The sequence below is a fragment of the Lontra canadensis genome, unplaced genomic scaffold (assembly GCF_010015895.1).
Source record: "Lontra canadensis isolate GAN:19392208 unplaced genomic scaffold, GSC_riverotter_1.0 scaffold72, whole genome shotgun sequence".
NCBI classification, from domain to species: Eukaryota; Metazoa; Chordata; class Mammalia; order Carnivora; family Mustelidae; genus Lontra; species Lontra canadensis.
This window is the reverse complement of record NW_022631066.1, coordinates 7,072,128-7,144,216: the sequence shown is the minus strand read 5'-3', so window position 1 is coordinate 7,144,216 and position 72,089 is coordinate 7,072,128. Positions and strand designations below refer to the sequence as shown.

Here is a 72,089-nt window from a genome sequence, read left to right as displayed (position 1 = left end):
CAGTATATAGTCCTCCTCCTGCTGCTGCTGCTGCTACTGCTGATGTCACTATATACCAGAATGCAGGAACTAATATGTCCCAGGTGCCAAACTATAATTTAACATCATCAACACTGCCTCAGCCAGGAGGCAGTCAACAGCCACCTCAGCCACAGCAACCATATTCTCAGAAGGCTCTGCTATAGGACTTGGAATTCCTCTTTGTGGCAAATATCTGCTAAATGCCGCTGACAATGTTGTGAGAGTCTTTAATATCATAAGGTTTGTTTATCCTCAGCTTCTAGGAATCTATCTTGGTCTACAGGTTCAAATACTCAAGAAGGTAGAACTCTCTTCAATTTGCACTGACTTTTTAGAGGTTCTCCTTTCCCCCCTCCCCTAGAGGAATGAAACTACTTACAACATTTAATTCCTTTCATAATATGAAAGAATTGATACAAGATAATTTGTCTCATGAAATTGCCTGGTCTGCAAAAAGTCAAACTTACAAAAACTGTTGTGGCAAATGTTATGTACATATATTGCTGTGTAACTTCATTAGTGGCCATTTTGAATCACAGTGGTGATCATGTGAATATATTTAACACTGTTAAATTAATTTACATTGCTATTTTATTTTAATCATGAACAACTACCATGTTTCATAATGTTTTGTGTAAATTTAAGATAATTACACTATCCCTTTAAACTGCAAGAGAACAAAGCTGTAGCATATTTACATGAAGGCATTATGTTGTCCATGTTTCAGTTTCACATTAAACTGAACCTTCCTTTGACTAATTGTGAGCTAAACATACGTATTTTATGTCTTTTTGTAGCCTCTGCATACTACTAGCTGTCATCACACCAGCGTACAGTAGCTAAATTTTTGGTTCAATTATAGCAAATGATGATGTTCCCTTTCAAATTTTTACATTTGGCATGATATTTCAGAATAGTGTGGGACCATGAGACAAAATTAAGTAGGATCACATTCTTTATATCTTATTTTTAAAGGAATAATGTTGGTTTTCTTTTTCCTAGTTGAAGATAGTTAATTAGATTTCTAAGCTGTATACTTGTGTTTATTGGTGGCAGTGACACCAAAGATAGAGGCAATGGATAGAAATTTTTAAACTGGAAAGAAAACATGAATTACACTACACTTTCAAAGTCTCTTGTAATTATTTAGGATATAAACAAAATTTGATTCATCTGTCTTTTCCCACTATTAGTCTTTTAAATATGTCTTTAACACATTGTATCCTTTAATTGTTCATTAAAATGGATATAAGTAGATGTTTCAAAATATTCTATATTCCTGGTTTTGCTTCATAGTTTGTATATTTATTCTTATCTTTCAAACTGGACTTTTGGGGCTCCTCTCTTAAAGTTCTAATGGAATTATTTTGGCCCTATTCAGAAGTATTTTTGAATGAAGGCTTTCCCTTTGATCTACATGAAATATGTTTTCCACTGGAATTTAAACTTCTTAAATATTTATCATTTCCCTAGTTGTGCTATAATTTAATACTATTTAAACAACTGAAAAATTGAGTTCAGCATTATATTAAATGAATTGACAACATGTTTCACACCATAAATGAAAATTTAATTTGCATTTTCGAAGACTGCTGTAATTAGGTAGATTATTCCTTTCCTTTTTGACAAATGATTCCTTCTGTGCAAGTAATTTTAATGGTGACTCATAGTATAGGTTCAAATTTACAGCATTGTCTTCAACTTCAGTATGTCACCCTAGTGTTGTGCTAACCTGAGCTTAGAATATGTTGCCCTCAAACAGTAACTTTAGAAACTGAATTCACACTTTATACTAAAAAATTTTTAGTATATTGTTTCTTGATAAATATTGTCAAACAGATTATAATCTTTTTCACTCCAATTTGAATATTCTAGTTTAACTGGTAGACTTTTTCCCAGGTCATAATGTATTTTTCTCTTTGTCTTTTGATAAATTTTTGTTTACCAGTGGTGAATGTATCATTTTCCCAGTTTAACTTGATATCCTTCGTGCTGTAACATCAGTTATACAGTCTCTAGTATGCTTTTTGACCTATCAAAGTCAGTGAATGGTGAGAGGAAAAACTACCCTTATTACAATACATATACATTTTTCTTACCTATTACCAGCCTTATAAAGGTTTAAATGGTGAGCACTTAAAATTGATAACTGTATTAGTTTGTGCTTTACATTTATTTCATATAAAAATACCGGACAGAAAAATACCAATGCAGAGGAACCTGGATTTTCCATCATTCAGATGACATGGCAAGGATAGAAATAGGAAAGGATCAGTTAGGAGCACAAATCATTTTGTTCCAAAACTGGTCTATGTATCGTACTCTCAAGTCTTTTTAAAATATAGCTGCCCCTTCCCTTTTTTAAGGAGTAGAATTATGTATCAAATGAATTAACTATAATGTAGATTTCTGTGAAGCAAATTTTACTTCTCTGTTTATTTCCTTTATAGAATTTGAGTGTGTATACATAAACACGAATTTTTCCATAAGTACATACACTCATGGAAAAATTCAGCCAGTTACTGTCTAGCGTAAGTAACTGGCAAACCCATGGCCAGTTGGATGTGATAATCTTATCATTGCCAAACACCTGCTAGGACTAGTGTGTTTGTGTACTTACTGGATTTTACAGTCTTTCCAACTCTAGGGTCATCCTTGTCTGTACCTCTCTCTCCTACTCAGTGAGGGACCATTTTAGGGGCCTGGAGATTCCCGTCTTTATGTTACAAGCTTCTGGAATTTTGTTTCTATATTTTTGTATTTAAAATGCTTAATAGACCATTAATATTTTTTTGGCACAATTTTCATGTACATATGACATGTGTAATTCAGCTCGGAAATATCTTTAGTCCAAAGCTTTGAGTTTAGGTAAGACATAGTAGTGTCCTATATGATAAACTATGCAGCTATAAAACAATGATCATTTTCTAGAATGAGGTCCATTGGTATTATTGATCAAATGCTCATCTGTTTAATACTTTAAACCAGTTTTCTTTTTCTCATCTGTTTCCTTGGTTTATTATTTTATTAGCAATTGTACTAATAATTATAGCTGTTATATCACTTTTAAATTATTTAATTACAAAATTATAGTTTTAAGTTTTCATTCTTACATCATTTTCATTTTTTTTAAAATCAGCTAACTTCCTGCCCCCTTCAAAATAAAATACATGGAAGAAAGTTAGCTAAATATTTTCCGAAGGCCTTATGTTCAGTTACCTTTTATTTTATAATCATGGTTTGACTATTCTTGTCAAGTCAATAGATTATTTTCTATACTATTTATGATGATATGCTCCCCCCAGTTTTTAATCAAAGCTTAGTTTTATGTGTTCTTTTTTAGTATGATCTTTCTTTAAAATTCTAAAACTTAAGTCATTTTTTCTGAAGTTTTCTTAAATTCAGCAACATTTTTTTCTTTATGTTTTAGAGCATTTTAAATCTTAGTATTTAAAATCATAGATTTCCTTGCTGAACAGAATTTATCATTTTATTCGTGATAACCTCTGGTCATTCTGTAGTTTGCTGATTTTCTGACTCTTTAGCTGTGTTAATATCTCCCACTACCACTGTTGTCTGTCTGTTGCTTCTTATAGTTTCTTAGAATTTCAGATAAGGATTACATATTAAATTATTGAGTCAGCATTCCCTCAGATAAAAGCAAAAAGGACCAGTTTTAATGATCTTCTGGTTTTAGTTTAATCAGTTTTAATGATCTTAAATCAGTTTAATGATCTTAAAAATAGGTATGTCTATACTGAAGAATTATTATATCCCAATTTTTTTTAACAGATATCCTCATCAGTAACAAATATTTTTAAGTGTACAGCTTCAAAATATGTATGTATATGTATTTACAAATTATACAGGTTCTACTCTGGCAATTTATTTTGTGCATTATGCAACACTCTGAAAAACAGACATCTTAGGAGGGTCAGAGAAAAAGAATATTAATAGAAATTCTAGTATTTTCCTTCTGTATCTCTGGTTCATTTTGTCTGTGTCCTAGGGTGTGTCTGTTCGATTTTGAGACCGTTACTTTAGACATTAAGATTAGAGAGGGAATGGGAGATCATTACTAAATTGGCCTGTTGAGGTAAGTATAAGTATCTGATATTATAAATGGCGTTTTTTCCAGCAACTTTTTATGTTGAGAATTTTCAGACCTACAAAAAGATTGAAAGAATAATAATATATTGAATACCCAAATACTCTGTCTAGATTGACTATCAATAACATTTTGTCACACTTGCTTTATTTCTTCATGTATGTTTATATACGTGTGTATATATATGTGTGTGTCTGTGTGTGTACACACATACTGTCTTGTGTGAATAGAGAAGTTACAAATATTGTGAACCATACTCCTAAGTATTTTATCATGTATCTTGTAAGGATAAGTACATCCTTTTACACAACCTAAATCTTTATCATGTCTAAGATAATTAACCATAATTCTGTGATATTATTGTTATCAAATGTCCCCAAGCTGTTATTTATAGATAAATTTTTTAAAAATCCAGGAGCATGCACCGCATTTCTCGTGTTCCTTTATCCTTTATTAATCTGGATTAATCTTCCTGCCTTTTTTCCTCCCTGCTACTGAGTTTTTAAAGATCTATACTAGAGGCATCTGGGGGGCTCGGTCATTAGGCACCTACCTGCCTTTGGCTCAGGTCATGATCCTGGGTCCTGGGATGGAGTCCTGCATTGGGCTCCATGCTCAGCGGGGAGCCTGCTTCTCCCATTCCCCTGGCTTATGTTCCCTCTCTCACTTTGTCTTTCTCTGTCAAATAAATAAATAAAATCTTTTAAAAAAAATAATGAAGACCTACATTAGTTGTCACATAGAACTCCATATTCTGGATTTATCGCTTTCTTTATGGTGTTAGACTTAATGCTCCATTTTCACTATAGTACTTTATTACTTAATCCTAAAGGAATCACAGTTAGAACCATATGATTTATGGTCAAAAATTATTAATATTTTTGGGTTCATATCAGAAAACCATACATAGAAGTGAACATTATTAACCTTAAAATGAATAACCTTAAAGTATATAACAGACTGCATGCTCAGGTCATTGATGCAACCATAGCTCAGTACAGTTTTGTGTCTTTTTTTTTTTTAATCTTATTATTCATTTGAGAGAGAAAGCATGAGCAGGATGGAGGGGCAGAGGGAGAAGGATAAGCAGATGACTCCCTGCTGAGCAGGGAACCCCCGTGCAGGGCTTGATCCCAGGATCCTGGAATCATGACCTGAGCTGAAGGAAGACACTTAACCGACTGAGCCACCCAGGTGCCCTTGTGTTCTTCATTTCGAATTGCATTTAGAATCTGAAGGAAATTTATGCCTTTAAAAAAAAAAAAAACTTCCTTTTCCCCCATTCACACCAAAATTAGCTTTTCTCAAGTTCATGTACCTGATTCACTCTGATGGCTTTTTAAGTAGATTTTAGAAATGTAATCAGCATTGATCGAACTTCGTGTTGTTTGTTTTGTTTTGTTTTTAAGTAGGCTTCATGCCAGCATGGAGCCCAATGCAAGGGTTGAATTCAAGACCCTGAGATGCAGACCTGAGCTGAAATGAAGGGTTGGACGTTAACCAAGTGAGCCACCCAAGTGTCCCAGGACTTTGTTTTTTGTATGCATGCATTTTGGCATGTTTATTTTAAAAGACTTCTCATTACCTTATAGTTCTATCTTCTATTATGATACTGAAATCAGTGAAGAGGGAGGAAAATCCTTCTTAAAAGTTTTCTTTGATACTTCTTTTCCTCAGGTTGGTTACCAAATTTGAATCAGACCAAGTAAAATTTATAACCACAGTCAAGTTAGAAACAAGGGCAAGTTACAGTAATGTACACTATCAGGTTATTAAATAGCTGGCATTTGGACCTTAGATTATTCTGGTTAGTTAATTTTAAAAAATCAAATATTTGTTTGTAATCCATTGTTTCTGTGGCAGGATATAGGAAGTTTGTTTTGTTTTGTTTTTAGAAACTTTTTAAGTTCAGGATCATCTTGTTACTTTAAAAATGAGATATGGTGTTTAAACAGTTGAGAATGTTTCCACTTAATTGTGTGTTATATAATATGTTAGCCAGTTTAGATACCAGATATTATGAAACAACCATGTGATACGGTGCTTTTCCTCAGAACCAAAAACAAACACAAGAATACCCCTATACTACTTTGGAATTTGCACCTCCTCTCTCAGAGAAAGGAAGGTTTCAGTGTAAGTGTTCTCGATGTTCTGTAATTTAAAAAATATAATGATAAACTCTAAATGAGTTGCATAAATGACTGAAATAGTTGTAATCAAGGATACAGGTAAATTCACGTTTAATATTTTCCAAAGGAGCAGGCAGCCTTGGTGGTGCAGCTGGTTAGCATCTGTTTTTTGGTTTCTGCTCAGGCCCTGAGCTCCGGGTTGTGAGATCGAGCCTCATGTCAGGCTCTGTGCTCATCATAGAGGCGCAGAGTCTGCTTAGGACTCTTCTCTCGCTCACTCCCACCCCCAGCGCAAGTCCATTTCTATAAATGGTGAATGGCACATGATAAAACAGTTTCATTAATTTGCATTGTAAAATCTATCAGTTTGTGGCCACTTGGGTTTCTTCTAAAGAAAGTGGTGGTATGGGGCACCTGGGTGGCTCAGTGGGTTAAAGCCTCTGCCTTCAGCTCAGGTCATGATCCCAGGGTCCTGGGATCGAGCCCCGCATCAGGCTCTCTGCTAGGCAGGGAGCCTGCTTCCCTTCCTCTCTCTGCCTCTCTCTGCCTACTTGTGATCTCTCTCTCTCTTTGTCAAATAAATAAATAAAATCTTAAATTTAAAAAAAAAAAAGAAAGTGGTGGTACTTGGTTGAGGATAAGAGTAAGAATAAGAGCTAATTTGATTGTTTACTCCAGTTCTGTCTGCCGTGAAGTGGAAATTTCAGTTCATTGCCGGAAGGAAATCAGAGGATTGGATTTTAACACATATATATCTTTTGTCAAAAGAGTATCTTGCTAGATAGTTAGCTTAAGTGTTAGTATAACTAACTAGTTAGCTAGTATACTACTAGTTAGTATACTAATATTACTAGTTAGTATAACTACTAATAAGTAGTGTTAGTATAACTACAGAATTCTTTGAGGTTTGCAGAGCGTCTGCCTTAGATCCTCTACCTCTGTCCACCTTAAATATCCCTGACATTGAGCAGCTGACATTGAGCAGCTACCCTCTCGCAGCTTAGAGGAGGAGCATGGGACGGGGTGGAGTACTGCGGTACTGAGACTTCGGGATGTGATTTCTGCCATTCGTAATATGCTTTCGGAAAATAATTGGGATGTTTTATTTTTATTAGCAAATGCTTGAGCCTTTTGTTCATGTTTGAGTGATCTTATCAGAGACATCTACATTCCAGTTAGGAGTGCTTTCATTTAGTCGTACTTTCATTTTCACTGGTGCTAATTTGGGGTGGTGTGGGGGTAATTATTAATTACAGCTCTGAAGCATATACTGTGGTTTTTTTTTAAGATTTTATTTATTTTATATATATATATGTATGTGTGTATATATATATATAGAGAGAGAGAGAGAGAGAAAGAGAGAGAATGAGCAGGGTTAGGGGCAGAGGGAGAGGGAGACGCAGGCTCCCCACAGAGCAGGGAGCCTGATGCGGGACTCAGTCCCAGGAGCAGAGATCATGACTTGAGCCAAAGGCAGATGCTTAACTCACAGAGCCACCCAGGCACCCTGCATATACTGTTTTTGTATATTGCTTCAAACTAAAGGAGATAGATAACATCAGACTGTGTAAAATGTTACTGTTCTTGATATTCTCATATACAAACTAGGTGATGTTGGAGGCCCTGTGCTACTCTGGCCTTCCTTCAGCTGTTTTGTTTACTTAGGAAGCAGATTGCTTAAGACATTAACATGCTGGCTGGGAGAGTATTTCTAACATTCCAAATAAGAGGTAAAATCAGCAGTTGCATTTTTTTACATTACAAGTATTTGGCCTGGAATAATGCCATTATAAATTGTTTAGTTTCAAGTTATTACTGAAAACAAACATTAGCTAATTGTTAAAGTTTTTTTTTCCTAATCAACCTTTTTCTTAGGTGTCAGTCAGTTACATGGATCCTTTATTATATATATAGTTATATAAAACAATTCTAAGAATAAAATATATTTTAGTTTTCTTGTGCTTTAGAAGATACCTTGCTAGCATTAAAAAAGTTTCTTTACTAAATTTAGGTTATTAAAGGAATCTGGTAAAGAAGACTTATTGCAAATATTCAATAAAGTAGAAAAGAAGTAGATAAGCTTTTTATAGCTTTTTTTTTTTTTGTAGAGGGGGGAATACAAACTGCCTTCCATTTTATCACTGCTTGTGTCAAAGGGAATAGTCACTGCCTTATTTATAGCGTCTTTGCTGCCTCATGCATGTTTTTTTCAAACAATGTCCCAGAAATGAATACTTTTTGGATTTGACCAGAAAAAGTTCTTTATCTGACATCATAGTAAAAATTAATTTTAATTTTGTCTTTGTACAGTTAATATATTTTTCTTCTTTTTAAAAGATTGCTTAGATTTTGATTGGTCTTAGTGAAATGTTTTAATTTTCAAGTATCAGGATAATTTCATTTTATTCATGTGGTTGCAAAATATTAATTTACATGGGAGGGCAGGTAGGCCAATGGATTTTCTTTAGGTGAAATTAAATGTGGATTTGAAATAGGAAGACTTCTAATAGGCGGAGTGGAATCACATGAGGCTACAAGTTCAGTTACTGTGCTTTTGCTTATTTCATTAAACTTTCTGACCTGCATGCCTTTCGTGTATTTGAAAGATGATAATTTCCCTAAAGGTTTTAGCATGATAAGACAAAATTCTGTTTTTATTTTAACTTTCATCCAGCATTTATATGTATTTAACTCTTCTGACTGGTATGTTTGAAATGCAGAAAATACCCCCAAATTTTTATTTGCTGAAGAAAACTTACTTTAACACGGTCCTGTTGACACTTTCATTAGGGACAGGTTAAAATTGAGTAAGTGTCCAGTTTATACTCGTTTGTTTTTATAATAATTCAAAATGGCCAGGAAAATTGTTTTCAAAAATGAAGCTAAAGCATATGGCTAAAGGAGCTGAGTTAGGTAATATGTTTTAACAGTTTTGTCAAAAGTATACATTTTGAGATGAAAACCTTTGAAGTGCTATTTTCCATGTTTGACCAAGAGGTGTGCATCACTAAATTAAAATTGAGTAGCACGATCTAAATACTTGGTTTAATATCTTTTGAAAGTGGTATTTCTAAGTATTCTTTTTCTCTATTAATTCATGGCTAATTAATCAAATGCTGTTTATAACTCATTGTTTTCTAGATACTTACTCCAGGAGCTGTCGTTTGAGAAATATAAATTCTCTACGGAATGCTTAAAATCACCTTAAGAGATACCTGAACATGGGTAGTTGTTTCCAGCAGTTGACTCTTATATATTGGACTTGTTATAATTCATTTGAATTGGAGTTCATAATAGTATACACTGGGTTCTGCTGTAATACAAACATGTGTTCTGAAAATCAGGTTATGAATTGAAAAAGCCTTACTAAGGGCTTATGGGGGAAAACAGGGTTAGAGGCACAACACCAAAATTTCAGCAATGCCAGCACTTAAGAATAAAGATAGGAATCTAAGAAAAACAGCACAGTTTTATACCTATCAAATGGTTAATAAATATATAAATATTACCATAAACATGGCACTTCACTTTGAAAAAGACCTCAAGTGTGCCTGTGGAAGCTAGTGTCAGAAGGGTTGTAGCTCGTGGGTTTGGGGAAGGCGGGAGGTGGGGCTGCTGGAATCTGAGGGCAAGTTGTGACCCAGGCGTGAGGGGAGCGTGACAGCCCCGCGGTGAGCGGAGGTTTCTGCTGCTGGTTGGGGGCGGGGAGTGTGTGGATTTGGGGTATTCCTGCGTCGCTCAGGTCAGCCAGGCGCAGTTTTCTCTGTTTCACCTCAGGTTTCTCCTGGACAGAAGCCTGTACAAGCTAACTGAAATTTACATTTTGCTCTTGTTGTTTCTTAGTGTATCGGTCTCCTGCAATAAATACATGGTTTCTAAATAATCATCAGATCAAAACTGACCCTGAAAGTGATTTAGAGAATGAGTGGCTAGCCACTATTTATTTCTAAATTTAGAAAAATTCCTTGTAAACTTTCAGGTGATAAGAATTATGGACATGGAGGACAGAATGCTTTCTTCCTCTTTCGATCAGAAGCTATCCCAGTTAAACCAATGAACACATTTAGATTCAAAGAATTATATATTATGCTTAAATACAGTCTTGAGAAATTGTATGCCCTACAGTTACCCTCGGGGCACCCAGATGGTTAAGTGTCTGCCTTCAGCTTGGGTCATGATCTTGGTGTCCTGGGATCGAGCTCAGCATCGGGCTCCCTGCTCAGCGGAAGTCTGCCGTCCCCCTAACTCATACTTTCTCTCTCTCAAATAAATAAGTAAAATCTCAAAAAAAAAAACAAAAAACAAAAGACCTGTCCTCTTCCCACCTCAAAAAAAGGGAAGGAAAAGAAAATGAAGGCTCACCATTATTTTCTGACTTAAGTGAGCTTAGCCATTATGTCATTATTTTCATTGAGTTTTGTTTATTAACTATTGATTTCATTTCATTGACTTGAATGTATACCAGGTGTTCAAGGTTCACTAACTGCTTTCTAAAATTTTACATGTTAGCATTGAATATGATAGGTATTTAAACATTCACCTTAAATATTGAAATGTTTAAATGAATACCCAAACATTTACCTTAATATTTTACCTTAAAACTTTACCTTGAATATTTAAATAATACCTTTACAAATCTGAAAATACGGATGCGTTTTCTTTACAAATTCATTTTCATATCAGTAGATAAACTTTAGAAATGAACAATAGAGAAGTGTACTAGTGGTTTCACTCTGTTTTCAAAATTTAATCATCATATAGTATGTTATGACGTCTTTTGTTCATATCATCCATTTGTTCCCCAAAAGCTTGTTTGTAATTTGGTTCTGGGACACATTTGAGGAACAGTGTTGAACCTGGTGATTAGGATGCCAGGCTAGTATCTAAACCCTGTTAAAGCTGTGACGTAACCAAAGTGTGACATTATGTTAATGGTGTGTTGAAGTTAAATACCATAGAGGTTCGATAGGAAGATCCACTCAGAGAATCCAAACTTGGATTCCCAGAAGTGTATCTCCTACCTCTGACTGGTGCGTTCAGCCTCTTACATGTGCCCCTAAACAGTGACACTTACTCATTTCAACCCTCAGAGTACCCAGTCTAGGCCAGTTTGTTCTCCTCTCCTTTTTGAGATCCAGGGATAAATCTGCTTGTCTTCACCATTTTCACAGCTTGCCGCTTCGGATCACATTTTCACTCTACCCAGTCCATTGGAGGACTAAAGACAGTCTCACCGTTCCTTTGTTCCCCAGAGTGACTTTTTGTGTTTTTCTAACTGCAGTTGCAAGCACTAGGTTGGAGGCCCCAGACAGGCTAATTTGCTTTATCTTCCATATGATAATCTCTAAATTTGTTTACCTTTATTTCACAGAAAGGCTACAACTTGTATACTCACCTAGGGAATCCAAAGCCCTGCATCTGTCCTTAGAACGGTTTAGCTTCTATTGTTGGCACCTTGGCCCCCGGAGGAGGGGAGGGGAAAGGGAGGTGGTCTTTCTCCTCACCCCCCAAGCACCAAACAGTCTTCCCCTGTAATACCCTCCCTGTGAGCTTCAAAGTAAATAGAATATTTTCATTTCCTTGAAGATTCCAATAATTTGAGGGCATGTTATATCTTAATTCAGCTGTAGGAAGCACCAAGGTAAACTAGTTCCCATTTTGCCCTTTTTTGCTTTTTCATTCATAACCTGGGGAAAATGGCAAATGTACCAAAGAATGAAGTAAAATTAATCAGAAAAGCATACCCCCTTTGTTTCTTGACATTTAAGAGTTGCCAGAAGAGAGTAAAGAAAAAGGCAATCTTCCCTGCTTCCTTCTCAAACTGTTCTTGAGTGAGACGAAAGGTAGGCATGGGGTAGGGTTGCAAAGGAAAGGCTAGGAGGAGAGATTCTTAGAGCCCAGGAGAAGACTTTTTTCCCTGGATGTGATTAATTCTTAGGTACTATAGTGATGTAGCTCCCCAAAACTTTGGAAGTAAAGGAAATTAAGATTACCACTTGGGATTCGAACAAAAATTAATACAGAATGAACCACAGTAGGATAGGCACCTTAAAGCAGAGGTTAAAAACTAGTGGCTCACGCAAGTCCAGCTATTATGTTTTATTTGGCCTGCATAGAGAAAGAGTTTTTTGGAAATGTTATATTGAGACTTGATTTCCCATGGAAAATAAGGATTTCTTGCTCCTTGAAAAAAAAATCACAATAACAAACACGAGGCCTATATTCTTTCCACAGCTGGCTGTTCCATCTCTGGCTTGCCACTGAGCCCTCCATTTATTAAAACTTCACCCTTCTAATTGTCAGGGAGAACTAGAGCCAGATCCTAGTTAAGATGGTAACAGAGTTTTAATCAGAAGTTTGCAGTAGAGGAAATGACAGTATAAAACTGGACTCAATCCAGAATAAAATAACTAGGGATTTATAGCCAAGAAGCAGAGTAGAAGGGGTGTGGGAGATCCATAAACAGAAAATTTCTAAGAAGAGCCATCAAGGATACAAGGATAGGAGGGATCCTTGCTGAGGGCAGGCAATGTAATCATCTCAAGGAGCGAGAGGTGGATTCTCTCTAAACTGACTTAGCAGACTATTTGCTAAAATGGGGCTATTTAGGCCTGGTAAGGACAGGGATCATGCCAAAGCCTAGTTGAGGGGAGGGCTTAGAGGAGCCTGATTAAAGTTTGGTCAAAGAACATCTTGTTACCACTTCATTTCTTTTTTGCCAGACCCCTAGAGATACTTGAGGCTTTGAGTCCTACTTTAATGCTGCACTGTCCGATTGGACTTTTGAGGGCTTGCTAGTGCAGCTGAGGAGCTAAATTTTAAATCTTTTTTTTTTTTTTAAAGATTTTATTTATTAGAGAGCATGAGCCGGGGGAGGGAGAGGGATAAGCAGACTCCGCAGCTGAGCAGGGAGCCCAACACAGCGCTTGATCCCAGGACCCTGGGATCATGATCTGTGCTGAAGGCAGACACTTAACTGCCTGAGCCAACCAGGTACCCCACTAAATTCTAAATCTTAATTTTAATTAAATTGAGAACCTGAAGCAACGTAAAAGTATTTTCCCCATTAACCATAACCTTATCATTTCAGCAGGACTATATTTCACTGTAGCAATTGGGTCACATAATGGTATTATAGTGTTTGTGTACTTTAAACTTATTTAATGTAGCTACTAGGAAGCTTAACATTAAATATGTGTCTCAAGTGTCCAAGAATATGTCTGATGTGATGAGGCAAATAGATTTTGGAGTGGATTCCCCCATGATCCCTTCCTCATGATTATGCCTGTGTTTAATCCCTTTAAGCATGGGAAGGACCTGTATCTTTCTAATAACCAAGCAGACTATGGAAAGGTGAGGGGATGTTGCTCCTGTGATTATGTTACGTTATATGAGACTCATCTTGCTAGCAGACTGAGCTTGGAAGCAGAGCCTTCCTGTCAAGTCTCCAGATGAGAACCCACCTCTGGCCAACATCTTCTGTGCAGCCTTGATGAGGACTCAGATAAGCCATGTCCAGGATCCTGACCTGCAGAACCTGTGAGATAATAAATGTATATTGTCTTAAGCCACTAACTGTAGTAATTTGTTGTTCAGTAACACAACACATAGCCTGGGTAAGGGGGGAGCGGTGGGAGGGCAGTGTAGAACCATGGAAGTCTAGCAGAAAGGGGATCTACTGGGGAGAGTGAATCTTAGCCAGTGTACTTTGAGCATCCTAGCCCTTTAAATAAGCTGTTGTCCAGTTGGTAATGCATAAAGCTTTAGTTCAGGAGAGCTTAACATCGCTTGTTTTGATTTTATGGTCACAGAAAAACATGTCAATTGTTAACACGCTCCCTGCGTAGGTCCACTTCAGGGAGAGGAAGTCCAGGTCCATCTGATTTGCCAAGGTGAATTCTGATGGTTTGTGGGATTTAATTGGCTGGGTGCCGGCCACTGCGGCATGGATGAAACTGACCTCATGCCTCTGCTTGGAGTCCTGTTGGCTGTAGTTGTAGTTGAATGCTCTGTGATTAAACAGTTGATTAAACAGTTGATCCCAGACTCCGTCTGATTACTAGTGATCAATGGAATGGTGCATGAATTTCATGAAATTCATGAAAATTTCCCCAAGAGTCAGATGGTGTAGAAACAAAGGGTAGAAATTGTTGAGAGATGCTTTTTTCCATAGTTCTTTTGTGTTTCTGCACATCTTGCAAACAGGCAGTGACTGCTTTTTTTAGACTATCTTCTTAAAGAGGTTTTTATAGTGAACAGCCTTGCTAAAGATAGACATGACGTCTCTCTTTGGAGCAGAGAGCAGGGTTGCCTAAGCCTTGGAAGACAGACATAGTGTCTCCCTTTGGAACAAAAATGCTGATATTCTGCCTACTGCTAGTGCTGTGAATGATACAGTCCTTTTGTCTTAGACCCACGGGTCTTGGGTCTTCATTTTTCAGCACTCATGGAATGGTGCAGACTATTTAGCTTGCAAGTAAGGTTTTTACCTAAATCAGAGCCTTTAGAGGTCTTGAAACTGGTATTGTTTCATAGTAGTCAAGATTTTATTTTTTTATAGAACCGAAGTTAATCTACTCATGACTAAACCTTTTCCAGAATGGATTGGGTGCCCATATGTCTTTCTCTTTGCTGGGTGGGGATAAAAAAAAAGACTTGTATTTGTTTTGTTGGATAAAGTTGTTCCATTTATGTCTTAAGCATGTTGTATCAATGAGTGAGTCTTCCTAGGAGGGATGTTATCTGAGACAGTCACATCTTTTACACTAGCTAATTGTATTAATTTTTCCCAGGCTTTGGTTAGAACACCTACAAATGAGAGAATCCTATCTCTTAAGGTCTTTTCCAACTACAGTACTTCTAGGCAATGTAAAAAAAGCATCCCTTTAATTTTGTTTATTGGACGAGCACTTACATTGTTCTCACTATGAGACAGGTACCACTCTTAAGTGCTTTTCAAATAATCACTTAAACAAAGGTGATGTAGGTAAGGGAACTGAGGCAGGGAGTTTAATAATTTGCTCAAGGTCCTCTAGCTAGAAGATGCCATAGCTGGGGTTCAAAAGTGTCTAGGTGAAATTTGTACTCTTTTCCACCATGCTGTGCTGCTCCCAGGTTTTCATTGAAAAAATGATTCATTCTCTGCCTTGTGAGAGATCTAGAAGCCACAGGAGAGAATGAGGCAGGTCCCTGCTCTCCAGAATCTTCACACAGAGTGAGAATTTTGTGCACTGTGTGCGTGCGTGCGTGAGTGAATGTGTCCCACATGAGGACTCAGAGGTCAGCATTTGTATGTAAGAATACCTCTTTAGAATGTAAAAGTGTATGTGTTTATGTTAAATAATTGGTTCCAGGTTTTTAAATATCTTATTTAAGGTTGTTGAAATAAAACTTAGGGTTCTATTCTAGTAGTAATAAATTAGGTGAGACTTTAAGGGAACTATGCAGACATACTAGCCAAAAGGCTTACCTGTTTGATGCCTAAAATAAGATTAATAAGATTATGTACAGAGATTAAAATAGTTACACTGAAGCATTTTCTTGAACATTTTTAGTCAACCCACATCTCATTTATGTATGTTAGTATGAGCTTCTTGAGGATAACAATGGATGGAATCTTTTTCATCTTTGTGTCGTATCTGTATTGCACCTAAGAAATTTTTTTTTTTTTTGCCTTATTCACTTAAGTGTTGAGTGAATGATCGATTTTATAGGACACACAGTGGTTCTCCGTATCTGTCAGGGCAGGAAGCAGAATGACACTCAGGAGGTACATAAGAACAGGCTTTCATGAAAGAACTACTGAAGACTAAGGGAACCAAGATGGGGTGTTGAGGCACTCCATAAGGCACTCTCTACTGTTGTGACTCCGAGGTCGAAAGGGGCATCTATTACACAGTAACTGCATAGAGCTCAGTGCGAGCAGAGGTAGGACTTACAGGGGAGGGACAGATGGACAGAGCTGTGACTGGCACAGCAGGCAGGAAAGAGGGGCAAGGGGGACAGATACCCCTGTGTCTCTGCCACCCTCTGATCTCCTGCCAATAATCCTCTTGTTGGCTGAACCCAGCTGGAGTACTGAATGATCGGGAGTGAGGGGACAGATGGAAAATAGCCAGCGTGCCAGAAACAGATCTGGATTTGTCTCCACGCATTCAGGCTGCTAGAACAATACCGTAGACTGGGTGGCTTATAAGCAGCAGCAGTTTATTCCTTATAGTTTTGGAGACCAGAAAGTCCAAGAACAGGGTTCTGGCAAGAGCCAGTGTCTGGTAAGGACTCACTTCCTGATTCACAGAAGGCTGTCCTCTTCCTGCAAGCTCATGTGGCAAGAGGAAGAGGGTCTCAGGGGTCTCTTTGGTAAGGGTACTAATCCTGTTCACAAGGACACGGCTAATAGGATCTAATCACCTCTCAAGGGCCACACTGTCTAATACCATCAAGTTATGGCTTAGGATTTCAAGGTCAATTTTAGGGGGACCCGCATTCATTTGATAGCAGGATCGAAGGATGCATTGTCATTTAACGCAACTTGATTCCTCAATTGCAAAAATCATTAAATGTTTCCTCTACTGGTTATCATGCATATTTTATGAAAAGCCAAATGCCTTCTAGTTGTTTTCCAGTTAAGTGTTTAATATTCACTCTAAGAATTTACATGACGTACTGAATTTAAGTCATCAGTAGGTGGTGCTGCTGAGATTGAATCCTGAAAAATACAAAACTAGACCTTTAACTGAGGTTTAGGGTTCAGTTAGGTTATTTGGGGAGGAACGTTATAATCCAGTGAGTTTCTGATTCCTTGTTGGGAGTTTCTGGAGAAGAGAATTACGTGCAGGAAACTTCACAGCTTTGCCTTTGAGGACACACACGAGCGATGGTTTCTTGACCCCCTGAGATGCCATTTTGCTGTCACCCCTCAGGAAACACAGTAGTACGGGCTTTAACAACAGGAATAGGCCCGAAATAGCCATGGAGTTGTAAAATGCCTAACTGGGCTTGGATTTTAAAGATGCTGAAATCTATCACTCAGACTCGGTATTTGATAAAATACAGATTTTCAGGCCATTTGCCTGGGGATTCTGATTTAGCTGATCTGAGGTAGGCTGGAAATCTATAATAAGGTCCTGAGTGTTCCTCATGGTCACACTGGTTTGGAAAACACTGATATAGGTGGCTTGCTTTTGACCTAAATTTCCTTACATACTTGGCCTGAGACTTCACAAACATTTTGGAGTGACAGTCACCTAGGACCCTCTCCCCCAAAAATATTCCTACCCAGAGCTTTACATATAATTTCTGATGCTTCAGAAATTCAGTCCATCCACATCACCTACTTTACAAACCCTCACAGAATCAGTTTAAAATTCCCCAGTTAGATTTCAAGGTTTTCCACAATTTTGGTCTACCATACTGATGGAGCCTTTTGCCTCATTATATGCATCATACTCCAGAGCTGCAAAGATGAGCAAAATTTTCAGATTATATTCCTGGACATGGATAAATTAAAATCAAAGGAACTTGTATGTTTTTCTTAAAGCCTGTATGAGTTCGTCAAAATACAGAATATAATCTGGGGCACCTGGGTACCTCAGTCCGTTAAGCAACCCAGTCTTGGCTTTGGCTCAGGTCATGATCTCGGGGTTGTGGGGTCAAGCCCTGTGTCCAGCTCTGTGCTCAGCACACGGTCTGCTCCTCCATCCCCTCCCCGTGCCCCCTCCTCCCTGACTTGTGCTTGCTCTCTCTCTCTAAAGTAAATTAAAAAAAAAATCTTTTTAAAAATATAGAATACCATCTATTAAGGAAGTGCTCTAGGTAGGTTTTATGGTTTACAGTCAGCTTTTTCTGATAAAGAAGACTGTGTTGATCTGTCAAGGTATGTGTATCAATTTATTCTATTCTCAAAGATAGGCCTCTTATTTAGAGCGTAATTTGGAGGTGGCCCTGTCATACCACAGCAAAAGTCATTCTGCTACTATGGTAGTGAAGCATTCAGGGTCCAGGGATTGAGCCCCACGTTGGGCTCCTTGTTCAGTGGGGAGTCGTCTTCTCCCTCTCCTTCTGCTCCTCCCTCCTACTTGTGCAAGCTCATCCACGCCCTCTCTCTCCATCTTAAAGAAATAAAATTTTTAAAAAAATAGATATTATACCTGGGCCATTATCTCTGTGGTGGTGATTTAACCATTACCTATTGTTGACTTCTATATTTATAATAATTAGCTAGATGTTTACATGAAATTGGTTTGTCCAAGTTTAGGTTAATATGGGAACAAACTCCTATTATGTGGCATGACAGTTCTTGAAAACACATGCAGATGGTGTTAATATAAACATAGTTCTTCATAGGTATGAAATTTTTACTTCTTTGATTCCTCTTGCCTCATTTTATCAATAGCCTAAGGTTAGAAATGGAATTCAGCAGATATTTGAACATTAGTGGGACTTAACAGTGACCAAATGGGCAGAATAAAGAATAGCAGGTCTGACTACTGTCTTTTCAAAGTCCCATTTACAAGGTTGGCCCTTGGCTTGGATTTGGGGAGGGTTCCCACCATTTCCAGAATTGGTAAGAGTGGCCCACTGTGCCCAAACTAGTTATTTGCACAAATGATGTGGTTTATGCTGGACACCTGCCTTGCCTAGGAACTCTGGAATTTGGGTATATGCCAGGAAGATCAGCCCCCAGTAAAAGCCCCAGGCAATAAATCTAATGAGTTTTCCTAGATGGCAACATTTTATAAGTCACAACTTGTTGCTAGGGGAATTAAACTCATCTTGTGTTACCCTATTGCGTGGAAGCTCTTGGAAGCTTGTACCTGGTTTCCCCTACACTTCACAACCCCAAGCACCTTTTCCGTTTGTTGATTTGGTTCAGAGTCCTTTTGGTGTAATAAATGATAGCCTTGAGTACAATATGTTGAACCCTGTGAGTCCTCCTAGTGATCCATAAAACTGGGGGGGGGTGTCCTTGAAATGCAACAAAATACTGAGCCTGCTGTTGAGGTCATACATGTGTAAGGAAATAAAGCACGTGCATTTCAAAGTACAGCACAGGGTAGAGTTTAATAATGTGTTAAGTACTAGACGAAGAGATGGTGCTAATATTGCAACTGGGAAGTCAGATATATATAAGCGTTAATCATTTAATGCTTTGGAGCAAAAAAAAAAAAAAATTCCCAGCTGTATTTATTGATGTGATAATGGGTATATAAATAATTACACAAAATAGAGACAGTTTTGTGAGCTTGGATATATGTGTTCACACAGATATGGATTACTATCACCACCCTCAAGGTAATGAACATATCCATCACTCCCCAAAGTTTCCTGGTATTGTTTTGTTGTTTTCTTAGTAAAAACACTTAACATGAGATCTGTCCTCTTGTAAGTGCAAAATACCTCATTGCTAACTATTGGCATAATGTTGCACAGCAGGTGTCTGGGACTTACCTTGTAGAACTATAGCTTCATCCCCATTGAACATGAACTTCCCATGTCTCCCTCTATCCCCTGATAACCACCGTCCTATTTTCTACTTCTAATAATTTGACTATTTACTTCTTTATTTCACTTTTCTGCTTTTAAAATTGAAGTTTAATATGACAGTGTTCTATCCATTTAAGATGTACAACATGATGATTTAACAGTTCTGTACATTATTCAGTGCTCACCACAAGTGTAGTCACCATCTGTCACTGAACATTGTTACATTATTGGCTATATTATCTGTGCTGCACTTTTCTGTGCACTTGTTTAATAATTTATAAGTTTGTACCTCGTAATTCCCTTTATCTGCTTCCCTCATCCCCCACTACACTTCCCCTCTGGCAACTGTCAGTTTGATCTCTGCATTTAAGAATCCAGCTTTTTGTTTTTGTTTTTTTAGATTCTGCCTATAAGTGAAATTACGTGGAATTTGTCTTTCTCTTATTTCACTGAGCATAATGCCCTCTGGGTCTATCCATGTTGCTTCAAATGTCAAGATCTCATCTTTTTTTTTATGGCTGAGTAGTATTCTATTGGGTGTATCTATACCATATCTTTATCTATCCATCTTTGGGCGGATGCTTGGGTTGCTTCCACATTTTGGCTATTGTATATAATGCTGCAATAAACATTTGTAAGGGAATGGTCTAGTTTCATTCTTTTACATGTAGGTGTTCAGTTTTCCCAATACCACTTGTTGAAGAGACTGTCCTTTCCCCTTGTCTATTTGTGCCTCCCTTGTAGATTAACTGACCACATAAGCATAGGCTTATTGCTGGGTTCTCTGTCTTGTTCTGTTGATCTATGTGTTTTTGTGCCAATACCATCCTGTTTTGACTGCTACACCTTTGTAATGTATCTCAAAACCTGGGATTGTGATACCTCCAGCTCTGTTCCTCTTTCTCAAGATTGCTTTGACTGCTCAGAGTCTTTTGTGGCTCCATACAAATTTTTGTCTTACTGGTTCTAGGACTGTGAAGAGATTACATTGAATCTGTAGATTACTGTGCGTCGTGTGGACATTTTAACAATATTAATTCTTCTAATCCATGAACATAGAATATCTTTCCATTTGTTTATGTCATCTTTAGTTTCTTTCATCAGCATCTTACAGTTTTTTTTTTTAAGATTTTATTTATTTATTTATTTGACAGAGATTACAAGTAGGCAGAGAGGCAGGCAGAGAGAGAGGAAGGGAAGCAGGCTCTCTGCTGAGCAGAGAGCCCGATGTGGGTCCCGATCTCAGGACCCTGGGATCATGACCTGAGCCGAAGGCAGAGGCTTTAACCCACCGAGCCACCCAGGCGCCCCAGCATCTTACAGTTTTGAGAGTACAAGTCTTTTCATTTCCTTGGTTAAGTTTATTCCTATGTATTTTATTTTTTGGTATAATTGTAAATTGGATTGTTTTCTTAATTTCTCTTTCTCATAGTTCATTATTAATGACTACAAACACAACAGATTTCTGTATTTTAATTTTGTATCCTGAAACTTTACTGAATTCATTTTATAAGTTTTCTGGTGCAGTCTTTAGGGTTTTCTATATACAGTATCATATCATCTGCAAATACTATTTTACTTCTTCCTTACCAATTTGGATGCCTTTTATTTCATTTTATTATCTGATTGCTACAGCTAGGACTTCCAGTATTCTGTTGAATGAAGTTGCCAAGAGCAGGCATCTTTGTCTTATTCCTGATCTTAGAGGAAAAGCTCTGTTTTTCACCTTTAAATATGATGTTAGCTGTGGGTTTTTCATATACGGCGTTTACTCTGTTGCGGTGTGTTCCCCCAAACCTATTTCATTGAGTTTTTATCATGAGTGGATGTTGTACTTTGTCAAATGGTTTTCCTGCATCTATTGAGATGATTATATGACCTTTATTCTTTGTTTTATTAATGTATCACATTGACTGATTTGTGAATTTTGAACTACTCTTGCATCCCGGGAATAAATACTACTTGATCATGGTGAATGATTTTTAAAAATATGTTGTTGGATTCAGTTTACTATTATTTTGTTGAGGATTTTTGCATCTATGTTCATCAGAGAGATTGGCCTGCACTTCTCTTTTTTTGGTGGCATCTTTATCTGTTTTTTGTTTTTTTTTTTAAATCTGGTTTTGATATCAGGGTAATGCTAGCCTCATAGAATGACTTTGGAGGTTTTCCTAACTCTTCTGTTTTTGGGGGGAATGGTTTGAAAAGAATAGGTATTACCTCTTTTTAAAATGTTTGATAGAATTTGCCCCTGAAGCCATCTGGCCTGTACTTCTGTTTGTTCAGAATTTTTTGATTACTGATTCAAATTCATTGCTAGTAATCAGTTTGTTCAAATTTTCTATTTCTTCCTGATTCAGTTTTGGAAGATCGTATGTTTCTAGGAATTTATTCAATTCTTACACATCTGATTTGTGGGTATATAATTCTTCATAATATTCTCTTACAATTCTTTGTATTTCTGTGGTATGGTTATTTCTCACTCATTTCTGATTTTATTTATTTGAGTTCTCTCTTTATCTCTAGTGAGTCTGGCTAAAGGTTTATTGATATCTTCAAAAACCAGCTCCTGGTTTCATTGATCTCTTTTATTGCTTTTCTTTGTCTCTGTTTCATTTATTTATGCTCTAATCTTTGTTATTTCCTTCCTTCTGCTAGCTTTGGGCTTTGTTCTTCTTTTCCTAGCTCCATTAGGTATAAGGTTAGGTTGTTTGAGATTTTTCTTGTTTCTTGAGGTAGGTAGGCCTGTATCACTATAAACTTTCCTCTCAGGACTACTTTTGCTACATCCCAAAGATTTTGGACCATTGTTTTTTCATTTTCATTTGTATTTATGTATTTTTTATTTCATTTTTGATTTCTTCATTGATTCATTCATTTTTTAGTAGCATGGGTTTTTGGTTGTTGTTGCTTTTCATCTTCCACATATTTTTGCTATTTTAATTTTTTTCTTGCAATTGATTTCCACTTTCATACCACTGTGGTTAGAAAAGATGCTTGATATGATTTCAGTCTTCTAGAATGTATTGAGACTTTTTTCCTGGTTTGACATGTGATCTATCTTGGAGAACATTCCATGTGCATTTGAAAAGAATGTGTTCTGTTGTTTTTGGCGGGGTTTCCATATATATCTGTTAGGTCCATCTGGTCTACTGTGTCATTAGAAGCCCTTGTTTCCTTGTTGATTTTCCATCAGGATGATCTACCCTGTTATTGTATTACTGTCAATTACTCCCTTTATGTCTGTTAATAATTGTTTTATGTATTTAGGTACTCCTCTGTTGGGTGCATAGATACTTACTTGTTGGATTGTTCCCTTTATTGTTGTGAAATGTTCCATTTTTGTCTCTCACCACAATCTTTTTTTTTTTTTAAAGTCTGTTTTGTCTGATGTAAGTATTGCTTCCCATTTTTTATGTTTTTATTTTGCTATCATTTACATGGTATATGTTTTTCCATCCCTTTACTTTCCTTCTTAAAAAAAAAAAAAGATTTTATTTATTTATTTGAGAGAGATAGAGCACAACCAGAGGGGGTGGGACAGAGGGAGAGGGACAAATCAGACCTCCTTTGGTTAATTTTATTAGGATTTTTTTGTGCTTCCTGGATCTGGATGTCTGTCCTTCCCCAGACCAGGGAAATTTTCAGCTATTTTTCAGCTAATTTAAGCTAATTTTCTTCAGAAAACCTTTTTGCTACCTTGCTCTTTCTTCTTCTGGGATCTCTATAATGTCATTGCATTATACTTGATGATATCACTGAGTTCCTTTAACCTAGTCTGTCTGTCTCTCTTTTTAACTCTGTTCTTTTTACTGTTGAGCTTGGTTGCTTTCCACTACTCCGACTTCCAGATTGCTAGCCCGTTCTGCATCCTCCAATCTGCTGTTGATTCCCTCTAGTGTATGTTTTATTTCTGTTACTGAGTTCTTCATCTCTGACTCGTTCCTCTTTGTATTTTCTTTCTTTGTTGAAGGTCTCACTGAGATTCTCTACCCTTTTGTCAAGTCCATTGGGTATCTTTATGATCATCACTTTTAGTTATTTTTCACGTATTGATGACCTCCATTTCATTTAGCTCTTTTGCTGTTATTTGACCTGTTCTTTCAATTGGGACACATTCCTCATTTTTTCTTACTCTCTGTTTCTGTGTATTAGGAAGATTAGATACATCTCCTGGTCTTAAAAATAGTTGCCATGTGTAGAAGAGGTCCCTGTAGCACAGTGCCCTCTGGGCACCAGAACCAGGCATTCCAGATGTGTCTCCTCTGTGGGTTGCACACTTTCTACTATTAGGGCTGAACCTTGTTTGCTTCAGTCCAGTCAGCTGCAATGACCGCCCCCCCACCCTTTGCCTACCTTCAGTACACTGGGCAGGATTTGGTTCCTGCATTGTTGAGGGCCTTTCTGAGGTCACCATGGGCTTGTAGGTGGGTGATGTCAGCAGACAGACTAGCTGACTAGCATACTAGCCATATGCACTGAATAGCAGGGCCCTCTCCCTGCACAGCCAGCTGGAAGTTTTCAGTTGCTGGAATTATGGGCACACTGGTGTGTGGGGTTATCTCCCGCCTCTTTCTAGGGCAGGAATCACTTTGGAGTGGCACTAGTCTCTACTGGGGCTGCTTATAGGGTGTGGCAAGGGCAGGAGCTGCTTTGGAGGGATATCTGCTAAAATGTGCAGGTTGGATAAGGCAAGAGCAAAGGGGAATGTGAGGGCATGGCATGCAGTGCCAACAAGATAGGTGGAGAATGTGTACATTGGTTCCCACAAATGTGTGACTATCTAGGCTGAGGGTAAAGAAGAGAAATGGTACCAACCAGCACTTTTATTCTTAGAGAAGTCTCCTGAAAATCTCTTCCCCTATAGAGCATGTTCTGAGATTAGTAAATGAATCTACTTTATGTAATACCACAGGCACTTTTCAAACTTGTGTCTCCTCAGGGTTATTTATTATGTTGGCTCTTTAAGGGCAGGGTCTCAGTTTCCTCTTGCTTTCCAGCTCTCCCTGGGCTAAACCCAATGGTTTTTAAAGTGCCTGGAATTAAGCTTCAGTGATTCTAAAAGCTCAAGAATTTAAGCTTCACAGGTTTTCAAATTAAGTGTTACCAGGACTTGTCTTCTCAGTGCAGGCCCCCAGTGCCTCAGGGTGTCTGGTGTGGGGTAGGAACCTTTCTCTTCTTGCTTGTGGATTCCCTTCCATTTGTGGTTAGTTTCACCAGGGCTGTGGTTCTCATCCCCATCTCTCCTCCTCCCACTCTTTCACACGTGTCCGCTCTAAGATTAACTGTAGAAGTTCTATTCTGCCAGTCTTTGGCGGGGTTTGTTTGTTTGTTTTTTTTTTTGTTTTTTTTTTTTTGTCAGCATTAGTTGTATAGATGTAGCTGTTATCTCTGTGTGTCCATGAAACAAAGTGACCTCAGGATCCTCTGCCTCCGCCATTTTCCTCTGAACTTTCCTCTACATTTGATTCTTTTGATGCTTCATGTAAGAGGAAGCATTCATTATTTGTCCTTCTGTGATTGACTTATTTCACTTAGCGTGTCTTCCAGGTCCACCCATGTGCAGCAGATAGTAGGATTTCCTTCCTTTTTTTTTTTTAAAGCACTGAATAATATTCCATTGTATGTAATTGCTATATCCATTCTTCTGTTAATGAACACCTGGGTTATTTCCACAACTTGACTGTTGTGAATAATGCTGCAATGAATGTGGGAGTGCAGATATTTCTTCAAGATCCAGTCACCCAGAAGTGGGATTGCCTAATCATATGATGGTTGTATTTTTAATATTTTGAAGAACCTCTATTATATTTTCTATAATGGCTACACCATTATACATCCCTCCTAATAGTATACAAATGTTCCAATTTCTCCACATCCATCATTACCAACAGTACTCTTTCGGGGCTGTGTGTGGAATAATAGCCATCATAACAAGTGTTGCTGTGTTCCAGATTTTAGGGGCAAAGATTTTCGCTTTTTGCCATTAAGTGTGATGGGAGCTTTGGGCTTTTTGTTTATGGCTTTTATTGAATTGAAGCAAGTTACGTCTATACTTTTTTTTTTTTTTTTGAGAGTATTATGAAAAGGTAGTGAATTTTGTCAAATAATTTTTTTACACTTATTTAAATGATCAAGTGATTTTTTTTGTCTTTCATTCTGTTAATGTGATGTGTCACATTGTTTGATCTGTGTATGGTGACCCATTCTTGCATCCCAAGGATAAGTCTCACTTGGTTATGGTATGTGATACTTTTTTTTATATTCTCATTTTTTAATTTCTTTTTAAAAATTTTTAAATTTTTTTTATTGTGTTATATTAGTCACCATACAGTGAATCCTTAGTTTTTGGTGTAGTGTTCCATGATTCATTGTTTGCATATAACACCCAGTGCTTCAATCCTTCTTAAAACCCATCAGCAGGCTCACCCATCCCCTGCTCCCCTCCATTCTAAAACTCTCCATTTGTTTCCCAGAGTCCCTAGTCTCTCATGGTTCATCTCTCACTCTGATTTCTTCCCCTTAATTTTTCCCTTCTCCTAACGTCCTCCATGATATTCCTTATGTTCCACAAAGACGTGAAACTATATGATAATTGACTTTCTCGGTTTGACTTATTTCACTTAGCATAATCTCCTCCATTCCCATCCATGTTGATGCAAAAATTGGGTATTCATCTTTTCTGATGGCTGAGTAATACTCCATTGTGTATATGGACCACATCTTCTTTATCCGTTTGTCTGTGGTATGTGATACTTTTAACGTGCTGTTGAGTTAGATTTGCTGGTAATTTGTTGAGGATTTTTATATCCATGTTCATCAAATATATTGGCCTGTGGTTTTCTTGTGATTTTTCAAGAAAATCACAAGTAGTGAAAACTACAAGTGTAGTTTTCTTCTAGTTTTCTTATCTGGTGTTGATATGAGGATGATTGCTGGCCTATAAAATGAAGTTGCAAGTGTTCCCTTTCTTTTTTGGAAGAGTTTAAGGATTACTATTAATTATTTTCAAATGTTTGATAGAACTCGCCTATGAAAACACAGACCCTGGGCTTTTTTTTTTTTTTTTTCCAGGAGGTTCCTGATTATTGATCAATCTCAGTATTTATTACTCAGTATTTATTATTGATCTGTTTAGTCTGTCTGTTTCCTTTTCTTTCTTTCTTTCTTTTTTTTTTTTTGCAAGAGAGAGGGGGAGAATGCATGCATGTGTGTGCATAAAGAAGGGGGCAGAGGGAGAGGGAGAAAGAGATCCTTAGGCAGGCTCCAGGCCTAGCGCAGAGCCAGATGCAGGGCTCAATTCCCTGATCCTAAGATCATGACCTCAGCCAAAATCAAGAGTTGGACACATGCCCCTTTCTGTTTCATCTTGATTTATTTGTAGGTTTTATGTTTCTAAAAATTTATCCATTTCTTCTAAGTTGTCCAACTTTTCATCATATAATTGTTCATATTAGTTTCTTATGATATCTTTGTTTCTGTGGCATCAGTGGTAATGTCTCATCCTTCATTTCTGATTTTATTTGAGTCTTCTCTCTTTTTTTCATACTTGGTCTAGCTAGGGTTTGTTGATTTTGTCTTTTAAAAACCAACTCTTAGGGGTGCCTGGGTGGCTCAGTCATTAAGCAGCTGCTTCAGCTTAGGTCATGATCCTAGAGACCTAGGATCAAGCCCTGCATCAGGCTCCCTGCTCGGCAGGAAGCCTGCTTCTCCCTCTCCCATTTCCCCTGTTTTCGGTCCCTCTCTCACTGTGTCTCTCTCTGTCAAATAAATAAATAAAAGTCTTAAAAAAAAAAAAACTTAGTTTTGTTTATTTTTGTATTCTTCAATGTTTTATTTTATCTATTTCTTCTCTGACCTTTATTATTTCCGTCCTTCTACTAACTTTGGGTTTCATTTGTTCTTCTTTTTCTAGTTACTTGAGATATAAATTTAGGTTGCATGTTTGAGATCTTTCTTATCACTGTAAACTCTTAGTACTTTTTTGTTGTTGTTGTTATATCCCTTAAGCTTTGGTATATTGTGTTTTCATCTTCATTTGTCTCAAGATAGTTTTAAATTTTCCTTTTGTTTTTTTTGAGTATTGTATTTCTATAGCTAGACTAGCTTCCCGAGCACAGAAAATGTGCCTATTTTCTTTTCTTTTTTTTTTTTTTTTTTAGGAAGCTTTACCTGAAACTCCATGTTGCTCTCCTCTATGCTTCCAGTGACTTGGGTGTACATCTCTCATTGTGCTTCTATTGAAATCACTTGTGGAAATGTCTGTCTGTTTAATTAGACTGTAAGCTTATAAGGGCAGAGAATGTGTCTTGGTCATCTTCATATACTGGCATTAGCACAAAAGCTAGCATTGAGGTCCACTCAGTTCATTTGTAAATTAATTCTGTCACTCAGTCAACAAATATTTATTGAGATTTTACTATGTGCCAAGCACTAGTCTAGTTTTGAGTATATAACAGAGATCAAAACTGGTAAAAGTTTCTGCCCTAAAGAAACTTACGTTCCAGGTGAGAGAGCAGACAATATAATAAGCAAGTCAAATAAACATGTTGTTGTTAAGTAAATAAGAGGAAAAATAAAGGAGGGGAAATATCAGGAAATTAAGGAAGGGGGTGTGTTGACATTTTGGATAAGCAGTCTCACAGCTGACGTGTCATTCATGTAAAGACCTAAAGAAAATGAGGTAGTTGGCTCTTTGGATGTTTTGGGGGAGAGAATAGCAAGGACAAAGTCTTCATAATGGGTGGAACCTCTATGTCTGGCATGCTTGGAGAATATTGAAGAGAATAGCGAGAGGGAGAATAATGGGAAATTAAGTTAGACCGAAAGGTGGGTGGGGAAGAGTCTGGAAACCCTTGAAAATTCTGGTAAAACTATGGGCTTTTACTCAAAACAAGGTGGGAAGCCACTGGTGGCTTTGGACAGAGGAGAGATAAGCAAACTTACTTATTAAATGTTTTTGGAACTAAGTGGGCCAAATATACATAGTACAAGAAGACCTAAAACTTGTATGCCTTTATAATCTAAATTTTATAGTCTAAATTTTAATTTTAAATTTTTAAATTTGGGTTAGAAAATTCCAAATCCATAATATCATTAAAAATACGGACTTAAAATCTGTGATTAAAACAAAACAAAACTTGCTCCACCCAGTGGAGTGAGGGAGCACTGCATTTAGGCATACCACTTGGAAATTTTCTCTTATCTACATTAACCAAAATAACTGGATAGTTGTCATTTCTGTGGACTTCACAAAGATCTGGCCATGTCCACTAATACTGTTTTCAAGGATTTTTTTAAATTTTTAATTTATTTTCAGCATAACAGTATTCATTGTTTTTGCACCACACCCAGTGCTCCATGCAATCCGTGCCCTCTCTAATACCCACCACCTGGCTCCCCCAACCTCCCACCCACCGCCCCTTCAAACCCCTCAGGTTGTTTTTCAGAGTCCATAGTCTCTCATGGTTCACCTCCCCTTCCAATTTCCCTCAACTCTCTTCTCCTCTCTAACTCCCCTTGTCCTCCACGCTATTTGTTATACTCCACAAATAAGTGAAACAAAGTTATTTTTTTCTTAAGATTTTATTTATTTATTTGAGAGAGAGAGATCACAAGTAGGCAGAGAGGCAGGCAGAAAGAAGGGGAAGCAGGCTCCCTGCTGAGCAGAGAGCCTGATGTGGAGCTCGATGCCAGGACCCTGAGATCATGACCTGAGCCGAAGGCAGAGGCTTAACCCACTGAGCCACCCAGGCGCCCCCATGTTTTCAAGTTATTTTATCTTAAATAAGGAAAAATTGGAGAGCTACAAACTTACCAAGTCCTTAGCAGCGAAGATTTGAGAAATACAGATTAAATCATTTTCGTGAACTTCGGGATGAATGTGCAATAATTAATTAGGGCTGCATCTACATTTAAATAGGATTTATTTATTTGCTTAAATTTGTTAACTTTGGAATACTGAAAAGCTAACCCAGACTGTTGTAGTCTCTTAAAATATAAAATCTGAGAATCACTGTACAGAATGAAGTAACTTCCTCTTTTCTTTAATAGTCTATTTTTAATGATTAGCTCCCATTTGTATGCCACTACACACAATTTGTGTAATGGGAAATCTTAAATCATCTTTCTTTCTGTCTTTCAATGTTTGAGATCTGGACACCTTTAACAGAAAAAATATTTCAGGGGAGCATTATTATTTTTACAAAAGTAAGGACAGCCTCTAAATTTTGTTAATTTCAAGAATAGCATCACTAAGTAAAAACCAGATATTAAAAGGGTTGTATAAGCAAATGTGCTATTGTCCTTGCTCTTACAAAGTTGTTTATTTAGTAGTCAAGGAGATGAAATTGTCCTTTTTTCCCGTAGTAAAAACTGAACGTCATCTAGACTGTGATAGCATAACATTACAAAAAGGGGCACAATCTGTTGGTGATATAATCTTACTGAATTCACTTCGTGTGATTTGTTTGGTGACAACTGCTTATGAGGATTGGTATTGCATTTTGGAAATACTCTTTGGAAATTACAAATAATCAGTAATTAGATCCAATCTCTTCCTGAGGCTCTCCGCAGATCCAGCTTGATCTGTAGAGCAATTTCACTGCCCCCAGCTCCTGCCTTTCTGCACATCAACACCATATGATCACAGGAAACAAACCCCAGATATGCCGGAACATTCCTGGCTGTCTGTACATTTTGTTTCACAGACCCTACACTGAAAACAATGAACAAACATTGAGATTACACATGATCCTACTAACAATTTAAGAGACTTTGAATTTTTGACTTCCTGCCTGCAGGAAGGAAGTGACAGTTGGAAGTGTGGAGAACAGGTGTTACCCCGGACAGCATGATATCTTCTGCTTACTAAAATAAAAAACACTGCATCAACATTCCTACGTGGAAGTGAGTTCTAACCGCAAGACTCAGTCTTTCCACCACAGACCCAGCTCCAGAAAACCAGATCTGTTTCCTACCAGGAAGTTGTTAAACCCAGCATTAAAGGGCAGAGTAAGGGGCAGAGTTCTTTGAATTGGTCTTGGATGAATCCAAGTCAAGAATTTGGGGGTATGAAAATGTCCCCCTGCGTGTCCTTCCAGTTACTGGCCCTGCAGTTTCATGACGGAATCGTAAGGGGACTTAGAAGGGAAAGAATCGGGATTGGCATAAACTGGTCTCAGCGGAAGGGTAGGTGATTTCAAACCCTCTCTCATCTCCTTTTGACTTTGTCTCCAAGTGAGGGGTCTAGCATTGTTTCCTCCCAGGAGCTTAATGTTGCTATAATGGCATTCTGTTCTTTGCCAGGCTAGCTTGTTCTCTCTGCCTGCTGAAGGAACCTACCCTGCCTCCCAATCTGTTACGGAAATTTGAGACTATTTTAGATCCCTTAGAAGAGCTGAGGACTCTTAAGTAATTGGAGGCTATGTCTTGGTCCAGACAAATACCAGCCAGTCCTCTCCAGCCTCCTTTGTTAATGGTTCATATCCATTATGGGATATGCATTTTTGAGGACATACAGATTAGAAAAGGTTGGGAAAGATATTGTAACACTGGGACCTATGTCTTTGTGAATGCTTGTAAAGAAGCATGGTCTTGGGGTGCCTGGGTGGCTCAGTGGGTTAAAGCCTCTGCCTTCGGCTCAGGTCATGGTCCCAGGGTCTTGGGATCGAGCCCCACATCGGGCTCTCTGCTAAGCAGGGAGCCTGCTTCCCTTCCTCTCTCTCTGCCTGCCTCTCTGCCTACTTGTGATCTCTGTCAAATAAATAAATAAATAAATAAATAAATAAATAAATAAATAAGAAGCATGGTCTTTTCCTAACATGCATCTTGAGGTGAAGAAACTGCATTCCCCAGGGGCTTTGTTTTCTCTCTTCTCTAGAGACCTTACAGAGCCATGGCTGTGCAGGAAGGAGTTCTGGGGGCTGTAATTGGGACGACACAAGGAAATAGAAGCTCACAGGCTGAGTGGACAGATTGTATTGGGACAGGTAATACGTGATTTCTCCTTCTGAAAGATCAGTGTGAGAGCCAGGATTCTCTTGGAATAAAAGATGAGTTAGCCATTATCAAAGCTTGGCACATTCCCCCTACTGCCCACCACTTCTCTTACCCTTCATCTCCATCCATTCCTTCCAGGAGATCTTTCAAGGGCCCATTACGTGGTAGCACCATGCTGAGATACAACCATACAAAGATGAAAGCAAGTGTTCTCTGCCTTCAGGGAGCTTCCCTGGGGAAAGGGAGCTTTTGTAGGGGATCCAGTGCCCAAACTATATAGGGAGACAAGTGCTACAGTACAAGCGTGGACAGATCCAGAAGGATTCAGAAGGTGTTCCGACTCAAAGGAGGACATGCTTCCCTCTGTTTGGAGAAGGAGAGTAAGGAAGGGTTTCAGAGGGGAGGAAACTCTTAGAGTGGGGCCTGCAGGAGGAAGGCTATGCTTTTCCCTCTGTCTTGTGCGATCAGGAATAGGCTATAAAATTCTGTCCCCACTGTGTAGCCGGCAAACAGTTATTCAAGGCTCTCCCCATCTTCTGCTTGCCTCTTGGCTATTTCATTGCTCTTTAGTGCTGCCATTTAAGGGATAAGTGGAATTTCAATTCATTTATGTTGCTTTTGCTGAGAAGTTAGGGACAACAAACTGGTGGAGGAAAGATTTTAAAAAATAGAACATAAAGTTTTTATTAAGCCAGAATTGCTTTGTTTAATTGATTGTTACTAATCTGTAATTACTTTCAAATTTTTATGCTAGTGAAATATTGCAGCTATGCCAATATTAATTAATTGAGAGTGAAAACTCCTCCACCCCACCTCACCCATTCCCCAGGGACAGCATTCTTAGTCTGAGGAGTGTATTTCTGGATTTTTAATTTATGCTTCAATCCACAGTGATGATATTTTAAGAGAAAAATGAGATTGTGCCATTCGCATTGGTATACATAGCATCTACAGTTTGCTACTCTCTCCTACCCCTCTCCTAACTCTCTATATCATGAACAGACTTAGGACTAATTTTCAAAGAAATTGTCCTTATATGGCACAGAGAAAGTTACATATGGATATTGCTTTGAGTCAGTAGAAAAATCAATTTGGCCGAAATTCACCTCCTTCAAGAAGCCCTCTCTGATCAACTCTACTTTGATTTTTTTTCAGTCCCTTCTTCTGAATCATCTTAACATCTTGTTTTTGTATATGCTTTGGCCCCTGCCCCTAAACATATTCCTTTCTTGTACTCAACCCCTTTGGGTTGCCAAGACCAAAGACCCCATTCTGTAAGCCTTTTGGTTGCCTCTCGCTATTGATCTCTGTTCCAGTCTTCTCACTCTCTGCGTTGGCTTCTGTGCTAACTCTTCTGTCCCCTCACCACTTGGCTTCCATTCATTCCTTCCTTCACTCAGCAAATAAGTGCTGAGTGTCCCAACATGCCAGGGGGGATGCCCACACGTAGAGTTTGGGTCGCTTTAATCCGGACTCCAGATCATGGCCTCCTGCAATTCCACTTACCAAATTCTCCCTGTGTTTCTTGGTTCAGATTTCTAAGCTGGAGCATGTGGCCCAGTTTACAGAGGGGCATTCTGTGAACCAGGGCCTGTTCATCCAGATGTGGCTGGAGAGGGGTGTGGAGGACTGTGCCCGGGAGAGCCCTTCACAGCTCTGACATGCCCAGCTCAGTCCATCAATGTTCTCAGGTCTTACCTGTGCATTGGTGACATATCCCTAACTGGGACATAAGTGAGGAAGAACTGTGTCTCTTACCACGATCCGCTCGTAGAAAATGTTCATAAGCTGTGCTAACACAGGTGCTCTTTTGTTTACAGGAGGTGGGCTTATTGTGGGCAGTGAGCAAGCATCACAACCTCCTTCCTGTTCAGACAGCACGACTATTTATCAGAGCTTTCTGTGCCGTAGAGAATTCCGGGTCCTATCACACGAACTCTGTCTTTGAAGGTAAAGGTGAAGAGAGATTAGAAACTGGAAGGAAGGGTGCCTGGGTGGCTCAGTGGGTTAAGCCTCTGCCTTCGGCTCAGGTTGTGATCTTAGGGTCCTGGGATCGAGACCCACGTCGAGCTCTCTGTTCAGCAGGGAGTCTGCTTTCCCCTCTCTCTCTCCCTGCCTCTCTGACTACTTGTGATCTCTCTCTCTGTCAAATAAATAAATAAAATCTTAAATAAATTTTAAAAAACTGGAGGAAAATTAGATGTGAGAAATATAAAACGAGTGCCATTTTTAAATTCCCACACATGGAAATAAAAAAAAATGAGTATTTAAAATGGAATTAAAGACCTAGCCCAGGGGCACCTGGGTGGCTCAGTGGGTTAAAGCCTCTGCCTTCGGCTCAGGTCATGATCTCAGGGTCCTGGGATCGAACCCCACATCAGGCTCTCTGATCAGCGGGGAGCCTGTTTTCCCCTCTCTCTCTGCCTGCCTCTCTGCCTGCTTGTGATCTCTATCTGTCAAATAAATAAATAAAATTAAAAAAAAAAAAAAAGAAAAAAGACCTAGCCCAGAGTCCTTTTGCTTGGTTCCAGGCAATTTTATTCAACAATTGTCTTCAAATGCCCAGGTCACAATTCCTATTAATACACAAAATTTCTAGAAGAAATCATAACACAACATACCACTGATGACTCAAGACAGAGGGCTAGGAGGTTAGAGTCTAGTTTGTATCCAGTCTTAAATATAAAGTTTTGTCAGGGGTGACACGGAGAATCAGTGACAATTATATGGTATTAGAAATAGTGCTCGCATGGTTTTTCTACCCTGTCCTCTCATGTTCTTGGTACCAGTCTTCCAGCTCTCTTCATTTGTTTGAGAGGACTTCCACAAAACATCAGCAGATTGCAAGTTCAAGTTCAAATAAAATAGCTAGCTTGAGGAACCGGCTGACTGACTGCGTTGCAGTGGGCGTGCAGGAGGAAGTAATCCTCAGAGCTGCTACCAGAATCCTAGGGGCACCGGGGAGCCAAGCGGCGCAGGGCCCCCTTCTGCAAAGGGCCTGCCTGGGGAGAGAGGAACCCAGAGAAATAATGGCGTGCCTCAGGCTGCCAGGAGGCACAGGGGAAGCCATCAAAGGAAGCAAGTGTGTGGAAGGGATCAGAATCAGTGCTCCCCTCAGCACTCTTGCTTCATCCGTTGCAGCCAAGGCTCTCCCCGCTGCCCAGGCGGCTCTGGGGCTCCCCCCTGGCTTCCCCACCTCCAGGTTAACACTGCTCCTGTCCCTCCTCCACACCAGCTCTCACCACCCTTTCCAAATGATCAAGGAAGTGGCTCTTCTGTCCAGAAAAAATTGCTTTATCGCTGCCTGCCTCACACACACACACACCCCACACATGCAGATACCCCACCCCACCCCACCCCGCACCCACACCCAGATCCTTCATGGAACATTGACATTCTGACCCCAGCCACGTCTTCTAACATCACCTGTCCTTACTTCCTGCCACGGGACACCAGACTCTCATAACCGCTCTAGCCTCCTGACCTTCTTTTTTTGTATCTGGAATGTTACTGACACCCCAAAACCTGCCATCTGTCCTCCTCATCTTTCCCTCCCCTTCCCACAGCCCGAAGAGGAAATTCTCCTCTGTGTTATCATAACACTTGGGTTATACTTCTGACCGCAGTGATTTTTCTCGTTCCCAGGTGTGTTTTGTCTTTTGGACTTTGAGCATCTTTAGGGCAGAAATCTTATGTCCATTCACCTTCACACTCCAGCAGCTAGCAAAGGGGAGGTGCTCATTTGTAGGTGCTCGCAAGTAGTTTTTGAAAGAAGGCTATTCATGGAGACAGTTGTCGTCTTTTAAATATTTGATACACTTTTGGACTAGACATGGACAGCTCTTAAGGCGTCAATCCTGAAAACAGGTTTCCAACACATGTTGGTTCCCTCACCAGCAAAATAAAAATATTAATCTGGGTTACATAACAATTAATGTGCAAGAACAGATAGTTCAGGTACCAGGAAGAAATCTGGTTAGGAGGCTGGCAGTGTGAATCCAAACTCTCTTTTCAAACACTTTGAAGAAAAACAAGGGGTACTTTTCCTTGATGAGGACCCAGGTTTTGGGTATCTCTTTTTGCCTGGATTTGCTTAGATAAAAAATCGAGGATCGGATTACAGGTCTTCTTCTCCTTTAACTCTAAAATTATAGGATTCTGATGGTTCCACTTAACAAATGTTAAGTATTCCATAATTTTTTGGTGGGTGCTCAAGTTGGCAATCCAAGCTACACTGAAAGACCTGCTTCTTACCAGCGCTGCAAAGCATATTCAGAAATCCATTTGACTTTGAATAATGGACGTGCAAACACATTAAGTCATCATCTCCACAACTGTTCTGTTTTTTTAAGAGACCTCGCTCAGCAAGTTGGAAGATCATTGAACCATGGGAGGGTGATAAAAGAATAAAAAGTCACTGATTAGTGATTTCAGGACAAGGAACTGGATCCTCGCTCAGTATCAGTGTCCATACGCTGCTCACAACCCAAGCAGGAATGTTTGATCACCAGCAGCTAGCCTTTCTCAGGTTGGCTTCTGGAAGACTCATCAAGTTCCTGATTTTTGAGCTTCTTGAGTTTGTTGCTTTCGCCACTCCCACGCTGGTGATCATGGAACAGTTTGCCACTGCCTATCAAAAGAAAGCGGGTAGCGCCGGGAAAACGCATTATTGGCTGATTGTTTCCTGTTCCATTGCCTATGTGGCTTCTGTGACTCTACTGGTATGGGTTCCCGTTAAAGTTCTCTTACACAAGAAGTATCGCCTTTACAAAAAAATTAAAGGATGGTGAGTAAAATGGTTCTAAAGCAGGGAATCTCTGTGATGCTTTCCAAGACACTTTCTCAGGTACTACAGGTAAGGATGTTTGCGTAGCACAAATGCACATAATGTACGCGTGTTATGATCAGTGAAGAGGACTTAGCACCGCTTCTATAGATATGTTGATAATATGGTATCTTCCTTTAAAAAACAATAGGGACATTTTTCCTGACTGATAGCAACACATTAATGTGTTCCTAAGTTTGCAGTTAGCATGAGTCCATGATATACTAAATGTTGGGCCTAATTCCTGTACACTGAACTGCATAAAGTTACCACAGTGAATTTATAGAAATCATAATTGAGAGATTATAACGTAGAATTTTACTTTTGTGTGAAACAGAGTAATGTCTATTTAGAAATGTTTATATTGCGTTGTTTTGCAGGTCTAAAGAAATCATCCTTTGACCCTTAATCAACTGAGATTTTTAAGCAACTGGTCTCTTTACTTAGATTTTTAAAAAAATAATACTTTACTATGTCAGTAAATTGTTTTTCCCTGGTGTGTGTCTGGTGGGGGGGACTGCCGCAGTAACAGTATAGATATGTTTTAAGTCAATTAAGATCTAATGTTGGTTCAACAGTAATTTGATGACTGTATCACCTGTATCAATTAAGTACAAATAATCTCTGATACTAATATTTTTTCCTTTTAGATCTTCAGATCTGATTTTCACTCATCTGAGATTTCTTTGTTTTCTTTGCTTAGTTAAACCTTCTTTCATACTGATATTTTATTTATTTATTTTAAAGATTTTATTTATTTATTTGACAGAGAGTGGGAGAACACAGCAGGGGGAGGGGTAGGCTGAGGGAAAAGCAGGCCCCTCTGCTGAACAGGGAGCCCCATACCAGCTTGATCCCAGGACCCTGGGATCATGACCTGAGCCAAAGGCAGAGGCTTAACTGACTGAGCCACCCAGGCGCCCTAATACTAATCTTTTATTTTAAAGTCAAACAACATCAACATATTTGAAAGCAAGCCCCTGGGAATTTTAACAAGGGCATAAATGTAAAAATCATAGAGACAACCATCTAATTGTATTGGGAGGGTGCAGAAGGGGAGGACTGACGTGTTGAGTTCACAAGGGATCTCTGGGTCCCAATTTTAGATGTGGGACTTTCATTTCCCTGAGGGCAAATCTGTTGAAGTGTTTCTGGAAATAAACCATTTGGTTGACAGTGTTTATCGGTGGGGTTTGGGATTTTCCAAACCTTGACCCAAAGTTTCAGAATTACCTATGGAGCAGGTTTGGAGCTGAGCTGGGTCCTTTACTTCTTACACCACCTAGGAGTAACTTTGACTGTCCAGGACTCCTGGCTGGGCTGGGAGTTTTGAGGGAAGGATGGGCTATCTAAATGACTCTAGACACCATTGGTTTACTCCAGCCCAGAAAGGCACTCCTTGATTTTTGTTTTGTTTTGTTTTTTTACATTGACTCAAATCCCTAGGACTGTAGGTTCTGAGTATCATTCAGGCAGCAAACCTTCCATGTCAGTTACCATCATCATCATTAAGGTATAAGTGCTTCTTTACTTATTATGTATGTGCTGAGAGATTTACATGTGAATTTCATTTCCTTCTGTACTACCTTATAAATAGATATTTTCCTGAGTTTATCATTGTTATTCCCGAGAGGAAATTTATGATTAGAGAGGTTATGCAACTTCCCTGGTCATTTAACTAGTGAGTGAGAGGGTCAGACTTTGGACCTCCATCCATCTGACTCCATAATCGGTACTTCTTTTTTTTTCTTTTTTTCTTTTTAAGATTTTTATTTATTTATGTATTTGAGAGAGAGAAGACAGAATGAGAGAGGTGAGGATGAGAGGAGAGAGGTCAGAGGGAGAAGCAGACTTCCTGCCGAGCAGGGAGCCCAGTGCAGGACTCGATCCTGGGACTTCAGGATCATGACATAAGCGGAAGGCAGTCGCTTAACCAACTGAGCCACCCAGACGACCCATGATCGGTACTTCTAACCACTCTCCTAACTGTGTCTTTGAATGACAAGGTCCCAGTCTGCTGGGGTAAGCTGAGGGTAAGGAAGAAAGTAGCTTTATGTTTCTACTCCCCAGTACACATTTTGTTTTACAAATCTGGTCCACGTACTCTCCTTGTGCTAATGAGCCTTGGGCTGTGTCACAGTTACACTTTCCATGAATTCTTTGGGGAAATACTTTTCTGGTCTTTCATTTTCTTTGTAGGTGTGGCTGGGCACAGGTGTTCTAAACAGGTATACGATAGGTTATTTAGTTTTACTGCAACCGTGAAACTATTTCCTCATGGCCTCATTTGTGAACACTGTCATATTGCTATCTCTTACTGGCATAGAAGAGAAAAGTTACCTAGCTCAATCCTAGTACACATTTTGTACTATTAAATTAAAGTTTTATGACAGCCAGGTGGGGTATGTGCTAGTATTCTCATTTTATAGATAAAGAAATAGAAACTCTAATAAGTGATCGACTTTGTCAGGTCAAAAAATTTGTAACTGGTGGAGCTGGAATTTATAAGCCCAGATTGGCCTAAATCTGTGCTCTTTCCTTTATCTTGTATAACTTCGCCTTTATTTTTTTCTGTCTTTGAATGCCAAGTGTATTTCAAAATCAACGCAACTCTTTTAGTGTCATTAAGATATAGTACATCCAAAGATGTGTATTTGGATATTATATATGATTCTCAAACTTGTGTATATGGGTATTTGAATATATGTGGTCAGGCAGAGTGTTTATCCTAATTGCTAGATAAAGATGATGCAAAAATAATTGGTATTATAGAAGGTAGGAATTGAAATAATGACTATTGAAGAATGCTTAAATAGTTATTTACACAAAATCTTTTTTTTTTAAAGATTTTATTTATTTATTTGACAGAGAGAGAGACCACAAGTAGGCAGAGAGGCAGGCAGAGAGTCAGGAGGAAGCAGGCTCCCTGCTGAGCAGAGAGCCCAATGCGGGACTCGATCCCAGAACGTCGAGATCATGACCTGAGCCGAAGGCTCCACTGAGCCACCCAGGCGCCCCTATTTACACAAAATCTTATAGGTCCTTAGTATTTACAGATAGATGGTTGTCCTATTTAAGGACGTCCCTATAGGTTCACAATGCCATTATTAGCCCCATGAAGCTGGTATTCAGAAGAGAACGAAGAATGCGCCTTGGCCATATAGCTGAGAGGAACAGACCTGAGTTCGAATCTCAGCTTTTTTTCTTTTTTTTTAAGATTTTATTTATTTATTTGACAGACAGAGAGACAACGAGAGCAGGAACACAAGCAGGGGGAGAGGGAGTGGGAGAGGGAGAAGCGGGCTTCCCGCCAATCAGGGAGCCTGATGCAGGGCTCGATCCCAGGACCCTGGGATCATGACCTGAGGCAAAGGCCAATGCTTAACAACTGAGCCACCCAGGCGCCCCAAATCTCAGCTTTGACATTGACTGTGAGGATTTGTGTGAGTTATTTAAGTCCCTTTGAATCTTAATTTTCTCATGAGCATAACAGGGGCAACTGAGCTTTTTCATATGAAGTGCTGTTTTAAGAAACTGAATAGGAGTAGGCATATAAAATTCCAAGCATAATGCCTGGCACGTAGTATGGATTCTATGAATATTATTGTTATTACCTCAGGCTGAATTTAGTATTTCCATTTAATTAGCAATAATCACGCCTCAGATAAACCTCATTGACTACCATACTGCCACTGCACAAAGCTAGTATTTCCATTTAAAACATGATCTTGTTTAGGGGCACCCGGGTGGCTTAGTTGGGTATGTGTCTAACTCTTGATTTCGGCTCAGATTGTGATTTCAGGGTTGTGAGACTGAGCCCAGTGTTGGGCTCTGTGCTTAGCATGGAGCCTGCTTAAGATTCCCTCTCTTTCTCCCTCTGCCCCGTCCCACCCCATGCACTCTCTCTAATTAAAAATACCAAAATGAATAAATAAATAAATAAACAAAAATGTGATCTTGTTTAATCCCCAGAATAGCTCTGAGAAGTGGTAAAAGTGATTTTAAAAAAAGTGATGATGAAGAAAATTATATGCTATAAGTGATATTTTTCGAATTTGGAAAATCTTATAGGTCTCTTTCATCCTTTGAGAAAAATGATGGCCCATATAGTGATATCATGAATATCTTATAAAGTATTTGGCACTTATACAGTGCTTCTATGTTTTTTCACTTGACCTGCATGCCAGTGTTGCGAAGTTGACTGAGTAGATATAACTTCTATTTTGTAAGGGAGGAAACTTGCCAGAGATCTTAAGACATCCACACTAAATCAACAGTAGAGTCTAAACTTTAATCCAGTGCTCTTTCCTTTACTCTTGTGAAACACCTCCTTATTCTCTTTAGAATGAGTGTTCCTTTTTCAGGATGCCTGTCATAATTCGTAATAGACTAGGGAGATGGTTTGAGGAATGAGGAAAAGCTGTTTATGTACACACCAAATTGTATATCCCAGTAAATAAGAGAAATCCTTTCCTGGGCTCTCAGTGAATGTGTGAAACCATTGAGCTACAAAGCTGGTCTGCAACTGGAGCGTATCTCAGTGGAGAGGGTACCTGGGGATAGGATAATAACGGAGGACTCGTGGGGATCCCCAGAATGCCTTGGGACCCAGGGATGCATTTCAGAAATTCTCTCAGTCTTTCAGAGTACAATTACCTTGGATCATGACATGTCATGAATTCCAGGAGGTGCCATGTTCGAAACATGCCAATATTTTGGACTGCATTTTACCTTGCTTAAGTCCTTAACCTATCAGACATGATTTGCTGTTGATTTGTTTAAGATAGTGGTAGTAATAGTAGTAGTAGTTATAGTCGTAGTAAAATAAGAGAAGTACTTATTGAAAGCTGCTCTGTAGGAGCACTATGTACCAAGCATAGTGGTAAACGCATGGCCTCTATTATTTTAGTTAATTCTCTGACCTTTTTATGTAAGAACACTTAGAGTGTTCTTCTTACAAATGAGGAAATTGGGGCACAGAAATTATAAGACCACATAGCCAGTGAGCTGTGGAACCAAAACTGACCACAGGGTGGTCTGTCTCCAGAGCCTGGTCTCTTGAGGACCTTACTACCTTACTACCTTAAGTAAGGACCTACTTCTTACTACCTTCCTACCACAGTGGCACACACAAGTCATGTGCACAGTGGTAGTAACACCTGGGCACTGCTGGACAGGTTGGGCGAATGGGAGGAGGTAGAGCTTGCTCTTTTCAGACCTGGGAAGGCCATCAGTAAGTTACCATGAACTAAGCACTGGTGCTTAATTTACTTCTTCTCAGAGCACTCCTCCTTTTTTCAGTGGGTCTGTCCATTTTCTGTTCATTAGCAATAATTGTGTGACATTTGACTATAGGCTTTTTCTTCCTTGCCCCACCATATCCAGTAAATTGGGAATATACTTACTTTTGCTTTTCTCTCCCACCTTCTGAAATAAGTTACCAGATTCCATTAATTCTTCCTCTTTGATCTCTCTTGCACCACCTCTTTGTTCTCCATGACTGTTAACCTCACCCCAGTTAGGCACTAACTTCGAGGGGCATCTTACATGGACATAGTTCCCCAAATTTACCTATGTTCAAATCCAGTATCAGTATTTGTCTTGGTTGTTTTGTTTAAGGAAGCATGAAGAACACTTTATTAACTAATGCTGGGACTCATAAACTTCACCTGCTGGTGTCCTTGTCCTTTGCTTCTTCTCCCCACCATTCCCCTCCTTTACAGTCTGTGTTCACAGAGTAAAAATCTCCTTTAAAAATGTTTTCTGCATTCATCTGTTGATGGACATCTAGGTTCTTTCCATAGTTTGGCTATTGTAAACATTGCTGCTATAAACATTTGGGTGCACGTGCCCCTTCGGATCACTACGTTTGTATCTTTAGGGTAAATACCCAGTAGTGCAATTGCTGGGTCATAGGGTAGTTCTATGCAGCCATCAAAAGAAAGGAAATCTTGCATTTTGCGACAATGTGGATGGAACTAGAGGGTATTATGCTTAGTGAAATAAGTCAATCGGAGAAGGACAACTATCACATGATCTCCCTGATATGAGGAAGTAGAGATGCAGCCTGGGGGGTTTGGGGGGTAGGAGAAGAATAAATGAAACAAGATGGGATCAGGAGGGAGACAAACCATAAGTGACTCTTAATCTCACAAAACAAACTGAGGGTTGCTGGGGAGAGGAGGGTCCGGAGAGGGGGGTGGGGTTATGGACATTGGGGAGGGTATGTGCTATGGTGAGTGCTGTGAAGTGTGTAAACCTGGCGATTCACAGACCTGTACCCCTGGGGATAAAAATACATTATATGTTTATAAAAAATAATAATAATAAATTTAAAAAATGTTTTCTGCACACCATTCCTGCCCCTTAAAAATGGAATCTCCCCCTTGCTTGTATAATGGTATTGATATTATACCACAGAATCCTAAAGCTAGAAGGCCACCTTAGAGTTCTACCACACTATTTCTCACAATACAGATAGACAATGGACATCTGATTTCAAGGGGGAATTCACTAGTTTTTGTGTCTCTGATTCTGAGGATGATCTTCCTTATTTCTATATAAGAAAATAAAAATCTGCCACCATGAAAGTTCCTCCCCATCTTCTTTGCAGACTTCATGTTTTCTATCCCCCCTTGATATGCCAGTGAATTTGGCCATGGCCAGGAGCTCCAATTCCTACGCCTGATTATCTAGATTCCCCTCCCCCACTTTCTTTTTAAGTAGGCTCCATGTCTAGCTGGAGCCCAGTGTGGGGCATGAACTCATGACCTTGAGATCAAGACCTGAGCTGAGGTCAAGAGTTGGATGCTTAATGGACTGAGTCACCCAGGTGCCCCCCGTAATTTCCCCTTTTTATTGCTTTGCAAGTGTTCTCATTGGCTCATAATATAAAATCCCCCTTATATGATGATGATTCCCAAAATTGTGTCTCCAGAGTTGACTTTCCTCTGAGTGACTTCAGAGGAAAGTGTGTATAGTAAAGTTTTTCAAATATTTGAAGGTAGCTACCTCACTCTGCCATCGCAAGCACACCCCATGGCAGTCTGCTAAGTCTTCTGTGGGGTACAGGTTTCATCAGGTGTCTCGCTCTGTCATTTCTGGAACTTTTGCCCTTTTGGATATTTCCTTGGGACGATAGCTGACTTGTTAATGTTCAGATGATCTCATTGATACTCTGATATCCTATGGATTCAGCTGTCAACTTCAGCTATTGGTGTGATGTATTGACTTCAACTACAACTGTGTCATGTTCATCACTGAGGGTGTGACTTCTCGAAAAACTGGCTTTTATTGCAGTTACCTTATCTTGTGCTTAGGCAACTTCCAGGAACCTGTAAGTGCCATACAGTCAGTGTGTCTTACGTGGTTTTTCATGCCAGGAACAGAGTGTAGTACACATATTTAACAATAGTTTAGACAAATGGGTGAATGGATGAGTGCAGAACTCGGCTTGTAGTATGAGCTCCCTGGGGTTAGTGTCAAGGAGGAGGGTCATTATTTTTTGTCGGGAAGTTAATGGAAGATTGTGGGGAATCTTGAAAGACAAGGAAGGGAACTTGGACTTGAAGAGCTAGGTGATAGAGAATGTGTGTGAGTTTCTGAGCATAGAGTGGTTTCCCCCATTATTATCTGACCTGCACTTTGTCCATGAAAAATCTCAGGGCCAGAATTCTTGCTGCACAAATAGGAATCATTAACTCATCATGGCTGAGCTCAGTCAGGTCTTTCTTCGTAGGGCTACTCCTGGGGGAGGGAGGGGTCCTTCTTTCTAATTTATTCCAGATATCCCCAGAGCTCTACTGGTAGTGCCCTAGCTCATCCTTCCACCTGGAGCTTACACCTGGTCCACAAGTCCTTCTCCTCAGCTGTTCTGTTCTCTGATTACAGCCTTGCACTAGTCTTAGCACAAGTACACTTTCAAAGATGTGTCTGTGGGATTTCCAACATAAATTTCATTGTGTGAATTTCCTAGGAGAGCTCTTACAGAGTATCACAAGCTTGGGAGTGTAAACCATAGAAATACACAGTCCCCTAATTCTGGAGGCTAGAAATCTGAGGCCAAGGTGTTGATTAGTTCCTTCTGAGGGCTGTGAAGGAGAATCTGTTCCAGGCCTCCCAGCTTCCGGTGTTTCGCTGGCACTCTTCAGCATTCCTGAACATATTGACGCATCACCCTGATCTCTGCCTTCATCATCACGTGGTGTTCTCCCTGTGTCTCCTCACATGGTCTTCCCTCTGTGCGTGTCTGTCTCCAGATTTTCCCTTTTTATAAGGACGCCGGTCATGTTGGATGAGGGCCCATGCTGATGACCTCATTTTAACTTACTACCTCTGGAAAGGTACTATTTCCAATATAATCACATTCTGAGGTACTGGGGGTTGGGACTTCAACATGGGTCTGCCTATGACAGTCTGCCCTCTGGCCCTGTCCAAAATTCATCTTCTTCTAACATGCAAAATAGACTCATTGAAACCGAGAAGGGCAAATTTCACTAAATTTTGAGGCTTGAGAATAATCCCCTGTGGCTGGACATTGTGTCCTCTGGGCCTGTCAGACTGGAGGCTCCATGCTTTTCCTGGCTTCTGGGTCTGAGGAGGAAACCTTTGGGCCACTGGTGGCAGTGGTAGCCTCTCAGGCCTCTGAAGCACTGTCAGAGTCATTCTTCCCTTTTCTTGAAAGATAGTACACGTTCACAGCCAAATAGCTCTAGCAGCCCACTTCCTGCCTCTTGAATCCCAGAAGGCTAACAGCTTTCCTTCCTTTTTGTCGCATCTCTGTCCCCTTTTAGTCCCAGCTGGCAGTGGCAGCATTTCTGCTGAGACAGGTGATTGGATTCACAGGCCACACCCTTAGTATCCTCTCTAGAACATCCTCTTTCATTTTTTAAAAAGATTTTATTTATTTGAGAGAGAGAACATGAGCATCAGAGTGGGGCATGAAGGGGCAGGGGAAGAGGGAGAAGCAGACTCCGTGCTGAGCAGGGAGCCCGATGTGGAACTTGATCCCAGGACCCCAGGATCATGACCTGAGCCGGAGCCAAACACTTACCCCACTAGCCACCCAGGTGCCCCTCTTATTTTTTACACCATGGATAGACAGAAATTTCCAAATCTTCAAGTTCCAGTTCCTTAACAGTTATTCTTTCTTCAATTTCTCTCTCCACTCTTGAATTTTGCTCTAAGCAGCAAGGAAACACCAGGCAGTGTCTTCAGGACTTGGCTTAGAAATCTCAGCTAAGTATCTGAGTTCATCAGCTGTGAAGTTCTACTCCGTACCCCGCAGAACACAGGTCCTCCAAGTGTTCTGCTACTTTATAGAAAGGATCACCTTCCCTCCAGTTTCTAGTAACTCTATCCCGTGTGCTGCCTGAGTCTTCACCAGGAACACCTGAACATTCGTATTTGTAGCATTTCTGTTCATGACAATGTGCGTCTACCAGTTCTGGAGGCTGGAAGTCTTGGGTCAAGGTCAGTTGGTTACTTCTGAGGGCTGGTGGTTCACGGGCACTCTGGTGTACTTGGCCAAGCATCATCTGGCTGAATTTATGCCTTCATCTGCTGTCTCCTTGTGTCTTCATATAATCTTCCTTCTGTACATTCTCCTAATTTTCCCTTTTTATAAGGACACTGGTCATGTTGGATTAGGCATCACCCTAATGACCTCATTTTAACTTCTTACCTCTAGAAAGACCCTGTTGCCAAATAAGATTACGTGGTAAGGTGCCATGAGCTGGAACTTCAACATCTCTTTTAGGGAGGAGGCACAGAATTTAACCCACAACCCTTATTCATAAATTATAAACATATGTTGGCAGTCAGTCAAGATTTTAAAATACAAATTATCATTATTTCTGGTTACATAAAACACAGAACTTGGATTGGGAACAGGTTACATCGTTATTTTCACTAACCTCTAATTGAAAGCTATGATTTCTTTCCATTTTGAACGTTGGTAACAAATCACAATAATATTACCAGAACCTGTAATTTCATTACATAGGTCTTTTCATATCACATTACAGCTATTGCAGATACTTCATCAAATGGGTTATGAATGATTTCAGTTTCCACTAGATCTTGAGTACTCCAAAGGAAATCAGAAGACAATGTTCATAGATAGGCACATATATTACTATATCAAAATTGTGAAAGAATTTGGATAACTATTTCAACATAATTGCTTGTTTTTTTTTAATTATGTTTTATGAAAGGCCCATAGGTTTTACCAGATTCTCAGAAGTTTCACTGCACAAAAATTGTTCAAAAACATTGTGCTAGCCAGTGAATGTAGTGAAACCACTCAGAAAAGTTTCCTGCTTCCATGGAACTTAGTTTGGGTGACTGGCAAAGAGGAGGAATGTGTAAAACGGTACACAAGAAATAATCAGCAGAATTTCAGATGGCCGTAGGGCTGTAAATGTATATAATTCTGTGTCAGACATGGAAGATCTGGGAGTAGAGAGTTGCTGGCAAAAGGAGAGCAAGTGTACAACTTGAAGGTGGGGCGGGTTTGCTGTGATCAGGAAATAACTAGAAGGCCAGTATGGCTGGAGTTAAGAGGTTTTTGGGAGAGAAGAAGGTCATTCTAAATGAGAAAGACAGTGGAGAAAGAAGAGAAACCACAACATATAGAACATGTAGGCTAGAGTAATAGGTTTCAATTTTATTCTAATGATGTTATTCGTGCCTTGGTGATTTTTTAAAATATGTAAAGTGCACAAGTGTATGTATTTTATGAAAAATACACAACATAAAACTTAACATCCTAATGGTTTTTAAGTGTACAGATCAGTGGCCTTAAGTGCATTCACACTGTGTCCAGACCAACCAACCTTTCGCAGAGCTCTTTTCATCTTGCAAAACTGAAACTTTGTCTCCACCAAACACTAACTCTCCATTCACCCCATCCCCCATCATTGGAGAATTTTTGGTAGGGCGGTGATAATCGTGTTTTACATTTTAGAAATATAACTGCTCTTTGGAGACAATGTTGCTAGGCAAGAATAGAAGCACTAACAGGAAGTTGGTTAGGAAGTCAGATGAGCTATGATAGCTCATGACCTGCAGTGTTAGCAAAGGATGGATTGAAAACGTGTTTTCAGTAAATACACTTGATGTAAATCAGACAGCATTTGATGATAATTGGAACAGGTATGGGGAAGGATGTGGAGTCTTTTTCAGGCATGTTAAATCTGGATTGCCTACTAGACATCCCAGTGGAGGTACCAATAGAATTGGTCATACAAGCCCGGAACTCAGGCGTATTTACATTTATATAATACTGATATTGATTTTTTTGAAAAAAGACATTTAGAGATCATAAGAGATAAACCATGACTTCAAGTGAAAACATTTGGGTATTTCTTACTCAAACCAAAAAAATCATATATATATATATATGATAATGTATATGATGTTTTATATATATATACACACACACACACACATACATATATACATATATATACAATATTCGGAAGCTATGGGTAAGTAGGTGTTATTTAAAACCATGGGATTGGCTTAGGTAATTGAGGGAGAAAATATAGATAAGGAGGAGGGGTGGGAGTAATCCCTGGGACATTCTTATCTATTTTTGAGTACAAGCTGAGTAGAAGGCTCTAGCTAGCCTTAGAGAACCAGGTGCTGCAGGAACCTAGATCTGGGCTCAAAAAAGGAGCCAAAGCTACCCCTTAAAAACCCCATTGTACCTCTGGTTTTAGCAGGTCATACTGGGTCTGGTTGGGAGAGGGGTGTATCCCGCCCCCTAATTTATGTCTATACCTAGAAAGCAAGATAGACAGTAGCATGGTAGTACCAAGGGGAAAACCTTAGTTATTTGAAAGAGTTCAACACTTTTTTTGTACTTAGGAACACATTATCATATAAATGTAATTTTTTAAATGTGTGATTAGTGAAATATGTATTTAAGGAAAGGAGGTATTTCATGATACAAAAGCTTTGAGTATACTTTGTCTTCCCATAAATTAATGATGCTAAGTGTACATTTTAATTCTGTCATAAGATATTTTATGTATTATATGTGTATTATATCACAATAACAATTTGATTAATTGATTATTATAATGTTTAAGAAGGGGTCCAAAAACAAGTTTGAAAAATTATGTGATTTTTACATATCATATATATGTATATATGCACACATACATATGTGATTTTATATATCTGTGATATATAAAAATTTTTATTTTTGTGTATATATATTAAAATGTGATATATGTGATACATAAAATCACATATATAAAATCACACAATATTTCACTCTCTATATATATATGATTTTTTTCAAGTAAGAAACATCTAAATGTTTTCACTTAAAGTCATTCTTGGTATACGTTCTCTAAATGTCTTTTTGAAAAATCAACTTTAGACATAGGGTATACTATAACTTAAGAAAGTCATGTTCAGGATGCCTGGGTGGCTCAGTCAGTTAAGCTGCTGCCTTTGGCTCAGGCCATGATCCCAGGCTCCTGAGATCTAGTCTCGCATCGGGCTCCTTGTTCCTCAGGGAGCTGGTTTCTCTCTCCGCCTCTGCCTGCTACTCTGCCTGCTTGTGTGCATGCGCTCTCTCTCTCTCTCTCTCTCTCTGACAAATAATAAATAAAATCTTAAAAAAAAAAAGTCATGTTCTTTTTTTCAGTTGGTCACAAGAGCCAGAACTCTTGGACAAGATTCCAAATAATAATGAAAATATTGAATGTCTCTCATCTTGTACGTAGATGCTCTTAGAAGTCCATGGTTTGCTACTTATTTGGAAATCTCTCACCCCTTTGTTCTAGAAAATATTCCGGTTTTTGCATGTGTTGCCCTTTGCCATACTCAAACATTTGGGAAATGGAAATAGGGAAGCAGTAGTTTCTTAGAAAAACTATAGATGAATGGAACAGGAACTGCTAAATTAGCAGAATGGAACAGGAACTGTTGATCTTGTACATTATTGCTTTTGCTTATTTTTTTTTCTCCTTTGCTAGGAGACCTGTTATGATGATGTGTGTTATACTCACCACACTTCCCAGCTTCAGCTTTTCTATCGCAGTGACCGAGGTATGGGATTTTTATTTCTTCTGCTGCAAGATTTTGAGATTTTAAAATTTCCTCTGTTACTGGAATTTGATAGAACAGTGTGCCCCAAAATTTTCTTAAAACTTTATTTTATCCAATTTTCTTCCAAGTTGCAATGTATATATTTAAAGTACTAAGAACATTGTTACCTCTGTGGTTGTGAAGGAAGGTCTAGCAGCCAATTAAAAAAATACCTTCTGTGTTTGTGCATGAGAGACAGGAATGTTAATTTCAAAATAATAAAAAAAAAGCAAGGAATTTGAAAGTAGATTTGTATTTGTTTCTTTTAACTAGATGTCTTTTGAGTGTCTTCAGTTCTAAACAATATCCAAAGGGACATCCACTCACATTCTAAGACCTTTGATAATACATCTATTGGCAAAGCATTCACACATGATATATATTTGAAAATAAACTTTAGGTTTTGACTAAATGCAGCTTCAAAAGGACTCTGATAGATGAGTATCTACAGGATGGGAATATTATAGGCAGAACTCACAGGTTGTGAGAATTTTATTGTCTAAAAAAGGTTCAAAGAAGACTGCCCTATTAACCTTATTAATTTACATGATGCTGTGAAGTATATAATTTTCACTTCCCCAAAGTGAGTAACTTAAATTACTTTATATTCCACAGATGAAATACATTGAGTAGGTACTGGGATAGAACACTCAGGAAATTTGATGGAACCTCTGGCATTCAGTAATTATTTATTGATAGTAGAGAGAGAAATAGACAATCAGAATAGTTATGATAGGCTTTATGAGAGAAGGGAGTACTGGGTAGTGTATGATATCATTAGAAATATACGATTGTTGGACTGTGTCCTAGATGCTACATTAGGACAATATATAAATGTATTAGAATAACTTCTGAAGGCTGCACCTGATGCACATACTGTCCATCAAACAACGATATGTGTATATTTGTATCTAGATTTATCTTTTTTCCCTCTCTCCTCCCCAAAGACTTTGTAAAGCTCATGAGCAGTTCCCAAGACCTTTAAAAATTCAGTTTACAACATTTTAAGCAACCCTATTATCATAAAGTGATGGTATATTTGTAGTCTGATTGCCCTTCTTGGGGCAAAAGAACATTTTTTTTGGCTCTTTTCTATTACATCCTTATCCACTGTTACACATTTTTTTCCTCCTTTCATTTCATTTTTCACTCAAGTATAAGACACAAACAGACATGTGTACAAAACAATATTAGTGAAATACTACAGAGCAAAAACCTGTGTAAACACTACTCAGGTCAAAAAATAAAATTTTGCCAGCTCCCTTGTTTTTTTGCAATGACAACCTTTTCCCTCCTCCTTAAAGGTAACTTCTACCTTAACTTCTAATACCATAGGTTGGTTTGTCTGGTTTTGAATCTTTCATAAGAGAAATATAATTTTATATATATAAAATCTATCTATCTATCTATCTATCTATCTATTTATCTACCTAATGTATGTCTGGTTTCTCTTATTCAAAAGTGTGATTCATTCGGGTTTTTGTATACAACTGTATTCCATTCATTTTCATTCCGTAGAGTAGTTCATATTATGAATATATTACAGCTTACATTTCTGCTTTCGATGCCCACCTTCAGATGTGTCTGGTTTGGGTTATTAAAGATAACGCTGCTGTGAACATCTTTGAATATGTCTATTGATGCACATATGCAAGAATTTCAGCTGGTGAAATTTATGCAGGAGTATAATTGATGGGTCATAACATAACATAATAAAACAATAAAAAATAAAAAAGACAAAAAAAATTCAAATGTTCAACTAGCAGCAAGTGCCAGGTTTCCAAAGAGATTCTACTAATTTAGACTTAGCACTGGTGGAGAACGAACATACCTGTTGCTCCACAGCCTCGCTAGCCTTACCTCGTAAGTCTTCTAGCCATCCCAGTGTGTATATTCTTGGATCTCATTGCCGTTTTATGTTGCATTTCATCAATAATGAAACTGAGCATTTTCCTTTCTTTTTATTTTTAATTTTATTTATGTAGTTGACAGAGAGAGATCACAAGTAGGCAGAGAGGCAGGCAGAGGGAGAGGGAGAAGCAGGCTCTCTGCTGAGCACAGAGCCCCACAGGGGAGTCGATCCCAGGACCCTGAGATCATGACCTGAGCTGAAGGCAGAGGCTTAACCCACCGAGCCACCTAAGTGCCCCGAAACTGAGTATTTTCTTATCTTGCCAATTTTTCCCCCTATTGTGTTACTTATCTTTTTGGAATTGACTCAGAAGCTACTTATATATTCAGATTTCAAGCCCTTTGTTGATTATATGTATTGCAAATATATTCACACTTTGTGACTTAATACTTGTCATGCCATTTTTGGACGAAGAGTTCTTCATTTAAAAACGGTGCAATTTGTCGGTTTCTTTTTTTCGTGGATAGTAATTTTGGTAGCTTGAAAAGATTTTGTCATACTGTGAATCTGAATCTCAAAGACCTGAAGATATCCTCCGATATTATATTTTGGAGCCTGTATTGTTTTACATTCTCTTTTAGATTCACAATCCATTTGAAACTAATTTTTGTATATGTTGTGAGGTAGGGAGTGCATTTTCCCCCCAATTAATGTCTAATGGACTGAGCACTATTTATAAAAAATCCTGTCTTTCCATGTTTCTCTGCAGTGCTACTTTTACAAATCAAGTGTATATATGTACATGTCTATTTCAAGTCTTCTGTTTTGTCCACTGTCTGCTTTTATATACCTCTGCCCACACTATATCAATACAATTCTTCTAGGTTTATAATAGCTCTTTATACCCCAAAGAGTAAATCTTTATATCTTTTTCATCTAAATGTCTTGCCTTCTGTATTTCTATATGGATTTTAGAGTCTGCTTGTCATTTTCTGCAATGTCTTTGAATTTTGGTTGAGGTTGCATTGAATGGTATTTTTTAAAATCTCATTTTCCCTTTATTGGTATTTAGAAATAATTTATCCACTTCGGGGAGCTTTTCCCCATGTACAACTATGTAGTCTATGAATAAAGATATAGATTTCTTTTCTTTCCGACACTTACTGTGTTTATTTCATTCTCTTGCCTTATTACACCAGCTAGGACCTCTAGTACAATGTTAAATAGAACTGGTCATGGCGGCACCTTGGTCTTCCTGATCTCAGAGGGAAAACTCTCAACTTATCACCACTAATATGATGTTTGCCATAGTCTTTTTTTTTTTTTTTTGTATATACCTTAATCAGATGAAAGAAGTGTCCCAAAACCTGGTTGGGTTTAACCTGGGCTCTCCCTTCTTAGAAGACCCTGAACTCCATCCAATATCTGTCCCCCTCATTCTTCAACCTAAGGACTCCCAAAGGCTCTGCTTCACAGTAGAGAGGGAAGAAATTGCCCATCCCACCGTTACCAGGAGCCTGCTGTAGTATTTTCGCATGTGTTTACCAACCTCAATCTTGAGCTGAAAGCTCTCCCACTGATAGGAATCTTTGTTACATCTTTACAAGTTGTTCAAAAGTTTATGGGGTTGCTGAGAGACTATGGACTCCCAGAAACAAACAGGAGAGTTTTTAGAAGGGAGGGGAGTGGGGGATGCGTGAGCCTGGTGATGGGTATTAAGGTGGGCACGGATTGCATGAAGCACTGGGTGTTATATGCAAACAATGAATCTTGGAACACTACATCAAAAACTAATGATGTGGGGTGCCTGGGTGGCTCAGTTGGTTAAGCAACTGCCCTTGGCTCAGGTCATGATCCTGGAGTCCTGGGATTGAGTCCCACATCTGGCTCCCTGCTGAGCAGGGAGTCTGCTTCTCCCTCTGACCTCTCCCCTCTCATACTCTCTCTCTCAAATAAATAAGTAAAATCTTAAACAAACAAACAAAGAAACCCCAAAAAAACTAATGATGTACTATATGGTGACTAACATAACGCAATTTTTAAAAAAAGCTTAACGGGTTGAATACCTGAAAAGCTGGAAATTAAGCTTCTAATATTTTAGTAAATGTCTTCATAACTTAGTGCGGCTTTCAGACTATTAAAAGAATTTTAAACAAAGAAAGCACAAAATGTAATCCTTCTAAATGGTTTTCTGAAAACAGGTTCAAAAAAATAGTAATGGTTCGACGGATGGCTTTCCTGAGAAGTTACCTGATCTGCCAGTTTCTCTGGTTCTGACTTCCTTGGTTGTGGTTGATATTATTGAAAAAATCAGGATATATCCTCTTACAGGACGGCTAAAGAGTAAGTATTCTTTTAAATATAAATATTTTTTAAAAGTTTGACAGATTGGGGCACCTGGATGGCTCAGCGGATTAAGCCTCTGCCTTCAGCTCAGGTCATGATCTCAGGGTCCTGTGATCAAGCCCTGCATCTGGCTCTCTGCTCAGCAGGGAGCCTGCTTTCCCCCTTTCTCTCTGCCTACTTGTGATCACTCCCTCTCTGTCAAATAAATAAATAAAATCTTTTAAAAAAAAGTTTGACAGATTGTCCACCTTTCTGTCCCTCTGTTATTTGCTGACATGTTTAATGATACTCTTTCTTACAGTTAACATTACAGTTAGAAGATCAGAAATGAAGATATCTAAATATAATTATTTTAAAACCTACTTTGATTCCTAGACAGTTTTTCTTCTTTGTATTTTGGTAGTACTGATAAATGAATAAACTTACCAAATTTTAATACCAAAAGCTATAATGTTTACTCTAGCAAGAAAATTTTCTAAGTAAATTGCTATAGATTTGTATTTTTTGGAAACTCTCTTAAAACCTTAAGTTTCGATAAATAAGTAGTTTAGTTTTGGATACTTTTGATACAGAAATTAATGGGACTGTTGCAGTTATATCCTAGAGAATTATGTGTTTTTAATTGTGGATTGTCAAAAAGCTAAAGATCACACTAACAAAACCAAGATACGCCACAAATATTCCTCCAAAGGGATCAGTCAAAACTAAATTTAGGTTGGCCTTAAAAAAAAAAAAAAAAGATATTTTGCTAATTGAATATTGTGTTTGGTCTTAAATTTTCTCAACTTTCACTTAATTTCATGTCATAGTATTTGTGTTTAATTTATAATAAGTGTATGCTATTGTTCTTGCACGGCTAAGATTTTATATTTGAGATGGGTAGATTTTTGTCTAATCACTTCCTGGTGGGGTGGAGGGGTTAAATTGAGTGAGTCACTAGGAGAATGCTGAAGAGCATTCAAGTAGGGATGACTACTAAAGCCAGGAAGGAAAAGACCAAAGAATCATTTATGGACCATGAGCCACCACTCTTCCAGTCACTCTTACTCCTCAAATTGAAAAATAAAACTGAGTTGGGAGGCCACCAGGAAATCTGAGACTCTAAGCTTCATGTTTTGCACTCTGTCCTCAAGTGGGAGAGGACGGTCATTATGTTTAACATAATGCAGGGGACAAAGTACATGAGATGATAGCCAGTGGCCATCTTTTGAGGGAAGAGTATCCTTGAGTTACATCTGCCCTCCAGAGTCAGGTGTCTTTGTCTCAGACCGAGGAGATTCGGGAATTGCCATGTCCTTTGCTACTTGCCTAGACTCTTTCTTGATGCAAACCTATTTTGAAATTGGATTGTTTTTAATAACGCTGCACCTTCCATGTATGGGGACATTCTGTTTAAGTTTTTAGCGAAAGTTCTCTTTCTAAAAAATGTACATGTATGTTTTGGGGAATGAGTTATTGGCATCTTATATTTTAAGTGATGAGTTGGATTATCAAAGGGGAATTTTCCCCATATCCAGCAATGACAATGATACTGAGAATTGAAATAAGAAAAGCCCAAAGAAGTCAGTCTTGGAGACAAGACTGGAGAACATCTTGTACAACTGCACAAAAACCTTCTTCTTGAGCTCTTCTCTGCCCAAACTTGGGGAGGTTAATGTCTGGTTTAATAGCTCTACCATTTAATGAAGTCATGCTTTAAAAGAACTAGCATTCACTCAAAATACCTTTGCAAATATTAATATATGTTAATTTAATTTTTTGCAAGCTTTTGAACATGCATACTAATAAAATGGATTATGTGAATTCTGAATTTATGGTGTATTCTCATTCTCTGGAATTTAATACATAAATTCATAAACATGTAGGTTGTAATGCATAAATTTGAACATAAGCCAGTATGCTAAAAATATGCTGTCATTGCATGTGGTAATTCAGAATCCAAGAGGTAGAGAAGGAGTGGGTGATGAACAAGCTTAAGAAATATTTGGCTTCCTTTAGAAAATGTTGAGAAATGGAATATATTCTGTTCTGTGCTCTATCCAGAGTTTGAAATGCCTGCCCATCTATCAGCTTGTAGCTGTTATGACCTTATATTTGATGAAACTAAGGTAATCTATAGTGCTATTTGTGCCATCTCAACCATCTCAATTCTAAGCTAGCAAAGCTTGATCCTTGTGTAGCTTTTCCTCTCCTATAATTTTAAATAAAAGTTCTTCTATATAAAAAATGCGCTTATGCTTAAAGCAGTCTTCACTGGACCAGGGAATCCTTTCTGCTAACTTTCCATTACCCACTGAAATATCTCAACCTCATGTGGTCACCATGTCATAACAGCCAAGCACATCATCTCACATATCCTGAGCCTCACACAGGAATATTTTCTGACACACATATCTCCGAGACACAGCCATCTCACAGATATATGTCGTACCTAATAATGTCATGTCCCCATCATGAGAACAAGTAATAATAGGAACACAATATATAGACTAAATGTCCCCAGCTCTTACTAGTATGTGGGTATAGGTGAGCACACTTTGATATTTCTGTTTGAATTTTGCTACCTCAGTCTCAACCAGTAAATGACGGGACCCCCATCCCTCTCCCTCTTCCGTGTTGTTCCCTCTCTCATTTTTTAAGCCAGTCCCAACTTGAGTCTTCTGTGATCTCATTTCTTGGTCCAGACTGCTAAATATTCCATTGCTCCAGCTTTTTTTTTTTTCAGTCATTGTTCTCATGCACAAGAAAACCTGGCATGCTATTTTCCCACCACTCTTGATTGACTCTCTCGAAATGCTTATACTGTTGTTACTTGCCTCTGGGATATTGCTTGATGTTCTTCTGGTGCTTTAGACTGACTGCCTTTCTTCTGACAGTTGGAATACTGACTTCACTTCACTGCGAGCTACTTGTTTAGAGAGATCCCAAGCAGAGCAATAAATTTTCATTTGGGAACACAAGTCTTTTTGCCCAGAATGTCTATGTACCAACAGATTGGCTGGGATTCAACAAGTTCAAATGATGGCCATTCCACTCCACTGGAAATCACCATTTCTCCTCCTATGACTAGATCTTGTTGTTGATTCTGATAGAGCCAGACTCCTTCTCTTGAGGTAGTCCCCCCTCTCCCCTACCATCAAGGGATCTCAGAGTTTCTCCTTACATTAGTTGTACTTATATTGTCTGAACCCCAAATCATGGCCACCATTAGATTCCTCCTGCCCCATGTAGATTTCTTAACCTCCATAAAAAGCAGTGAGGCAACCAGACCCACAAAGAAGTTTTTTTTGTTGTTGTTGTTGTTAGGAGGCAAATTTTCAGTTCAACCTACAAGTACTCACTTAAATACCTTAAGCCTAGCTCAGGTACCACGTTGCAAGTGATATAATAGAGTATAATAGTTAAAGTACTGTGGGGTGACATATGAAGTAATACTTTGTTTAATCTAGGGTGTTGGAGGTAAAAAAAAAAATCCAAAGAGAGTATCTGGGATTTGTAGGAGTTTAGGCAGGTATGGTGAAGCAAGCTTTCTACATGGAAGGAAGATTGGGCCTCAAGAAATCCAAGTATACATGTAATTAATGGGCAAAAGTAACCATTTGGATTTCATACTATGAATGGAAAAACCTATTGCTGGAATGGAAGTTGCCTTCTTAAAACCAACTTTTGTTTGTTTCTCAACTAGTGAATGGGGAAGCCTACCAGTTGCTTTGTAGGGGGGATGTAGGCAGAAGGGGGAGGCTTAACTGGCATTACTGGTTGCTGCAATTCCTACTTGAACCAAATCAATACAACATTTGCTGTTTAGGAGTTGATATTTTATGTAAGATTTCATTTGGGGAGAAAAAAAACCCAGATCCTTCTGCTGTCTGGAAACTAACCCAGGACCCCATTTAGAATCACAGCCTGTGGCTTTCTCTAAGGCAAGTAGCATAACTCAAGTGTCCAATTCTGTACCTCTCCAGCCCATGGCTTCCTGGGAATCATGACCCTTCACCACCAAAGGACAAAGTATATCCTCATCTGATCTGTTGCTCTGGGCTGTGATACAACACAGTACGACACAACACAACACAACACAACACAACACAACACACTAAAATGCACTACAATACCAGGCTCATCCCGGTAGAGCACACGCAGGTTTTAAGGAATATAAACACATATAAAATCAAATACATTTTTTAACAGTCCATTTTGAACTGTTTGACTTCTAATGTGCTGCTTTCCCAAAATCATACTCATTCATTTAAAAAGATGGTCAAATAAACATAAGCAAAAAAGAAGAAAATGGAGATCAACCACGATCCTGTAGACTAGAGATTTAGAACTGATAACATCTTCGTGAACATGCTTCACTTAAGGAAACTTATTTTCTATCTTTTTTTTTTTTCTGAGCAGAAGTGGTGGATATCATCCTTATTATTATATCTCCTTCAGTACATGGTTTTTATCAGTTGAATAATATATCCCATTAACAAACCCTGACTTATTTAACCATGGTTCATTAACTAACCCCTGTTGTTGGACAACTGGATTCTTTTCCAGTTTTTCACTACGAAGAACACTATTGTTAGGACTCTTGTTCGGAAGTAAAAAGGGTTGCAGAAAAAAGGAGAAGGATGTGGTAAGAAAGAGCAGGGTGATGTGGTTTGAGTTGAGCAGGGGAGGCAAGCCTTGCTTGGAGCACCATGCATGGATGGCAGAGGTGGATGGTGTCTGGGAGACCCTGCACTGTGTAGGACAGTTAGCAGCCACTTGTAGGTCACTGGCCAAGCAGTGGCTGGGGACAGAGAGATTTAACTGCCCCGGGATGACAGCCGAGTGATACCAGGAGGATGACCACAAGTTGTCCTCGGAAGACCCTGAGCATCTGCACATGCCCAGACTCCTTGGCAACGGCACTTGCCAGAAGAAATGGGACTATTATGGGCTGGCTGCCCATGCAGACAAATAGAGAGGGGGTCATTCATAGGGGATTGGACAAACGGGGTGGCAAGATGGTCGGGCTGCATTAGGGATATCTGCACAGTCAGAGATGGCTTGTTAGAGGTGAGGTCAACGGGCTATTTGAGTGGAAAACATCTGAGCTCTGAAGAGGAGGTGGTTTCCACTGTTGCATCAGTGAGAGATGCCAGGAATGACATCGGCAGTGTAAGATTTTCAAATAAATCTGCTCTCAGTGGCCCTAGTCCAGTTCCTACTGTGCAGTCTCTTGAAAATGCCCAGACTGGGGCCAAGAGCTGCAGGACCTCAGCAGCCTAGATAATTACTCCTTTATGTTAAATGCCTAGATGTACAATTTCTTGCTCAAAGTATATGCAAGCTCTTACGGGTTTTGACAGATGTCAATCAATCAAATGGCCCCCCCTCTAAAGAATGCCCTAATTTACCATCTAAACAGTAAGAAAACACCGTTTCCCCTCAACCTTGTAACTTCGGATAATGTATTCCTTTTCATCTTTGCTAGTTTCATAGGCAAAAATATTATGTTACTGTTTTAATAATTTGCTTAAGGTAGTAGTTGTGTTGAGGATTTTTCCATAGGTTTCTTGGCTATTTTTATTTTTAAAAAATCATATATTTCCGTCCTTGATCTGTTTTTCTGTCAATATGTCTATTCTTTTGTTGTTGTTGTTGTTGTTTTTACTACTGATCCATGAGTTCTGTAAATAGTAAGGATATTAAACTTTGCCTGTCAGAAATATACATTTTAGAGTTATTTTATTTTATTTTAACTGTACTATGGTGTTTTTGATATAGGAAATTTCTAATTTGGACATTATCTGATCTACAGATATTTCCTTTCTGGACTCTATGATGTTATGCTTTAAAATCTTTTTTTTTTTTTTCACTCCAAGCTGATATAAATATTTACCAATTAACTTCTCAAAAAATTTGTACATTTAAATGTTTCATGAAGAGAAGAAGTTGGAATCTCTGTAGGGTATAAACTCATTAATTTATACGTAACCAATATCAGGAATGATAATCAGTACGCTTATTTACTTGATCTGACAAAGATTTTAGACCCTGCCTTTATTGCATTTCTTTCCATTTCTCCTGTTATGTCCTACATAAAAAAAGGACTTAATAGAGTGCTTTAAAAATGTCAATGCCAGTCATAGCAAGCCCAGATAAACTAAATCAGGATCCCTGAGGATGGGACTTGGGCATATTTAAATCTTTAAAAGCAAAACCTCATTGGATTCTGATTCGTATCCCCAATTAAGAGCAGTGGTTTTTACTTTCTGACTGCATGTTCAGATCGCCTACGAGACTTGAAATTTTTTTTTACTCCCAGACTGAGCCCTAGATCATTAAATCATAGTTTTGGTGAAGGAGAGGTCCAGGCACAAGGAATTTTTAAAGCCCCCCAGGTGATTTACACTTGTAAATGTGATTCAAGTAGATGGGCAGAAAGAAAGCAGGGGCCGATTGTACCTGTTAACCTCCCAATGCCTTTGTGAAATAGGAAGCAAGGTTACCTGCAGAGAGCACTGGGGACGGATGGAAGAGAGAGAATCTGTAACAGGTTGGGTAAGGTTTGGAATAATTGCTGAGGGTCAACGACAAGGAAATGGATGGATGAGAGATGCATAAGGTTCAGCAAAGGATAGAAACCAGGAATTTGTCCTGGGACCAATCAAGATTATGAGAGCTTTCTTCAATGATACTGAGAAATCTGGGCATTGATTGTAGAAAAGATAGAACTGTAGGACTGATCCAGGTTTAGGGGTTCGCAGAACAGGAATGGAAGAAGGAAAAGGATCTGTTACTTTAATGGTTATTTCTTCTTATTAAATTACACAGTTTCTTAAATGCATGACAATGATGATTTTTATTGAACTTGTACACTATCTCCAGTGAATCATGGACCACCATGTTCATGGACCACCATGAACCTATATGCAGGAACCCACCTTTTGGGTACTCACCAGAGGGGTCTTTTCACAACACATACGTGTGAGCGTTCCCTACTGATCAGTACACTAGGGGAAGGTTGTTGGGGTCTCAGCATATACAGTTAACTTCTTCAGGTTAAATGCCTAGACTAGCAATTTCTGGCTTGAAATATATGTAAGGTTTTAAGGCCTGGCATCCGCAATTGTTTAAAAGTTCCATGGACAATAAAAGTTCTGATACCGGCCCTGGCTGAGAGCCCCTGGTGATAGGAAGTATTGGGAATTGTGATGCATCCCAGGTTAAAAGCTGAGAGCCCAAATCCAAATTCCTGAAGCCATTTGCTTTCCAGATTTCCTTGAAATGGAATGCAGCACACTTTAACCAGATAGAATATAAGAGATGCCACAATAAAGGCAGGGGGGTGGGGGTGGGGGGAGGGGAGGGGGACGCTGCTTTTGTCTGAATAAAATAAATGGCACTTTGAGTTCCCCTTTGTTTCTTTTTAAGAAAAAGCTTATTATACAATATGTGCCCAGCGTGTGAGCTGGGTTTCCATAATGTGTTTTGCAATGGGTTTAGAGAGTACGTATGAGGAACACTCTGTTCGGTGCTATGCCAAAAAGGGGGAGTATTTCCTTCACACCCTCTTCTTGCTGTTTAGAAGAAGGAAGTTTCAGAAAAGTACGTACGTTAGTTCCAGGATTTTTCCCTCCTCTCAAGAAATAAGTAGCTCTTTACCAGACTGGGATGAGAGAAGGATAGAATTTCTGATTTATACCTTCTAATGAAGTACCAGCTGTCAGGATTAGGTCAGCATGTATCAGGCCAAGAACTATATTGTGGCGATCCCCAGGCCAAAAGACAGAGGACATAAGGGTGCTATTGAATTGTGACCTTTGATTAGGACAACTTCACATGATTATAACAATTCTGTATTCAATTGTTGCTTTCTTCCTACATGGGGGAAATTATGAACAATTTCAATATCTAAAGTGAGATTCCTGAGGGTTGCAGGATATTTTCAAAGAAAATATTTTAGGGAGACTGACAGAAGTAAGGGAACATGAAGAACTCACCCTGCATTACTTTGTTACAATACTGAGCCTTGTTCTTCCTATCATTATAGTCAGCAAAGAGTATGGCCCCAGATTGAAAGTAAAGGCCTAGGTCCTTGATTTTGAATATATAGATTTCCTTGGAGTGCCCTGGGGGTGGTTCATTGAGTTAGGTGTCATCTTCAGCTCGGGTCATGACCCCAGGGTTCTGGGATGGAGCCCCATGTGGGCTCTCTGCTCAGCAGGGAGCCTGATTCTCCCTCTTCCTCTCTTCCTCCCCCAGCTTGTGTGCTCTCTCTGTCAAATAAATAAATAAAATGGTAAAAAAAAAAAATCTCGATTTTCTTGTCTTGGAGTGAAGAGAACAAAGTAGGTTGAGCTGATGATGGTCTACATAACGTATGGACTTTCTGGGTCATTCCATGTTAAACATGGCGGGTCCTTTGTATGGAGCACCATTTTGTTGCTATTTCAGAACCCCAAGTCCCTCTATTTCTGAGTGGGGGCGGGATGTTTAGTCTGTTTCCTATGAACTCAAAACACTGTCTTCTTGGAATCACCCATGGACATTTTTGTTCCCTGACTGGTGACTCCCAATGCCTCCAGGGTCTGGGAAGCCTTGGCAATGTCTTGAATCAGGCTGCTGCTGTAGGAGTCATCTGCTTGTCCCAGTCCTGCTGGGCAGTGCCGGGGACACTTTGCACTGGCTGGCATCCTGGGCCCAAAGCCATGTGTGACATCCTCTCCCACCGTTGAGTACCCAGGCCCTGCTGCCAGGACCTCCTAATGTCCCCCAGGGCTGTGCTTGTTGGCTTTATCAGTTGCCTGGTCTCTCTTACAGAGCTCTCTTTGGGACCTGGGGCAGGCGGCAGTCCTAGTGGCTGACCCTGTGCAGGACTCCAGAGGCCTTCTTGCTGGTGAATGGACGGTGGAGGGGCGTGTGTTGTTATTCCGCGTGGTTTGGGTGCTTTGACCTACTTGTCTTCGTGTACATTTCCCCCGCAAGACGCCCATTGCTTGCTTATGCGAACAGACCCTGGAACAGGAATGTCTCCCATCTTTCATACGGCAAATCTTTAGGGAGGATCTCTTGTATACCAGGAGCTCCGCTAGGTCCTAGGGGTACGGCGGTGAGTGAAAACAGGCAAAGTTCCTTCCCCCTTTTATGGAGCCCTCGGTTTAGTGGACGTAATAACACATCAGTGAACTACACTAGCAAATGGGTATAATTAAAGCTGAGGCAAGTGCTTTGAAGACTAAAAACAGGCTCATTCCCATTTGGACACAGGTGTCCATTTTTGTCACCCAGCTTGGGTTCCTGCTGGGATTCCAAGATTTGGTCTATGTCCAAGCACTTAGTAGTAGAGGCATTTCAGAGTTTAGAATTATGTGTATTTGGAAATAAGATACCCATATGCTTTTTAACATTTTACTTTGTTTTATTTAAATTAGTATTATATAATGGATAATTATCATATATCAATGCATATTATAGATTTATAATTGTCTATATAATATACTTAGTATATTATAATGATTAATTATTACATTATTATATATAATATAGTATCTTGTCCGGGAAGATGGTCTTTAAACTAGCCTTCAAGCTGCAGAAGACATAAGAATTTTCTAAATATTTTACCTTGCCTAAAATCTAGAAATGATACATTTGTTTCTTCTCATGCTTGGGAGGGAACTGGGATTGAACAGACTTTGGGATGTACTGGGAAACAGTTCAATGCTTTTTCTAGAGAAAGTCCATGAGCTCTTCCAGAATTGCTCATGGGTTGAGTATTTGTCTTGACTTCATTATTATTATGAATTATAATTATTTGGTGAAAACTTGCACACCATTTTGAACACAGGCAGTGGCATGCTGGTCAGTGTTTAAACCACTGTCTCTCCAGAGGGTGCAGGGAAAACTTTTTGGCCCCTGCCCATAAATGGGAGACGGGGTAACAGTGTAACTCTAACCAAAGTTTAACAAACTGTGATCACTTTTACTATTTACTGTGTTCTTCTATTTAGTGATTGTTGGGTTTGATGTGTTTAACACACATACGACTGTTGCTCCGTGTGTCAGGCATGATTTTAAATGTTCTACACATACCAACTCACTCAGTCCTTATAACTGCCCTGTGAGGTAGATGCTGCTTTCATCTTTTATAACTTGGCAACAAAGCTCCTGGTCTTCCAGAGCTCAGATGTGCTGCTGAAAGGAAACAAACTCTCCACAGTCCAGCTGAGTTTAGGAAGTAGATAGCGTCAAAGTAACCATGTATATAAATGCCCTGTTGTGTCTTTTAATTTATTACGTTTTTTTCCTTAGTTTCCAAGATTATGACCAAAAGTGTTTTGTGTGCTTAATATACTTTCAAATATTTGTAATGACTAATAATCTTCTTTTTGTCTAGATTTTTTTTTCTCAGAGTGTTATTTCTAGTTCTCTAGAGCATTTCATGTTCTCTAGAACATTTTTTTCTCTCAGGAAAAATAGATTTGGGGTTCTGATAATCAAGGCTAGTCTTCTTTTTTCCGAATACTTCTTTGATTTCCTGGCTGCCGTGAATTGAGTAACAGTCTCATTTCACAACAGTTGCCTCAGTGGCCTTGAGAACCTCTCTGCTGATGATTCCATGTCCTTTCTGGTTCCTCTGCCTTCCTCTCTCCCTCTTCCATTGAGCTCAGAAGAAAAGTCCAAAGCCTTTACCATGTCTGACTCTGCCACGTATGATAGCGTGATCTAGGGGCAAAGGGTTTGAGGTTCAAGTTCTGGTCTACTTGCTAGCTGTGTGACCTTAGAAACAATTTTTGATCTTTCTGTGCCTCTGTTTATGCATCTTTCAGGTAGGAAAATAAGAGCATCTATGGCATAGAGCTATTCTCAGAATTAAGTGAATTAATGCAGAGAAAGGGCTTGGGACAGTGCCTGGTATGTAGGGAGCACTTACTAGGTTTGAGCTCCACGCCTCTTCTTCCCCCTCTGCCTCCCCAGCTCCTTATGAAATTTGCCCTTTTTCCATCACTGTGGCTGAAAGATCTTTACACACACGCTCTTTCTACCACCTAGAAAGTTCCTTTCTCCATTCTTCACCTAATTCATTCCTACTTATTCTTCAGGTCACTGCTTAACCGTCACTTCTCAGATGAGCCTCCCTGACCTCCTGTCTCACTCAGACCTATACGAGAATTTCTCATCACAGCACTGACCTTCCTTTTAAAGCCCTGCCACATTTTATTCTTCTGTGTTTATTGATGTGATCCCAGGTGACAGCATGGTCAAGGTGGGAATGTGGCTTCCATTCTCGATGCCCAGCTGAAGCTTGGTCTGCCTCTCTACGATCCATCTGTTCCCAAAGGACATCTGGGAGACTCACTAGTGCAGTTTTACTATCAGCTCCATTCCTGTCTTGGTTTTCGGTGCCTGTCCTTGTGATTCTTTTTATTTATTTATTTATTTATTTATTTATTTATTTATTTTAGGATTTTATTTATTGATTTGACAGAGAGAGGTCACAAGTAGACAGAGAGGCAGGCAGAGAGAGAGAGAGAGAGAGAGAGGGAAGCAGGCTCCCTGCTGAGCAGAGAGCCCGATGCGGGACTCGATCCCAGGACCCTGAGATCATGACCTGAGCCGAAGGCAGCAGCTTAACCCACTGAGCCACCAATGCGCCCCTATTTATTTATTTATTTTAATTTTTTAAGTAATGAATTTATGTTTCATCGTTAGCTTTTCCAGTAAAATTTCAGAATTACACAGACATTCTAGATTTTAATTGGTCTTTAGTAATTCATACAATGTGTATCCTTCTCTGACTTCAATGAGTATTTCATTCTGAATGGGAATAATTTCCTCATATTTCATGCATCAGCCTGTCATATTTCTTTTTTTTTAACCTTTATTTTTTTCGGTGTTCCAAGATTCATTGTTTATATTTAAATAAGTTATATTTCTTTCCTAGTCTCTTTCCAAGAGGAATGCATACTCACTTCAGAAAATACTCCCCTACTGGTTTGTTACGTTGTTCTTAGGTTTTCCCTGTAAGCTATCTAACACTTTGGGGAATAAGTTAGAGATGGTAATACATCAATACAAAGAAATAATCAAGGGGGACCTGGATGGCTCAGTTGGTTGAGTGACCAACTCCTGGTTTAGGCTTAGGTCATAATTTCAGGGTTGTAGGATTGAGTACCCTGTTGGGTTCCCCACTGGGTGCAGAGTCTGCTTGTCCCCACTACCTCTGGCCCTCCCGCCACTGATGCTCTGTCTCTCTCTCTCTCTCAAATAAATAAATAATTAAAAAATCCAGTAAAATAGACGTGAGTCATCTACTTAAACATTTACCTGTGATTAAAATTACATGTTCTTAAGTATTTAGTTCACACAGTGAAGACAAAACGTTGTTTTGGAGACTGGCATCAGATGTAGGGGGCTACACAGAATGGCTGTTACGTTTACTTTTTGCAGGGAAATGGTAAGCTCTAGAGAAATGTGTAGACTTTTCTTTTTTTAAGATTTATTTATTTATTTGACTGAGAGGAGAGAGAGCATGAGAAGGGGCAGGGTCAGAGGAAGAAGCAGACTCCCTGCCAAGCAGGGAGCCTCATGCAGGGCTCGATCCCAGGACTCCAGGATGATGACCCAAGCCGAAGGCAATCACTTAACCAACTGAGACACCCAGGCACCCTAGATTTCTTTCTTCATGCTTAAATTTTTTGTGGATTTTGCACAAATAAATATCCTTTTCCCCCAATAGAATACTAACAACCACAACAGAAGAACAAAGTGGAAATTTGAAAAAATAATGATTTGGAGGGGAGCTAGTTATTGAATCAAATGGGATAGTATTGAGTACATGAAAGTTTACATTGCTTGGGGGTAAATTTGTGGGTCTATTCTAATAACCAAACAGTTTCTTGGCATCTTCAGTACTACCTTGCCCTCTGGCAGGCCAGCAGAGCTCTCCAGCCAATAGTTCTAGTAATTCTCCCTTGGAAAGAAGACAACAGAGTCCCTGCAACCCCAAATCTAAGCTAGTTTCTATTGAGCTCTAGAGAGATATGAAGCTCCCAACCCCACTTTCACCAAATACCCATGGGTTGGGACTTTAGTATTTTATTAAAAATGAACTCTAGCTAAGAATTGTTCATCCTGTGGCTCTTATCCTCAGATATTAGGATTCTTACTGACTGTTTAAAAATGTTAATGTGTCATGTCTTAGCTTGCCACTTCCTGGCATTGAAACAGTGCTGAATTTGCAATCAGCCTCCAAAGCCCACATTATACATTGCATTATTGATTTTGACAAAGGAATTTGGATTTCCATTCAAACAGTTTTAACTACAGAGACAGGTGAAGGAGAGTTCTCCAGGACGTAACATACTCTAAGAAACATAATTTCCATGTTGTTTTCCTTTCTTTTGTAAAACGAGAGATAGAACTGATGCCAGTGTGCATCTGAGTTTAAAAAGAGATGATTTTATGAGTATTAAAATAATAGTAATGTGTATATAATTTTCTTTCCTACCTGATCATTGTTTATTAAATGATACTCATTCATGCTACTCTGTCATCTAAGGTTGGTAAAGAAGTTTCTAAAGGTCTTACCATTTTCTACAAATGATTCATATCAGAAGTACTATTTCATCAAGAATTGATTCTTTTTATTTTATTGATTTATGCAATTTGCACTTAAAATTTAAAAAAGGAAAACAGGTTTGTTCTTTAAACAGCTCCTATTTATAGTAATCATTTTATTAATCATTAATCATAACTTATTTATTTTAAAATGTTTTCATATCAGTTCAATATAGTTCAATAAATTTTTATTGACTTCGTGTCTCTAACCTTTAGAGCTATTCAGTATAATGACTTCTTTAGATTTTGTCTTATTATATTGCTTAATAGGTGATGATAAGCATGTTTGCTGAGTAAACTTTGCTAAGACCTAACAAATTCTTAGCAGAAAAAAGAAAAAATGGTGCTTAACTAGATGAATGTTTGAGAAATAATGTGATCTACTATTCATGTATAGGAACCATACCATCAACATTGGTGGTTAAGGTTTTTTTTTTTTTTTTAAAGATTTTATTTATTTATTTAACAGAGAAGTCACAAGTAGGCAGAGAGGCAGACAGAGGAGGAGGGGAAAGCAGGCTCCCCGCTGAGCAGAGAGCCTGATGAGGGGCTTGATCCTAGGACCCTGAGATCATGACCTGAGCCGAAGGCAGAGGCTTAACCCACTGAGCCACTCAGGTTTCCCTGGTGGTAAGTTTTGAGTTTTGAGGACCCCTCTGTAATTCCCCAGCCTCAACACCCATGTCGCACAGAGAGGCACATGCGTGGGTGCACCCACATGCTCACACACAGTGTGATGTCCATGAGAAAATATCCTCCTTATTCAGAAGACTGTTGTGTTGATCAGGGATAGCCTTGTGGCCACAAAGAAATTGCTTTAGTCTAATCAGTTGTACTGACTGGTTAAAAACTCTGAGGATAGTACAGCTTAAAAAATCTCAGACTGTGCAGCACCCTTCACCAAGATTTTCTCATGGTCAAACAGATTCTGTCTTAGGACCAAACTCCAAGCTGGAGATCTGGGTTGTAGTGATCCCTGTGGACATCTTATAAAAAGTGACAGGATTGGACCATTGGACTTTTAGAGTCATTTGATTTTATGATATGTGCATGTTTTATAATTAGCACATGACGTATTGCCTCTAGACAGTAATAACAGCCATAAAGTTAAGACATTGTCAATTGGGGTCAAACAAATCTGGGTGTAAATTCCAACTCTGCCCATTACTGTGTGTTTGGATTGGTGTGTCATTTCACCTCTTGGGCTGCAGTTTCTTTATTTATAAAGTGGGACCATAATCCCCATCTGTCAACTTTTTTCCTGAGGATTAAATGAGATAATGTTTGGAAGTGCTTAGCTCTTTAACCAGTAATGGCTAGTACTGTGAAATGGTAACATGACTTGGGATCCATATATAGAAAAATAGAAAAAGAAGAAGAACTTTCTCTGCCTTTGGGTTTTTTCAATTAAAGATTTTTTAAATTTTTTAAATTTAAGATTTTATTTGTTTATCTGACAGAGAGAGAGATCACAAGTAAGCAGAGAGGCAGGCAGAGAGAGAGGGGGAAGCAGGCTCCCTGCTGAGCAGAGAGCCCCACGCAGGGCTGATACCATGACCTGAGCTAAAGTCAGGAGCTTAACCCACTGAGGCACCCAGGTGCCCCCCTCTTTTTGTCATTATGCTTCCCATTGAAGTTCCGTGTGTAAAACAGATGTCAAATAAGAGAACACTCACAATTTTATCTTTAAATTTTAGCACTTAAATTTACAAAAAATTGAAATGAAATTTTAATTTATATAACATTTCAACAAGTTTTAAAATTCAAATCTATTTGTTGCAGGTGACGACAATAGGCATCTCCATACTTTGCAGCAAATAAAAACTGTGACCGACCAAGTGAAGCAAAATGAAGAAAGCACTTCCCCTCCGCAGCTGGCCAGGAGGACCGAGGCATCACTGCCACCGTCAGCGAGGACACAGAACCCCTCTCCAGTTCTGGCGAGACCCCAAGAGCCCTCTTTTCACTCAGGAATCCTGGAAGCAATGTCCCGGCAGGATGACCGTGCCCAGATCTTCCTGTGGAGCTTTCTGCTGTGGTCTGACACCATAGAAATGGTACGCGTGGCTGGCCACGCCGACGTGTACAAGTCAGGCTGGCTATACCCAGTCTACATATTCAGTTTTATTTCTCTCCTTCGAATTATATTAACTCCTCAGAACCCTCTTCTGAATTCCCTGGGCATCCTTCTCCAGGATTTACCCTTTATTTTTGTTAGACTTAGTTTGGTCATTGCCCTGGGAACTATCACACCTGTATTGGGCCTTTGTAAAAACATCCTAGTGACTGTATCTTATGTGTACTTCAATTACTTAACCAAATTCAGGGCTTTCTCTACCTTCGAAACATCTTCATTTTAAAGAGAAAATGTAATATAGTCAAACCTCTACATTATGCGTGTGTACACATTTGTAATTTTTTCTTTCTGGGGCCGAAGTTTTTGTACTATATAAAGAAATGAGGAATACATTGTAGAGAATACACTTTTTTTTTTTTAAAGAACTGTAGCATATCACTTTTTCAAAAATGTATTCAAATGATGTTAAATTTAAGCAAAGTTTTATTCTTATGTTAACTCCCCTGGGTCTCTAGAAAATGTTACTCATTTTAGTCTGTTATGTATACCACACTTTTTCTCAGAACTCTCTCCATTAAAGCCTTAAAAAAATCAGAACATGTTTTCCCACTAAGTTAATTTTAACCATGCATTTGTGAAAAACAATATGTAAAATCTTAAGATTAGGAGGAGAAGTCAAGATGGCAGAGAAGTAGCAGCTGAGACTACTTCAGGTAGCGGGAGATCAGCTTGATAGCTTATCTAAAGATTGCAAACACCTACAAATCCAATGAGAGATCGAAGAGAAGAAGAACAGCAATTCTAGAAACAGAAAATCAACCACTTTCTGAAAGGTAGGACTGGCGGAGAAGTGAATCCAAAGGGACGGGAAGACAGACCCCGGGGGGAGGGGCCGGCTCCCGGCAAGCGGCGGAGCAACGGAGCACAAAATCGGGACTTTTAAAAGTCTGTTCCGCTGAGGGACATCGCTCCAGAGGCTTAACTGGGGTGAAGCCCACGCGGGGCCAGTGTGGCCTCAGGTCCCGCAGGGTCACAGAAGGATCGGGGTGTCTGAGTGTCGCAGAGCTCGCAGGTATTAGAACAGGGAAGCCGGCTACAGAGACGGAGCCGAGGAGTGAGCTCACAGCTCGGGCTTACCTTGAACCGGTCGCAGGCTCGGTCAGCTCGGAGCGCGGCCGGAGGCCAGGGTGACGGGAGTAATTGGGCGCTGTTCTCTGGGGGCGCACTGAGGAGTGGGGCCCCGGGCTCTCGGCTCCTGCAGGCCGGAGACTGGGAGGCCGCCATCTTCATTCCCGTCCTCCGGACTCTACGGAAAGCGCTCAGGGAACAAAAGCTCCCGAAAGCAAACCCGAACGGATTACTCAGCCCGGCCCCTGGTAAGGGCGGTGCAACTCCGCCTGGGGCAAAGACACTTGAGAATCACTACAACAGGCCCCTCCCCCAGAAGATCAACAAGAAACCCAGCCGGGACCAAGTTCACCTACCAAGGAGTGCAGTTTCAATACCAAGGAGAGCAGCGGAATTCAAGAGGAGGAGAAAGCAAAGCACGGAGCTCATGGCTTTCTCCCCATGATTCTTTAGCCTTGCAGTTAATTTAATTTTTTTTTCTTTTTCAATTTTTTTTCTCTTCTTCTGCTAAATTTTTTTTAACTTTTACCCTTTTCTTTTTTTAACGTTTTTTAACTAGTTTATTTAATATATATATATTTTTTTCTTTTTTATATTTTTTCTTTATTGTCTTTTTTTTTAATTGTTTCTTTTTCTTTTTCTTTTTTTTTTCTTTTCTTTCTGAACCTCTTTTTATCCCCTTTCTCCCCCCTCATGATTTGGGATCTCTTCTGATTTGGTTAAAGCATATTTTCCTGGGGTTATTGCCACCCTTTTAGTATTTTACTTGCTCCTTCATATACTCTTATCTGGACAAAATGACAAGGCAGAAAAATTCACCACAAAAAAAAAAAAGAACAAGAGGCAGTACCAAAGGCTAGGGACCTAATCAATACAGACATTGGTAATATGTCAGATCTAGAGTTCAGAATGACGATTCTCAAGGTTCTAGCCGGGCTCGAAAAAGGCATGGAAGATATTAGAGAAACCTTCTCAGGAGATATAAAAGCCCTTTCTGGAAAAATAAAAGAACTAAAATCTAACCAAGTTGAAATAAAAAAAGCTATTAATGAGGTGCAATCAAAAATGGAGGCTCTCACTGCTAGGATAAATGAGGCAGAAGAAAGAATTAGCGATATAGAAGACCAAATGACAGAGAATAAATGACTGAGCAAAAGAGGGACAGACAGCTACTGGACCACGAGGGGAGAATTTGAGAGATAAGTGACACCATAAGATGAAACAACATTAGAATAATTGGGATTCCAAAGAAGAAGAAAGAGAGAGGGGAGCAGAAGGTATATTGGAGAGAATTACTGGAGAGAATTTCCCCAATATGGCAAAGGGAACAAGCATCAAAATCCAGGAGGTTCAGAGACTCCCCCCCAAAAATCAATAAGAATAGGTCCACACCCTGTCACCTAATAGTAAAATTT

The 72,089-nt window shown here is 39.1% G+C and overlaps 2 protein-coding genes and 1 pseudogene across 6 annotated transcripts in view; 2 read left to right on the top strand and 1 right to left on the bottom strand.

The window, feature by feature from the left end:
- Nucleotides 1–1,287, top strand: part of STAM (signal transducing adaptor molecule) — a 96,055-nt gene extending 94,768 nt beyond the window's left edge. For 4 of the 5 annotated variants that reach the window (XM_032880889.1, XM_032880892.1, XM_032880890.1 and 1 more), the window contains one exon: nt 1–1,287. This exon is cut by the window's left edge and continues 47 nt beyond it. In XM_032880889.1, coding sequence (XP_032736780.1) covers nt 1–185 — 185 coding nt within the window. In that variant the 3' untranslated portion in view covers nt 186–1,287. The other variant, XM_032880893.1, reaches the window with a different exon arrangement.
- A 30,352-nt stretch (nt 1,288–31,639) lies between these two features.
- Nucleotides 31,640–69,961, top strand: TMEM236 (transmembrane protein 236). The gene is made up of 7 exons (XM_032880972.1): nt 31,640–31,733; nt 33,564–33,664; nt 34,533–34,945; nt 36,203–36,529; nt 49,561–49,633; nt 53,726–53,867; nt 69,252–69,961. The coding sequence occupies exons 1-7, from the start codon at nt 31,640–31,642 to the stop codon at nt 69,827–69,829; spliced, it is 1,728 nt and encodes a 575-aa protein (XP_032736863.1). The 3' UTR covers nt 69,830–69,961.
- Nucleotides 40,158–40,272, bottom strand: LOC116881268 (annotated as a pseudogene).
- Nucleotides 69,962–72,089: the final 2,128 nt, after the last annotated feature.

Coding starts and splice junctions, on each gene's coding strand:
- TMEM236 (XM_032880972.1), top strand. CDS start 31,640: ATGGCTGTGCAGGAAGGAGTTCTGGGGGCTGTAATTGGGACGACACAA. Junction 33,665..34,532: donor TGTGCCGTAGAGAATTCCGG/GTCCTATCACAC, acceptor TCTTGGTACCAG/TCTTCCAGCTCTCTTCATTT. Junction 34,946..36,202: donor CCTGGCTTCCCCACCTCCAG/GTTAACACTGCT, acceptor ATCCTCGCTCAG/TATCAGTGTCCATACGCTGC.